This window comes from Melopsittacus undulatus, chromosome 2, assembly GCF_012275295.1.
Source record: "Melopsittacus undulatus isolate bMelUnd1 chromosome 2, bMelUnd1.mat.Z, whole genome shotgun sequence".
NCBI classification, from domain to species: Eukaryota; Metazoa; Chordata; class Aves; order Psittaciformes; family Psittaculidae; genus Melopsittacus; species Melopsittacus undulatus.
Genome location: NC_047528.1, coordinates 82,776,913 through 82,849,001, shown reverse-complemented (window position 1 = coordinate 82,849,001; position 72,089 = coordinate 82,776,913). Strand labels below are relative to the sequence as shown.

The 72,089-nt window shown below is 39.7% G+C and overlaps 1 protein-coding gene across 4 annotated transcripts; it reads right to left on the bottom strand.

The window, feature by feature from the left end:
* Positions 1-18,897: 18,897 nt before the first annotated feature.
* Positions 18,898-55,606, bottom strand: GK (glycerol kinase). Of its 4 annotated transcripts, XM_005144548.3 has the most exons (20): positions 55,397-55,606; positions 47,794-47,867; positions 47,020-47,126; positions 46,264-46,341; positions 45,214-45,293; positions 44,120-44,257; positions 42,876-42,985; positions 41,834-41,900; positions 39,690-39,725; positions 38,127-38,194; positions 36,751-36,793; positions 35,991-36,071; positions 34,727-34,805; positions 33,198-33,294; positions 31,494-31,578; positions 27,982-28,102; positions 26,886-27,029; positions 25,857-25,937; positions 24,511-24,597; positions 18,898-21,369 (listed from the first exon to the last, which is right to left on the bottom strand). In XM_005144548.3, exons 1-20 carry the CDS (start codon positions 55,472-55,474, stop codon positions 21,356-21,358), a joined length of 1,668 nt encoding a protein of 555 aa, XP_005144605.3. In that variant the 5' UTR covers positions 55,475-55,606; the 3' UTR covers positions 18,898-21,355. The 4 variants fall into 4 exon arrangements, with proteins under 4 accessions (XP_005144605.3, XP_030900921.2, XP_033930523.1 ...); XM_031045061.2 differs by lacking the exon at positions 24,511-24,597; XM_034074632.1 differs by lacking the exon at positions 24,511-24,597 and having other exon boundaries at positions 18,898-21,284.
* Positions 55,607-72,089: the final 16,483 nt, after the last annotated feature.

The window sequence follows — 72,089 nt, the reverse complement described above, 5'->3', positions numbered from 1 at the left end:
TAAGAGCAATAGAAAGATGTTTGCCTTCAGTCTGTTCAAAGCAATTTATCCCCCACACTGGGGATGAAATAGCTGTGAGATTGCTGGGACTGAGCCTGTGTAAAGCAGCCTCAACTGAACTAGTATTTTATTACTTTGCTGCACAAGTTTACACTCACAGAAAGTCATGACCTCAGTATCAACCCTGCAATGGCATTTTTCACACCAAAAAAAAAGCTTTTTGTACAAAATTGATTTCAGTAAAACAAAATCTCAGGATGAGGCATAAGAGGAATATTTCAAAACCCAACTAAAAAGGAAGAAAAGAGCTCACTTCCTCCAAAGCTTCTACCACAATCCAGTTTGTCACAAGGATGCCCTCTGTGTTACTGCCCCAAATTAGAACATGTTGGAAAATAAAGAGCAATCTCACACTAGTTCCTTATGAAGCTATGAAGTCTGGATCATGACTTCAAAAATGAAAATGAGCCCTAAAGGTATAGCCTTTGCTTTCCCTACACCCATTTAAAGAGAAGCAATATCTGCCATAGGATCTGTATCAGAAAAGTACCAAACCCAGACCTAAAAATGAAGCCCTGTGCACAAGGTGCCACCCAACAGACAGCTCCAGAGTATATCTGTCGTGGTTTAAACCAAGTCCCCCAACTCCTGGAGAGTTAGGAAGGAGAATCCAAAGAATGTAGCCCCCACGGATTGAGATAAGAACGGTTTAATTGCTAAGGCATAACACAAAACCCCTACTGCCATTCACTACTACAAATAATAATGATACAGCAAACAGCAAGTGAAAAGAATACAACACCCCACCAGCCACCGACCCATAACTCACTCCACCCTGCCCGGCCGAGCACCATGTGCTCCCTCCTCCATTTTTCTCCAGAGCTCCCCTCCAGCCTTCTCTTTCCCAGTATGCATCCTGGGCATCACGTGCTATGGTATGGAATACCTCATTGACTAGCCTGGGTCAGGTGTCCTGTCTCTCCTTCCTCCCGGACTCCCCTCCCACCTGGCTGGAAAAAAAAAACCTTGAACAAAAAACACCCTCAAAACATGCTCAAACCATGACATTATCCACCCCTTATTCCATACCATTCACGTCATGCCCAGATCCCACATTTTCAATACACCATCACTCTTAAGTCCACCCCTCGATCATGAGACATCTCTAAGTTGCATCTCTGGACTGATAGCCTGAAGTATCTGGGCCCACCAAAATCATTCACCGTCCCCTTCAGCAGTTCTACAGCTTGCTGCTGGGGACTCCATACAGCTGCCTTCCACCTCCAATGCTTCCAAAGCACTGGAGGGGCCCAGTGGATCAGATACCCGGCTATACTGTCCCACATGCCCTGCCACTCATGACTGTCCAGACTTGGGGACAGTCTCCTGGTGCTCCTATATCCTTGTCTAACCCTAGACAAGACCCAAACCTGACTCTGCTTAACTTTTGGGATCAGACAAAATGGCCGTGGGTAGAACACACTCTGTGTGTGTGCCAACATGCCGATCACCATTACAATCAGCAGGCAGGTCCCAAGGGCACCCAAAAGCCATTCATAACCGTCAGAACTCTCAAATGATGCTGCTGCACTTGTCACTGGGGCTGATGTAGCTGCCGTGCTTGCCAGCTCTCCCACTATCAGCTTCTCTTCTCCCGAGTCCGGATCTTCCTCCTCTGCCTTGCTGGGAAGTGCTGCCTGGTCTCCTGTATCCTGCTGGGGCTCGGCGGGTGACTTCCGGGGAATATTCTCGGATGCTGCGGGGTTCAGAACGGCAGCAGGACTCGGTTCCTCCTCTGCCTTGCTGGGAAGTGCTGCGTAGTCTCCTGCATCCTGCTGGGGGTCGGCGGGCGACTTCCGGGGGACACTCTCGGCCGTCGGAGGGTCGGGAACGGCCGCAGGGCTCACCCTCCCCACAGCCTGATCCCCCTGCTCAGCTACCGCCCTGCTCCGCTCCTCCCCCGCCTGCTCCCGCTGCTCTGCCACAGCCGTTTGGCTCCCCGTGCCGCTCTCCCTGGCAGCCTCAGCTGCCGGCAGCTCCCGGGGCCGCTCCTTCCTGGCTTCACGCAGCTCCACACAGACGACGACAAGGATAAGGACAAGGACGGCGAAGAACAGCGGGACGGCCTGGTACAAGTTCAAGTCCACGGCCACGTCCATCCCCCCCTGCTGCCAGAGCCCCACCGTATTACAAGCCTCCGACACAAACACAAACACATCCAATCCATACACCAAGTACCTGGTAAAATCCCGAAACAGCGAGATCCAGAGAAAAACCTCTAAGAGCCAATAAATCAGCATTGTGACAAGAGACCATAAATCCGCTCAGATCTGTTCTTATCTCAATCCCTCGGGCCCCACGTTGGGCGCCAAAAATGTCGTGGTTTAAACCAAGTCCCCCAACTCCCTGAGAGTTAGGAAGGAGAATCCAAAGAATGTAGCCCCCACGGATTGAGATAAGAACGGTTTAATTGCTAAGGCATAACACAAAACCCCTACTGCCATTCACTACTACAAATAATAATGATACAGCAAACAGCAAGTGAAAAGAATACAACACCCCACCAGCCACCGACCCATAACTCACTCCACCCTGCCCGGCCGAGCACCATGTGCTCCCTCCTCCCTTTTTTCTCCAGAGCACTACCCTCCAGCCTTCTCTTTCCCAGTATGCATCCTGGGCATCACGTGCTATGGTATGGAATACCTCATTGACTAGCCTGGGTCAGGTGTCCTGTCTCTCCTTCCTCCCGGATTCCCCTCCCACCTGGCTGGAAAAAAAAAACCTTGAACAAAAAACACCCTCAAAACATGCTCAAACCATGACAATATCCTTGAACCTGAGCTGTCTGATATGTTTGAGAAGCTGCCCCTGTATTAGTATGGGGGAAACCTGGCACCTGGCTGGGTTTTAACTGAAATTTTATAGTTCACAGAGCACAGCCATTCTATCAGGCCTCCGAGAAAACACTGCTCTTCCTTTTTATCCATGGGTTTGATCCTGTGAGGTGCAGACATCTTGCATCTTCCCAGTGACTGTGGTGGCAACTGGGAAACTCCACACCTTGTGGAGCTGGGCTGGCTGATCCAGGATGATCCACTAGCAGAAGCCTTGCTGGGAAACAGCACTTAACAGTGACCAAGATAGCTTAGACATCCTTCTTTTTAAGTTGCTCTTTTTTCACTGTTTTCATAAGTCATCTGAAAATACCTGAATTTATCATTAAGGTATCATTTATCATTAACTGCCCAAACAGGGTAGATCCCCATAACATGAGTAAAGCATTTAATGAGAACTAGCTTGTACTGATTTGGATGGATGATAATTCTTAACTTTACAGGAATATTCATGGGAATGCAATAACTGTGATGTCCAGCATTTGTTCATATGAGCTCTTACAATATCTGAAGTAGAGTACTAGAGGAGATTATAACATAGATTACAAAGATATTAGACCAGTACATACAGTTTTATTTATTTATAAAAGCCATTTTAATTTTACAGGAAAGTACAGAGTAAATCAGCACTAACACTAGTGCAATTTCTTCTTTTTCACACCTAAAAACACCTTTGCAATAATGGAAATTCAGTGAAGAGTTAACAGAAAAAGTCTCTTTGGTGTTCATGTTCCCAGATCTCTTTTCAGTAAGAAAAAGCATCGTTTTGTCCACATCTTCCACAGATTTCAATGCCTCTTTTTCAATCTATTTGACAGTCAATCTTGTTTTGATAGTTCGGGGCTGGTTGGGAAAGTTACTATAGACAAAAGTCCAGGTATGACAGAGAATAAATAGCAAAATTTGGTGCCAAAGCACGATGGTCACTTTATCTGGTAAACAAGGCATTTAGAACAAGGCTGAGTATCAGCAAAGTAGATAGCAAATACTCAGCAGTCCATTTATTTTCCCTTTCTCTTTATCAGAAAAAATAACCGTTGGAAGATCCCTACCTAAGGATCCATTATCTCCAGAAGAGAACAACAGAAATAATCACTTCCTTCACAATTAATACAAAATGCAATTGTACAAATTGGATTTCCCCACACAGAATTAATGTAGCCAGTTCAGCCTTGCTTTATTCACAGGATCCGGGCAGAGCTATTTGCTGGTCTCTTATCAGGTATCCCCAAGCCATGTTAGGGGTTTAGCCCACTGCAATGCTGCACAGCCCTACCTAGCACATTCCTCTTAATCTTGTTCATACAGTCAGCATTTCTAATAAATTTGATATGAAATGTCAAGCTTTATATCTACATTCCTGAAACAATTATTATTTTTTTTTGGTCTCCCAACACAAGCATTTAATCTCTATTGAGGAAAAAGGGTTATCTGGGGCAGTTTATCCTGATCTTGGTAGGCAAGTAAAGGAAAAGCTGAAACAAAGTTGTAAAGCAGAACTAGATAGAAGGCTTAATTGGCGAATTGCCTTGTTCCTGCTGTGTGTTTAATACTCAAAGAAGATACATTTTTCTCCATGAAGCAATAAAAGAAAAAAAGTTTAACTAAGAAAAAGAGTAGTCATGAAGCAGAGAGAGAAATGAAAACCTGGCACTGAAGTGAACATGACCTGCTGAAGGAGAAGAAGGGATAGAGATTGGTTTTTTTCCTCTGAATAAAAACCCATGCATTTAGATTCACAGTGTAATTGAACAAAAGCCTGGCTGGCAATCTAATACAGAAAACTTGTCAAATAAGCATTGTACAATGGTCAGGTGCTTTGGTCCGAATAACATAAGGACAGTATGTCCCAACTCAACATCACTGGAAATTAAGTTATATCTGAATTGATAATACTATTAGGAATAAAGTTACTTAAACTCCTGTCCTTCCCGAGGGTAGCCTAGTCATCTATCACACTTATTTCCTAGCTGAAGGTTTGATATTATATTACAGTACTGCCTGTGTTGTCCAGAACTCCTACATGAATGATGTTAAATATTTTTGTGCCTTGAAGCAAGAAAGAAACTTAAGCAAATGGATTTTAAAAGCTAAAAAGTAAAATAAAAAAGGTTTTAAAAATAGGGGGAAAAAAAGAAGAAAGTTTCAAGCATATGCACATGAACTCCACCTCTTTTAGACACACTGCTGCCCAGCTAAGTAAGCAGCCTCATGGTCCATCTCCCTCTGCTAAGCCACATTGCCCCTCTGCAGGGGAATGTGGGGCAAGTCTGGATGCTAACTCAAACTCGGGGCAACATGGTCAGAGCTGTGAAACCTCAGAGTACCTTAAGTGGGGCCATGACATAACTACAAAAGAAAACAGTTTCCACACTGTAGCTTGAAGACCTTTTAGTATATATTAGTTAACATGAAACCCACATCTGAGAACATCCTCATTCGGAGAAGGAAACCAGTAGAATTCAATACCTTGTGCAGAACCATCAGTTTCATGAGGGGTAGCCATGGAAGTACTGCTACAACAGGGCTTTGGCTGGCAAGTCTGCATGGGAAACCAGTGGGTGAACGGCTCAGGCCCTGAAAGCTCACACCCAAATGCAGAGGTTATGAAGTTTCCTCAGGGGAAGTGGAGATTTTTAAGCCATTGGGCTGGTATGAGACCAGCATGATTCCTTTCACAGCATTTCTGGTTAGTCCAGTGAGTACTTATACAGGAGTCCAAGATCTAAATTATAGAATGATAGAATCGCAGAATGGTTTGGGTTGGAAGGGATCTTACATATCACCCAGTTCCAACCCCCTGCCATAGGCAGGGACACCTTCCACTAGACCAGGTTGCTCAAAGCCCCGTCCAACCCTGCCATGGGTTTAACGTAATATTGTGATAAAAATCAGGTAACAGTGCACTGTTGGGTAATGATTAACTGAAAAGCCAAAATAACAGAACTTAATAAATGAAAGGTAGATGAATAAATGAAAGGCAGAAAAAAACCCCACCTTTCTTTTCAAACAGAAGGGCTGGTGTGTCCTCACAGACTATAATGAACTTCACATTTGTCATCTGGCAGCTGGAGCTCTTCTTCCTTACATACTATGTGGATCTAATGGCTCTCCAAAAATAAACAGTTTCTGTGACCTTGAGTAACAAATATGTAGCTTTTGAGAGTGGTAAAATCCTTCTTTTCAGGGTTCTATCCAATTCACTAATGAGCTGGTAGTGCCTTTCAAAGGAAAAATATAACATAAAAATCGATACTGACTTACAGAAATTTTTGGTACCTTTCCCATTATTGATTAAACTCTTTATAGAATTTAAGGCAATAAAACATTTATTACTTTTCAAATTCTTTTTTTTCTTTCTTCAGGAAAGAAAATTCTTACTCTGGTTTTGCTGTCCTGTCCTTACATTCACTGATTTCACTTTGCTTCTGGCACTCTGTATTTCAAAGTGTCTGTGATGTGAGATACATACCAAGATTTTCCCTACTTAAATTTGTTCTATCTATTTTACTTACTCTCCTGAAATGACTGCTGGACTGCATCTGCATATTTGTCACTCTCGTTCATCAAGGAGCCCAGGCCTCCTGCCCCAGCTGGGAAGCAGGATTAAGCATGCAAATCGTTCAAAGTTGATTTCTTATTCCTTAAACACACATCTAATTCTTTCTTGCAGAAGGTGATGACAACATCAAAATACATCTAAACACCTTTTCTGAATAGAGACACTTCTCTGGATCTATGTCAGAGCTATGACAACCAGCACTTTGTTCTGGGTATTAGGTTTTCTTTTTTGCATTTGCCTTTCCTGAAAAGGCAAAGAAATGTACCATCAGTGGAAAGTAAAATCCCTTCCTGTCCTCCAACCGAAAGATGGAAATAGCACAGGAAGACATACAACAAAAGTAATGACTAGACATCTTTTGATTTATAGATATTTATTAATCTTGTCATGTTCTAATTATAAATAAAATAGTGATATACTGTTCCTTCATGGGGTTTTTATGAGGCTTTTAAGCTATCAAATGGCAACATGCATTGATAGTTCTGTTTAGTTGCAAAATCAAGGTGCCATGTATTCACAACTCATAAAGACTTATTATGATGTATGTTTTTTGTACTTTACCTTTTAAATACTCATGAAGAAATTGGCCTAAGCAGAAAAATCCCCAACACTCAAAACACTTGCATTTCACATGTTCATTTGGGGGTTTATATGAAAGGGTATCAAAGATCTGTGCCAGTTTCAAATGAGAGGTACCGTATTTGCCAATACCCTGTCACACCAAAATATATGCTCAATTCAATTTTAAATTGAGATGCAATAGCAGGTACCAGCAAATTGGTGCATTTGCTCTAAATTCTAGCTTCATTCCACAAAAAAATGCAGCATTTTAGTGTGGGTTGAAGAGCTTACAAATTGTCTGGAAAGTGCTGATGTACAAAGGCAACAGCTTTTCTTAAAATCAAAGTACAAATCTTTCCTCGTTGCATTTGCTAAGTACATAGAAAGCATTGAAATAAATGCTGCTCTAAGATGGGTCAAAAATTTTCCCTGTTCAAGTTAATACAAGAACAAAATATTGCCTGATATGAGCAGAATTTGTAGCAGTTGTTTGAGGCTTGTGCTTGGGGAGGAAGAGAGTGAATCATACAGGCACTGCTGTTGTGAGAGTTTTGTCAGGCAGAAAGGACAACTGGAGCAAGGGACTGATGGCTTTTTCTTCATTTTATAGCCATCAATTCATCATCATCCTCCCACCAGCAGTCCTCAGCTTCACTCTACCAGCACTTGTGAAGCAAATGGTGAAAGAGGGCACATACCCATCAGTGACAGCCCCATAGTCGGTTCTCTCCTCAGCCTGAGGAAGTCTGTAGGATGACTGGGAGAATGATGCCAGGCAGTGGGAAGTGCTGCCAGTCAGCTGTGGTTAGCAGCCCAGGTGTGACCCCTGCGCCAGGCGGGTCTTCCACACAGCTTCCCTTCAGCTACTGACCCACTGTGGGCAGTGAAGTCACTTTTATTCCCACTATTTGCACTGAATTGTCTATTATTTAACTATGGGAAGGACAAAAAAAAACATATCCTTGGGCACTGCCTACCTGCTTTTTACTGATGAAGATAAGGAGAAACCACCCTGTCTTCTCTGGATGCCAGTTCATAGTCTTGGTAACTGCTGGAGTAAACCATTTCTTTACACGTAATTGTGGTCCAGTCAACATGCAGGCATGTGCCCACATCCCTAAACCTCCTTCACTTATTCGTGCTCACCCCGATGAAATTTAAGTATTTGAAAATGTTATTAATGTGCAAACAATACCTGATCAGACCCCCAAAGACATTTAGACACCCAATCAACAGCCCACTATGTAATATTTATCCTGGAGGCGCTACTAAACATCACTTGGCTGATTTGAAGTGACTACTCACGGCTTGAAACACCAATGTTCTCATCAAAAATTATGTCTTACCTGCAATTAAGTTCTGGAGCTTTAACTGCCCCTGGGGTATTTTACACAAGCACTGCTTATGAGCTCCATCAGGAACAGAATGAAGGTTATTTTAAAACCAAAATGATCATGCAATGAAATAATTCAATCAGAATTCAATCTGGACCTGATGGGTCTACATAGTTAGTGTGTAATTGATACAGTATAAATAATGAAAGTCCCACCATGCAGTCCAGAGAGCACAATAATTACAAGGATTTTACATATTTATCCACCTACTCATGTTTTGATTTTACTCACATTTTATGAGCTCCTTGCATTCTAATAATGAACCACCTTATTCACTGTTCTGCCCCCATTCAGAAAAAAAAAATCAGACTACAATTAAGATAATTATTCATCATGTTACAGATTAAGTCCCAAAGAGCAGAAAATACCATTTAATTAAAAATAGGCAGTCAGGAAAATAAAAACCAGCTATGTGACATATTATGACTGTATGAATTACTATAGTATAAGTTTCTCTTTTAACACTTTATAATAGGAGGTAATGGATAAATAATTAACTTCAAGTAGAATGATCCTGACATGCACACACTATTCTGAATCACAGAGAAAAATAGAAGGTACATAGAAACAAGGAGAAGATAAGGTCTTATAGACCCCACAGACCTTCTATCTAACAGCTGTCTTCCAAAGTCCAGTTATAGGACAGAAATATGCTGCCAAGTCAAACAACTCCAACACTGTATCATTTGCAAAATAGTATTATTGTTATCTTCTTCTTGAGCTTAAGATGTGAAAACTAGAAGATTTAAAACCTGTATTTATATGCATATATAATATATAGTTAATATATAAGATATAGTATGTAATATGTAATGAGACCTGCAAGTAATAATTTTAATCCAGAACTCTAGGTACTGTGAAACTCATATTGAAATAATTAAAGTTAACAATGGCAATCTCATTAGGTGGAAAAGAACCAATGGCCAGAAAACTAGCTGTAGTCCCCTAGAGGAAGGGAATAAATCCTGTATATCATCCGTGCCCCTCAGGGTATACACCTACTTCCTTTTGATACATGCAGGGTCCCTGGGGCAGCAAAGTGCCTTTGTGATTTTCCTTACCCATTAAAAGGCTAACAGCAACAGAGAGACTGGCAGCAGTGAAAAGCATCCACCACCACCCTGCTGGAATGAGTAATTTGGAAGCTGTTTTGTGTGTAGCTATAACTAATTAAATGCTGCTGGTGGTAACTCATATATTGGCCATGTAGGAGTGCCACCAGGGCTTTTGCTAACTCAGGAATAAAGAGCAGCCGAGTCTCATATTGCCAAATGGATGAGCAGTAACCAGGAGAAAAGCACATGCATTGGGTGAGGGAGTATGGCATAACAACAAAGTTCATCTTTAGTGTAATACTGAATACAGTCATATCCAGATAATACTGGATCTTGGCTGACAATTCTTCTGTTTGAGTTTTGTGACTTTGTCCAGACGTATCCTCTGTAGTAACACTTTGGCTCTAACTGGAGCTAATCCTGCAAGCTCTGATCTTCATATACTGGACTGCTGAAAACAACTCAGTCTTTGCTGGACATCTCTTTCCCGGGGAAAGCAGCAAACAGAGGCTACTGGAGGAGGCAGAAGCTTTTTTTTCCTTTTATTTCTCAGAAATCAAACTTTATCTACAAACACAAAAAAACAGTAGGGAGAAAGGCTAAACCACATGAAAACCATTTCTACTTGTCCGGCCTCCTGGAAACAAAGCACAGGAGGAAAGATGAAGATTAGGGATAACAGGTGGCAAATGTCCCTTTGGATTTGCTGGGGGTTTTTTGACCATTCTTGAGACTGGATGAAAAAACTGCCTGCAAGGAAGAATGGGGTCTGCGGCTGTGGAGACAAGTACTAGGTATGGAAAAGGGAAGCCATGTAATAAAAGATGTAACTCCTACTGATATAAAAGTTACAGCTCCACTTGTGGAGGAGCCAGGAGAAAGGGGGTTTGAGCACATGATGCAGGAGGGCTTCTCTCACTCATTTTTGCACAGATGGCTCAGACAATGGAAGGAAATAATCCAAAGAAAAAGAAAATGTGTTGAATGCTACCCACCAGTGGCTTGCTTGACAAAACACGGAAAGAAACCTTAGAAAATCCACCTTCGTTTTGCCAGAAAGCTGTAATTTGGAGTCACTTGAGTGAGAACAGGGAAAATGAAACTATGCCTCTGAAAAGACTGCAGGAGTAGGAAGGGAAGGGAGAGTGGAAGTGATGAAAGCACCACCTCCACTTTCAAGCTGTTAATGATATCCAGCTGTTTTTCACCACTGAGATTATTACTTTACTCCCCTTGAAAGTTAAAGTAATGCATTCTATTAAACAGGAAAGAGTTTGAAGTGACTAATACCCACTCTTGTGCAGTGAGGCTTCACCATGGTGTTTTTATTCTTCTCCATACTCCATCAGAAAAGCAGCAGAGGAAGCCATGTTGAGTAGTGTTTCACAGTTAATGCAATTTCTGCACCAGTATTTTCCATTAAAATCCTTTTGCCAAATTTAATTACAAAACTTGGTGGGTTCCTTTTCCATACTGAAATAAATTTTAATTAAAACTTTTGTGGTGTTTTAGGACAACTTCTTTTACATTATTGACGTGATAATTTTGATAAACATGTGCAATCACAGTACTCTGGATTTTTAAATCGGTTTTATTGGTGTACAGTTGGTTTTTAGCTGGTTTTACCCTACCAGGTTTCTAAATGTCACCTGGGCAAAGCTGACACCAGGTGAATGGCTGAGTGGGAGCTGCCCTAGGCTGCCATTCCAGTTGAGGACTTGGTCTTTGGTCTGAAAGGTTTTAGGGGAAGCAAGGAGAGCACCACTCCATTAAGAGGTAATGCATAACCAAGGTGAGAAGGTTCTTACTGCCTCACAGCTGGAGGGAGTTAGTGGAGCTGGCGTGTGTGGCTTGCTATGCTACTGCATTGGGGGAAGCATGATTTTGCCTCCCAGGGCTGGCTCTGTGCTCCTGCGGGACTTCCAGGACACTCATGAGGGTGATGGGATTAAGCACAGGAGGCTTACTGATCTTGATGGGTTAAGAGCTAGGCTTAAATTTACATACAATTGTAGGTATAGCAAACAGGATGATTACAGACATAACTAACCAGGGTTGAGAAACCGTGCCCTTTTTCATCTCTACTGGGATAAAAGAATACAGGAAATACAGATGAATAACTAATAACTGGGAGACATTTCCCACACTGCAATGGTCTAGCACAAGTATTAAGAAATAGTTAATTTTATTTTGAGTCATTTAAACTTATGGGGTGTGCCCACAACAAAAGAGCTGCTGAATAAAGAGAAGGAAAATAAAGGAGATGACTGAATGGGATCCAGAATGCCAGCTTGTTACCTGGCTGATTCAGTCACAGGTTACTGACAGAACACCAGTGTCCTTTGTGGTTGTTTGCTCACCTACAGATGATAGGATTAGAAACTCCTTTGGTATTTATCAGAAAAGAAGCTACACAAGGACAAAGTATAATCCTAATACCCAAAGAGATGGTCCATGTTTAATTTGTGGCAAGAATCTGTTTGTGTGTGGGGTGCACAAGGGTAAGAGAGTAAGTCTTAATCTGCTGCCCATGCATGGCTTTTTTTTACAATAAACAAAGGGCTTCTGTTTGTCATGCTGCCAGGTGGGCACCATTGGTTATAAATTAATTTAGCTTTCTGAAGAATTTAATGCAGTCAATAAGTGTATTTTTTTTAAATTATAAACCGATGGTGTTTTTCAGAAAGGCAAAATGTGATTAAGAAAGCTCCTTTGTTCAGAAAATACAATTTTTGCTTTAAACTCTTGATGAATCAAAAGCTTCAGACTTGGAGTAGAACTTACCATAAACATCTAGAACCTTTCCATATTGCAGGTTTTTATAAACTACATAATCCTTTAAAATTTTTTCTCAAGCCAGTTGTAGAATTAAAGTTGATGCTAACCGAGGTGGCACCAGCAAATGATGAAAATGTCAAAGAAGCAAAACAAATGTATGTTTGTTGAAAATGAACATCATAAATAACATAATAAATATCTGTTCAAATGGCTTTTGAGTACAAAGTACGCCTTGCTTAAATAAGAAGTCTCACACATAAGGCCAGCAATGCTTAGTTACTCAGCTGATCAAATAGAAGTTTTGTGTTTACAGTTAGGACCACGTTTCCTTAGCATCTGCTCTGGTAAAATAATGATGGTGACAAAGCTGGTTTGTTGTTCTTCAGAAAATTTCTACCATATGGGATGTTAGCAAAGATCAATCTGAGGAACAAAGGGGACTGGAGGACTCAATCGATCTTACCCAATGTGTAGACTTTTGCATAACTCTTACTTAGCTTGTTTCTTTGGCTGTCTATCAAGAGGAAGGATTAGCTCTATAAAATTAAATAAGGAGTATACGGTCTAAAGAATGTAACTCAAGTGCGATGCTATCTGGCATCTAGATGCACAATTACAAGTGCTCTAAAACAGACATCACCTCACTACAGAGAGAGGGGACAGATGGAGAAACCCCAGCTTGTCTCTCTTCTGAAACAGGAATGATTTTACTCATACCAAGTCCAGACTCAAAGTGATGGAGTAGGTAAGGAAACCCAAAATTATAAACCAACAGCTGTTAGCAGCCTTCTGAATGAATATGAAATGTTTGTGTTTTTTTCAGGGCCAAAGAGGAGAGCGGGAGAGAGGTATCTTGGAGGTGCCTGTACAAAGGTTGTAGCTCAGTGTAATTTCTAGCACCACAATAAGAACTCATGTCTTATGTACTACAAAACTGTTAAGTTCTAAATAAAAGAAAACTGAAAGAGACACAGATCTTACATCTGTTCTCTTCACTGTGGAACGTCAGTTCATGCCGAAGTCTAGGCAGTGTCCAAGATTAAATATCTGTAGAGAGAAAGAAATCACCTAATTGTACTTTGTGGGTATGGACTATTAGGTCATCGTGTAACCTTGGTACTGGAACTTTATGGCTTTTAGGTGAAAATTCATAAAATTAACCATCTTAGGGGGATTTCTGTAAACAAGAATTACCACACACTCTGTTTTTTATGTTATTATGAAAGAGCCCACTGTTTTTCCTCATATGCATGTAGTACTACACTTTGCTGCAAACTAGTTTGGCAGTACAGCTGTACTAGGTAGGGCTGGGCTTAAACTGTGACAACAGCATGTAAATGAACTGTTCATGTACTGATGTTATCTTTGTTTCTATTGATTGCAAGGTAGTACAGCTGTGACTGTGGTTTTGCATCAATATTTAAATTATGGTTTCAACATTTTCATTTGGAGAATACTGTGCCAGATGTTGCTGTGATAGCTTCAATGGATGCTACTTTGAAAAGGAAGTGGGAACAACTGATTTATTTTTTTTAATGAAGCTATTACAAAATCTTCCAACAATTTCAGGTATTCAAGGATATTCTGTAAAACAGTATCATCCTACTGTTATGACCTTCATCCATCCTATTAATTCCTTAGTCCAGGAAATACAGAAACCTGTTGGATTAGATCCAGAGGCTGGCCACAACTATTATCAGAGGGATAGAGCACCTCTCCTGTAAGGAAAGGCTGAGAGAGTTGGGGTTGTTCAGTCTGGAGAAGATTCCAGGAAGATCTTCTTGCAGCCTTTTAAGTACTTAAAAGGGGCCCATAAGAAAGATGGACACAGGCATTTTAGCAGGGTCTGTTGCAATAGGATGAGGGGTAATGGTTTTAAACTAAAAGAATAGATTCAAGCTGAATGTGAAGAAGAAATTCTTTACAATGAGTGTGGTAAAATCCTAGCACAGGTTGCCCAGAGAGGTGGTGGATGCCCCATCCCTGGAGGCATTCGAGGCCAGGCTGGATGTGGTTCTGGGCAACCTGGTCTAGTTGAAGATGTCCCTGGTAATTGCAGGCTGGTTGGACCAGATGAACTTTGAAGGTCTCTTCCAACCCAAACTATTCTATGATTTTATGATTCTATGATTTTGATCTACTAGTGCATTACACTGGGCTCTGAACCGCTAAAATTTTTGTATGTCTTTTTCTACAATTCATAAGGGATGCTGGGGATGGACTCTTCATTAGGGACTGTAGTGACAGGACAAGGGGTAATGGGTTAAAACTTAAACAGGGAAGTTTAGATTGGATATAAAGAAGAAGTTCTTTACTTTTAGGGTTTTTGAGGCACTAAAATGGGTTGCCCAGGGAGGTTGTGAATGCTCCATCCCTGCTGGTGTTCAGGGCCAGGTTGGATGAAGCCTTGGGTGATATGGTTTAGTGTGAGGTGTCCCTGCCCATGGCAGGGGGTTTGGAACTAGGTGATCTTTAAGTCCTTTCCAACCCTAACTATTCTACAAGTGCTTGCTTTACATACCATATAATAAAACCCTACCTGCGTATTCCAATATATAGTCTGCCACACCTGCACATCGACTGGGACTCGGTATTTCACATATTCGTGAATAAACAACCTATTTCAAGATTAGCAAACAAAATCTTGGAGCAGTATTAAAATGTTAAATTAAATTAATATGAATTTTACTTAGCATTTACTTAATATTTAGAAGTTTGGCAAAGCTTGCATTGTATACACCTGTTTGTTGGTGTAGTACCAGCAGTCAAACAAGAACTCTGGTAACAGTCAAAGACATGATCACATGATCTAAAATCCTTGCTGGGTATGACAGTCGTTGACAACACCTGAGTCAGAAATTCAGCAGTGAGCTGAGATCCAAACCCAGGTAAGGTAAAACTCATTTACTTTAAGACTTATGTATTAGAGGGTCAAGGAACAGAGGTATCGTGTTGCACATGAAGTGTTTTGCACTTTGTCGAAGACTGAATAAGAGAGCCTAAATAAGAATAGCTTGTGTGGGTAATACAAACCTATTTCCTGGGTGGGGGTTGGGAAATGCCTTAAAGAGACTTAATAATACATGTTTTGAAGTTTAACTGAGACACAACAATCATTATTTAAAGAAAAGTGTTAAAGTTATCGTCTCATTTGCTTCATGATGAAGACAGGCTTCTTGCACATTCCAGATAAGTCACTCTCCCCCCTCTTCCACATTGTCTTTAAGCAAAGCCAGACAAGTTGGAGAATATTGATGCCTCCAGTATTTGTCCTGCAAGAGCTCTAGAAGCTTTTCTTCTTGTTAAAGCAGTTTCTTCTGCTGAAGAGTCAGTTCTTCAGAATTGTACATCTGAAGAATCAATTCTTCCTGAAAAACTCAATCAAGGTTGTCAAGCAGTTCTGGCACATTCATTTCCAGAAAATGCTGCCCACAGAAGGCTTATTAGGGTCCAGCTATAAGCAGATAAACACTGAAGCCATTTACAGTTTTTCAAGTAACCTTCCTTCATAACGGGGATAGCACTTGGCTTTAGTATTTGCAGAAGAAAGTGATGTTGATGCTGAAACATCATGCAGGGGAGGGCATTAATACCTGTGTTATGTATCCTCTCAACTGTAAGCTGACTCCTATTGTCAGACATAGAATAGTAATACAGAAAGGATTTCTGTGCTCAAAAAATGCAATGACAAACAATTCATGAATTCCGAGTTCCTCTGTATCAAACAGTAAGGTCTAAGGCAGGTTTTCAGTAATGTGTTCACCTGCAAGACAACATACAGAACAAAGGCAGATAGGACTGGTGTTGTCAGAAAACTTAGCAAAAAGTAATTAGCTGAAGTGATATACTCAAAACTCCTGAAGCTGTTCATGAAGTAGCATAAGAAGTGTGGATGCTGTTGAGCATGCTGACTAACCTATCCTCTTGTCAAAACAAATGGAAGACAACTGTCATGGCTTTAAAGGTGGAAGGGAAAATGCTTGTTTAGACAGTGAAAACCACACGTCAATGCCGTCCTGTCTGCAAGCTCTTCCCTAGTTGCACAAGACCCAGGAAGTGTATCAGGGGATCAGGAAGCTAGAGCTGCTGGATCTTCAGTTCTTGGAGTACTCCATCCCTGCAGAACTGAACAACAATGATGTGGGAGATCCCTCCAACAAAAGTGAATGTCAGAGGAGGAAGCACCCAGAATAGCAACCCATGGATTTAAAGGAAAAGCACCACAAGACAGTAAGAACTTACTCCCAAACCAATGTTTTCCATTCACAAAAATTCAAGAAACCAATTTTTCAGGTTTTGCTAACTACAGTTTAATTGTGGTCTCTTTGGAAGCATGTTACCTTATCTTTTAGGCTGCTTTGAAGCACTTTGTGTCATAATTCCCTCTGAAAAACAGGGTACTAGAGTAAAGCAATTAGCAATCTGAAAAATAGTCACTCTATTTAAACTCCCACTGCAACTGCTTAAAAGATAATCTCTTAAAACTGTAATAAGTCAGATAATAAGCCTACATAAGAGGGCTGACTTCCAAAGCAAATACACACATAGGGTAATGTTGTAATAATGCCAGCTGAATAATGCTGAAATACAACACTGGGTGAAAACTGGTTCATACAAATCAGACTGGTTTTGTCTAAATAAACCAGTGTTGACTTTTCCCTGTCCTTTATTATTAGATGGCTCAAGCCTTCAGCCTGTGCTGGATACAAGTTGTGGCTGACCTACTTGAGGACCAACTAAGTCAGGAGGGTACCTCTGATCCACTCCCCTGCACTGAGCCATGAGTATCTTGAGGGATCACAACCTTTCTGAGTAACCTGTTCCTGTCTGTGACCACCCCCAGGTAAAACAATGTCTTGTTTGAATGGGATTTCCTGTGTGTCAATTTGGCTCAGTTGCCTCTTGTCCTGCCACTGGGCACCACTGAGAAGGGTCTTGCTTCATGGCAGCCTTACTGCCTGCACCAGGTATTGATATCTGAGCTCTCTCCAAGCTGAGCAGTCCCAGATCAATTAGGTACTTCCATATGACAGATCTCCAGTCCTTTAACTCTCTTTGTGGCCTACTGTAGGTCTATGTATCTTTCATGCTGGACCCAGCACCCCAGATGTACCTCACCAGGGCTAGTTTTAAAGAGGGTCACCTGCCTTGACCTGCTGGCAATGCTCTGCTTGATGCAGCCCAAGCAATTGCTGCCTCATGTTTAACTTGGTGTCCACCAGGAACCCCAGGACCTTTTCTGCAAAGCTGATTCCCATCGGGTTGGCCCCCATCATGTCCCAGTGCCTGGGGTTGTTCCTTCCCAAGGGCAGGGGTTGCCCCTGCCCCTTGTTGAACTCCATGTGGTTCCCACCAGTCCATTTCTCCAGCCTGTCAAGATCTCTCTGAGTGACACATGAAAATCATTCTGGCAGTGTGGCTGTGCCATTTCTGAGATATTAAGGGCTGCTACTCATTTGCCTGTCCTTATCTCTAGGCCTAACAACTACTGCTTCTATGAATGCCAGTTAATACTTACAATTTTAAAAATTCAGAAAAGGTACTGGTCCTGTGCTGCAGCTCATAATGGAACAGCATTCCAATTACTGCAGACATAGGATTCTTTAGATGGAAAGATCATGGCTTGGATGCCAACACAGACATACAGACAAGAAGCTTTCCTGTATAGAGTTCCAACAACAGACTAGACATTGTATCAGCTTTCACTGAATAAAACTTCTTTTTACATAGAAATTTCTGATACTGATTACATTAATAAAGTTCTAATCTCATTATATTCCATCCTGATGAATCCTGAAATTTGAGCATGCCCTTGTGTAGCACGGCTAAGGGCCAGGCTGTAATTTTGCATTGTGAAAGGAAGACACAGGAGTCTTGGGAGCAGTGGAAGAAGTCTGATATTAAGTAATAACATATTAGCAAAGGCTACTGTGCTGATATGACATTTAAACGCCTCCTTTTTTAGGGGTGGGGTTGGGTGTGTTTCTGACTGACACAACTGATTTTGATATAGGGGACTAAAGACTTTGTGGAGAGTATGGATGAAGGCCATATCCTTGGTATAATTAAGCAGCACAAGATGTGCAGAATATAACTGGGAGCTACAAAGAGATGAACAAACAAGAACCAGGTAGGCACATAGGTGCCCTTCACATATATACATACTGCTATGTTTCTTTCTTAAAATAACAGGAATACCTTATGCTGCTGGCTACTGCTCCCAGCAAGGTTTTCTACTTCATGATCATTTCTTCCCCCACCTCATAATGGCTTTTTAATCTGCAGCAATTACTGGTGCTGGTACAAGACCAAAACCTGTTTTGTGTACTGGTCCCACCAAGCAATGGCGTTCAAGGCTTTTGGGTAAAACCTGTGTTACAGCGGTGTCCTTCTTGTTGTTTTACTTGTATTTTCCTGCTTTTTCCTGAATATGGAGGGACTTGAGGAAATGTAACTTTTAATTGCATCCTTGAAACAGAATATATCACTGAAAAGCAGAGGGCAGTACTGCGCAAAGGCAACGCATGTATTTGAGCAAGTTGTGGCATGTGTCTGTAATACTGAAAGGGAGCTCCCTTGTTTAACATGTGCCAAAGTACACTAATGCCTCATGAAGAAAATATTGATGAAAATGCATCTGAGAGAGAACATGCAAGAATAAAACAACATCTTACAACAATTTATTTGTGGTATTTTAATACCAAGTTAATGCATTTCTCAAGTAAAAATTTAGAAATTGGCTATTTATAGGAAAAATAATAAATCACAGCTTCACAAAAAGCTAATTTTCAACAGTTTGTCCCCTTCCTGCCAACATGCAGTTTACAATATAGTTCAACTATGTTGGTAGAAAGTTAACAGTGGTGTGAAATTCTTAAAAATATTTGCAACAGCAATTGAAAATAAAATTACAATTTTTACTCAGTGAAAAACTAACAGGAATTGTGTTTCCCAGTAAAAGATAAGTCAGAAAAGCAGCAACACCACCCCCCCCTCCTGCTTACTATGTGCTACCTTTCCCCCTGCCACATCCTCCCTCAGCAAAGGCAAAACTTCAACATGAATCATTCCCAGATTCAATACTTTGTTGCTTTTGGCAAGAGGTCATACTCGGAAGTCCACTGCTTGAGATGTGTGCTGCCCTCACCCTATGTGCTCCAAAAGCTGCTGTTACTCCTGTTCCTTAGGGTGAGGTGGGATCAGCAACAGCTCAGAGTAAAGGTAAGGAGTATAAAGATTTCCATGTTTATTTTTCACTCTTTCTCTCTAGTGAAAACTAGGAAACCAGAATTTTTAGTTGACACACCTCACATTTGAGTATTTACAGGAGATGTAGGGTTTCAATGAAGTTGTTACATTTTCACCTGTGCACAAAAATTCCCTCTGTTGAATTTATACAAGCAACCACAGGATGAAAAATGTTCCTTCTCTACCTTTTGAATTAAAAGTCACATTTTCAAAGGTCATTGCACTTGGTAATAGAAAGGCAATTATGCATTTTACATTAAATATATTATACAGACCTGAACTTCTGTGCAGCCCATTGCTTCAGACACACCTATATTTAACATATTTTTAAAAACTAAGCCTCTAATCACAGTTTAACAAAGAAAAAACAAACTCTGCTAAAGACTATTTCTATTTAAAGACAAAACTCTTTAAGAACAAACACAAACAGAGAAATGCTCCCTTTGACTCCTAGTGCATTTAAACATATCTCTGAAATTTTTTGTGTTGTTCCCACATTCAACCTTGCTATCATTCTATACTGATCTGATGATACTATACAAGGACACATTTTCTCTGACCTAACCAGTAAGGCTGGCATTTGTCATGCTGTTGGTACAAACAAGAAAGCTGAAGATAAAATGATTTATTGCCTCACTACTTTACCTGTGAGGGACAAAAAGTTTCAAAGGGGATGCAACTCAATTGTCATGCACATTGCCCGTAAATTCCAGTGGCCCACTTCAGGTGTCAAGTGCACTTTGGGTTGCCCCAGTAAAATTTGCAACAACTTGCTATTAAAACTATGGACGTGAAAACTGAAAGGGAGATTTTGGTCCCTGAGATACTACTAAATGAGACCAAGAACTAAAGCACTAATGTTTAGTTTGAAGTGGACCCTCTTTGAGGAAAACTAAGCGTCAACTTTCAAAAGTTTAGTGAAGAGTCACTAAAATATCCTTCAGCAGGATGACAGAATATATGCAGTATTGCTCAAGAAAAGTGCATTGTACACAGTAATTTTAAGTTACCAGTTGCTGAGGGCCAAGAAGCTGTCCTATCAACATGATGTATCAAATTTGTCTTTCCAACTAACAGAGAAGCGCAAGAATGTAAAACATGGCCTTAACAAAAACACCTACTTACTCCTACCTCTTTTAAAGGAACAGCTACAGGAACTACTGTCTTAAATACTTGTAAGGGGCAAAGTGACTATCTACAGAAACCAAAACAAACTTTTAAACTTTGTAATTGATCATTTCAACAGTACTCTGTGGGCCACATCAGCAACCTCTTCATTGCCAAACTGGTGACGGTATGCTACATGTAATACGTTTTGAGCTAATGTTTAAAAGGTTTGTACCACTGACAGTGTTTCAGACCAGTGGTCACTACAATGAAAAATCTTTGGCAACCATAGACATATAAAAGGTAATTCACGGCAGCTGGAAGAATTGCTGTGATGTTTACAAAGTTCCTTAGTGTATCATTAACCTTCTGCACTGTGCTGTATAAAGAATCGAAACCCTGAAAGGATAGCTAAACATCTGACATTACTCATAAGTTGCAGTGTTTTGTTGTACCCACTTTCTCAAAGCTAGGCCTTCTGAAATTTTAGAGGACGATGTGAGATAGTCGATGCAAAGGCCTCCAGTGCAGTTGGAGTTGATGGGGAAGGGAGTAGAGCAATGAAGGACTGAAGACCTATGTTTCAGTGTACCACTGGGATGTTACTCAGAGAATGGCAACAGATGGATTCATGAGCGGATTTAGTCATACAAACAGTATAATCACATTGGTGGTGGAATCTCTTCAGACAACACAAAAAAAAGAAACAAACAAAAAAAAGTCAGCTGCATCCAGAGAGTCCGCTAAGTGGTCTCAATTACCACTACCTTAAACAAGAAAGAACATGCATTAGTAACAGAATGTATTCTAAAACATTAATAACACTCTAACACAACTGAGCTATAAGAAGAATTCAGTATAATAATCTTTCTTTTTCCAATTAATGCAATTATAAATTAGATGTATCTTGTGACATCAGATAAACCAGCACTTACATGTGTGGGATGTGAATATAGTAGAATAGACCACACATTTACGGTGGGTAAATTTTTAACAAGTACAAGAATTGACAGAAGTACTCTAAGCTTACTTTTTTCCTGAATATGAGCTCAGCTTTCCAAAATTTGGGAACTATTATTACATCTAAGGATTCTTTAAGGACCCTTCCAACCTGAACCATTCTATGATTCCATGAATGCAGTAAGTTCGATTCTATGAACCTGCAGAGCTGCATAGTGATTCCTATATGTAAACTAGCATGCAATTTGGCAGTAACTATCACAGCACAAGAAACTAAAAAGAAAGAACAGAATCTTTAAAAATAACCCCAAAGGGTATTTAAGCAGGAATAATGTAGTATTATTATCAGCACTGACACCTTGTTCTGTGACAATAAAGTCAAAGAACTTTTTACCTCAGATGCCACATAAGGTCTTTTATATAGCCAGTCCCCACTTACACTTCACTTGAGAAATGTCAATTTAAGCATGCAAAGGCATTTCTTTTTAGCCTAATAAAATATAGCATCACTTTCAGTTAACTCCCACCCCCCCAAAAGGTACAGCTACAGCTCTCAGATGTCCACTTCCAAAACTACTGTGAAAAAAAAAAATAACAATCTTAGCATAAGTACTCCAGTTGCTACATACAACTTGCTTTAATAGTGAAATAAAACAAAATATTGGCCATTTCTCCCCTGGGAGAGAAGAAGAAAGAAGATCGTAAAATAAGGTACAAGTAAATGCGCCAATTTTGATGAAATCATGAAATTAACGTTAACATGAAATGTAGTATTCTTCATTTTCAGTCATCAGGTGCTGCACGAAAAGACAGTTAGTTTAGCAATTCTGTAAATGGGTTTTTGCCATGTTAGTGTTATCTGTTCTGCTACAGAAAATTCTTCCTTCACATTTCAGTAACTGTTAAATCATGTCCCTGACCTACAGAGACATGCTCAACAACAGCACTGTTGCCATGCAAGACTTACTGCTGTTTCATCACATGAAGGATGAATTCAATCCTCAGTAGATTCAATTCTCAAACCTACTAAACTGATGACTGCATTGGAGTTCCAGTGTTTCATTAAAAGATAAAAAATAACAAATTAATTAATGGTGCTCCTGTAATTAGAAGGAAGCCTGGTCAGCTAGATCCAGCTTTTAAAAACAAAAGGATATTTACCAGAGCAAACATCTAAGTGGGAAGCAGCCCTGCTCCAACCAATAACACAAATTCTGTTTATCATGTTCTACCCTAACACACAGCTGAACAAAACTACAACTGCTACATAGCATCACTGGTGGTATTCCTTTTTAGAGTAATTTTTAAAACAATTCAGAGCTGGAAATTTCTGGCAACTTCTCCTGTCCCCAAGCTTACCGTGTAAATAATATACTGGTATATAAAGTAACTCTAGTGGTGTATATAATATATATATATATACATCTTTTATCAATTTACTGTTATTAAGTTACAGTTATCTGAACACAGCAGCAAAAATGGGTTCTGAAGGCCAGAGCGACTTGATATGAGTATGTTTTACACTTGTAAGTCAGAAAGGTGCTGACCAGCTGACCAGGTGCTGACCAGTTTAGATATCTATATGCAGGTTACTGATTAGTTGTTTTAAAAAAGCAATAAACCCAGAATTTAAGTTGCTTATGTGCCCACTTAACATTGAACTTATTATTATTTTAGGTATCTTCCATGTGGTGAAGACCCTGACCTGGAATTAATATTCAAATTGCTGAGTTCAGCTTGTTAAAAATTTACCCACTATTCACAGCTGGTTTTACTTTTTTTCATAATCAAGACTGTTCTCATTCACAGACACATTCCAGAGTTAGTAAATCAATGTCAATCCATTTGTTCAGCTTGATTTTGGCCTAGCATTTGTTTAGTTTGTTTTTAGTTCTCCTACAAGCTCAGACAGTCTCTTCCATGCAAGAAAAATTACAACTGAACAGTTAATTCAGGCTGAATGAGTAGAAACAAAATATAAACACATCATCACAGGAACATGCTAGAGTCCTCAATTGTCTGCTTACATAACAGTCCCCCCACCCCACCCCGCCAAAACCAAAACAAAGAAAGAAAACTAAACAACCACCCCCAAAAGCTTACTAAGCAGCAACAATGACTATACTGTAAAATATTTTATTTGTGATGAAATTATGAAACACAACAAAGAACAAATGACATCATCATATAAACTTCCTTTTCTTACCATAAGAATTTCTTAATGAAATTTCTTACTTCTGGCATAAGTAACTAACACTGCCATCCATTGTAAGAACTTTTAATATAAAACACATTAATAGGTTGAAGATGCATCTTCATTGCATATGCACACAGTTCCTTTCCCTAGTGTTGCAGATAGGCCTTTTAGGATCTGTTCTTTTTACACAAAATTAATTCATTTATCCATCAAGAGCAAAGCAAAAAGTATATTGTATAGATTTAGTAGATGATGATTTCTGGACATACAATAGTTTCAAGGGGATGAGAAAAATGAAAGAGGTACTTGAAGCCTTTCAAGGACAGAGGAGAAGTTTTCATTTTATTTGAACAAGAGCATCAAAATGATTTTAAATGTTATGAGAAGAAATACAGGATAAAGGATGGAACCTTATTCTAACTGCAATGCACACTGTAATTCAGGCAGTGCAAACTCTGCTTCAACCTATATGCCTTTTATAAACTGTGTACGGTCCACATAGCTAGACAAACGGAAGTGAAAGTTCAAGGTTTCATGTGCATCAACAACTAAGAATTTCATGGCACGTGAGGATGAATTCGCCATTCACTTGGTTTCCGTTGGCATCTAATTCACACCCTCAAACACTCGTGTGCATGAACAACAAAAAGCATCATTTTTGCTAAAAATAAATAGATGGAATACAAGCCCCCCCAACACTTGATCTAGTGTAGACAGCTTTTAAAAGGTTCTAGTTCAAATAATAACTAACCTGAGATGTACTTTGCTCCGATTAACATTATCATGCTACTCATAATATAAAGACCCAAAGGCAGACTAGAGAAGATACTACTGTCACCTGATGTCATCCAGGGTAGGGTGTATCCAGTCAAGCAAATCAAAAGAGAAATATATATATATTTAAATTGCAATGTATGAATTAGAAATCATACGAACAGCAAAATGTAATAAATGTAGTGACATATGCAGAAAAACTAAAAAGGATTATTTATACTTCCCACAATAATTCAAAACAGTCACTCAGTATAAAAGTTGAAATCCAAAATCCATTGTTAGCACTACCTAGGTTGAGCCCATTTTAGTAGTCTTCAATGTCCAATACTCTCAGCAAGCAGAAGACAGTTTCAAAGCAAGAACTAAGGAAAATAACATTTCCTATAGTGTTAAACAAAATGCTTAAACCAACTTATAGGATGTTTAAAGGAAAATTTTAGCTTTAGCTTTCAAGAATAAAAGAAAGAGAATTCATGCAGCATGAGAGCTGCATCTGTGGATTGTGGGGGGAGTTTATATTTTGAGGATTCTTTACTTAACACTTTTCATTCTAACAGTTTTTCCAACAAAAGGGAAATTAAATTAAGATAAAGCCATAAATGATGTGTTGTACAATGATTCAGGACAAAAACCTTATCCTGAAATGGTGCTGAAATATAAATTCAAATTATAGATAATAGAAGACTGCAGGTTTTATTTAATTCAAACCTGACAGATGAAAACCCTGTCTACTTCCAAAAAAGAACTTGTTAAGTCCCTCAGAAGTCCTTCTGTGTGTGAATAATAGGACTATGAAATTCTTCACTTTATGACAACTGCTTGCTCTTAGCCCTTGTGGGGCAAACAGATTTTGATGTAGCTATCAATCCCTCCTTCCTACACAGCAAATAATAAAGGCAGGATATAGCAAGAAAAACCACAGGATGAATCTTTTCTCCTTTGCAACACAATGTTTTAGTGTAAGAAAGTTTACAGAATCCCTGCACTGTCTTAGAATTGTGCTGCATCTCTTCTCCTAGGTCACTGTTTTTTTTCTGTTGTAAATCAATGCCATTCTGCAAAACCTGTAGCTAGTCTTGATTTCATGTCCTCTGTTTTCAGAGCCCTACAAGATATTGCTTGTGCTCTCCTTTCAAGAGGAAGACCTATGTATATATTTTCCTGCTTTGTTTGTACAGTTAAGAATTAATTTTAAAATCACTGGAATAGTCCAAAAATACCATAAAGATGGTATGAGCAGAAACAGTCACCAAACTGAAGATTAACTATCAATGTTAACAGGCTAATTAAATAATACTTGACTAGCATTAATTTCTGGTTTACCATTTGAAGAAACGTCAGATGTCGCCCAGTCCATAGATTTCATCACAGCTTTCTTCCATCTGGCAAAGCGAATCTCACTTTCTGAAATTGAGAAATCAGCAAACAGAAAAGCCTCTCAAAGCGTATAAATACAACTAGAAGTATTTAAGAATCAAAGACTACAATATTAGTTTTCCACTCTTTTGCACAGTATAGTTTGTCTGCATAAAACAATAATGAATAAAAAACCAAACCCAAAACAACCCAAAGCCCCACAGTTATGCACAGTAAGGAGAAATAAACCTTAAACCCAATTATCTGCATTTTCACAATAAGAAGATTTACAAGTAGGACAAAATGAAGCAATTACTATTCATTTAGAAGCCCTTCAGTGTTGAAAAAACTGTCTTGAAGTAGGGATTATAGCAGTAATTATAATCAATGATATGACAAAATTCTGCACTAGAAGTTAAGAAATAATTTAAAAAGACAAAAATGCATTTGTCTTACACATGGATTAATTATGTCAAGTACATGCTTTCCATCTCTAGAAGCACTTACGAACTGATGAAGAAGATAGTTAGCTAAAAAATAACGATTAATGTAGGCTTTTTAAAGCCAAAAGAAAAGTGTCCCAAACCCAGTAAAAATTCACAAATGCACAGGAGCCTTAGGAGACATCTTCATAAAAACCTTCCAAGATTTCTTTGATTCTACTTGCTATGAATCAAAAGCTACTAACTCCAATGCCCAGTGCCAAGCTTCTTTCAAAATAAAGAAAGAAGAAAACCCCAACATATTCCCCTGTGGAGCTATGTTATCTTAATCATTTTGCAATTTTACTAATCAATAAAGGGACATAACAGCAACTGAAATGCACTTTTCTCTAAACTGAACACTACAGAAAAGTTAATCTTTAACATATGTGAGGATATTCATATATAGCTGGTCTTATATCAGTATGTTAGACTGCAACGAAGAAAAAAACACAATCTGCTGGACACAGAACATAAAGTTTGTGACTTCTTAGGTAATATGAAAGGGTTTTACCCTCTGGGTTGATCTGTGGCTCAAATCGTTCACATGTCACTGCTGTCAAATCTCCAGGATTCAGACTCCAAATTCCAACTCCTTCTGCAGCTCCTGCTGCCATAGCAGCTCCTAGAGCTGTTGTTTCAGGCATTGATGGCTTTACTGAAGTAAATCACAGAGAAAGACATGAAGATTTTTAATGAAAGTCACCTTGATGACATGGGAACTAAAGATTTACATATGTATCTAGAATGATATAGCAGCTATATGCTTACTTTAAGCTTAGCAACTGCAAGCCTCATTTTATTACAATTCACACAGTTATGAGGCTAACTTCATCCAAGTCTTTGAAATATCTCAGATCACTACTTCGTTTAAGACTGAATCATCCAATTGCCCATTTTCACACCACATGCAGGGCTGCTGACCTCAACCATCAGTTTCCCTAGAGTGCTCCTGTTAACAGTACACTATCTTTTTATCTTCTCCCTCCATTCTCAAAGCAGTGGTCGCTTGCTAAGTTACCGGTCTTGTTCCCATGTTCTAGATATTGTGTTATTAAAAGCATTTATATTAACAAAAGGCATCTTAAAAGAGGCTACCCATTGCTGTATTACTAGCTTGTTTGCCTTCCACAGATATGACCATCCCACCCCCAAGATATCAATGTTAAATCTGCTCCGTAAAAGCTGCTCTGTTAACTCCAGAACTGCCTGTTTCTCTGCTTAAGGCAGATTCTTTAAAATCTGATTCTATTGATTGTATCATTTCATCTGCTATGAACTATGGCTGTGCACTGACAGCATAAGCCTTGTGTATTATGTATTATTAAAGGCAAGCTATAATACCTCTAGAGTTAAAAACTTTCCAGTGCAGTGTCTTACATTTATGCACAAGACAACACAATGTTTTTCTAAATTATTTTCTAGAAGCTGCATATTAGGCAGATTATTACATTTATGCAGCAAATTATCAGTCTTCAGTACAGACAAAGATGTATAATATCCTGATGTTACTGTGCAATGTCCTGATGTGCAGTGACACATTAGCCACGACAAATCAGTGGGTTTTTTTCAGCTTTAAAAAGTGAATAGGAGTTGTAATTTCATCTTACCTACTGGAATACAGAGAATGTCTGACTGGAGTTGCATGAGGACTTTATTATTGGTCATTCCTCCGTCTACCTGTAACTGATTTAGTGGTACCCCACAGTCCTTGTTTATGGCATCTAAAAGCTTAAGGAAAAGTAATATATGTTATTATTTAATTGCAGAGAAATCTATGATACCCTCTGAGTGTAAAATACTGATAATTCAGTATTTGCTGAAGGGTGTTAAGTAGATAAGTCCTCTCCCCTATATATCAAAAGGGCAAAAAGAGGTAGTGACAGTACATTTTTGCTTAATGTACAGCAAATGCATTCCGTGTATTACAGAAATCCTAACGTATGAGATGTTTCTCCTCTGATCCTCTGTATCTACCCTATGTGTTGCTTATATGGCCTGAGAAGAAAAACCTTGAAGAAAAGCTGATGACAACTACATTTATCAAAGCTAACAAAGGAAGAAGTAATACTAAATGCAGTCCTTTAGCTGATTGCAGTTTGTCTAGATACTTTCTCTAATTTGGTGCATTAAAGAGTTGAAAAACTAATTGAACTGGCAATCTGGAAGACATTCAATAGGAACCTCTGAATGTTGAACTGCTTTGACAGAGCAGCCTCTTGATTTATTTTCAAATGGTTGTTGAAAATCGAGAACCTTACATTACACAAGATAGACAGCAACTGTTGGTGTAATTTTTTGGTAAAACGTTTCCTTCTTTTGGGCACAGTGGATAGCTGAAAATACATGAAAATTTTTAAAGTCTTTGCAAGGGAAAAGTAACTAAGAGTGAAGTATTTAATTCACTGATACCTGTCAATATTTAGAGGGTCTCCTAAAACTGTAAGGTTTGCCTCAAAACTTAGCTACTAATAACACCAAAGCATTATCCTACAAGAACCTATTAAATGCAGAATAGTGGATTTTCTAGGGTTTTGTAAAAACAGTCAATTAAATGTCTTATTTACAGGTTTTTTAGGTTAGTACATAACTTCCGTTGACAAAGTTAAGCATTAACTAGTGAAGTTATTTTCTCCTTGTCATTTTCAATTTATTAGAATAAAAACAGAGGTGTGCTTTTCTCAGCTTTAAATGACAAAGCAACATAGACACAAACCCCATCAAAACTACAATGAGCTCTTATGCTGTTCTGTAGCTCATGAAGTACCCATTTATACAATCCTTACTGGGAGAAGTCAAAATGGTTCCTTATAAAAAAGAACCAAAAAATTGTTAGGTCTGTAAGGTAGTAAAAACTATACAGAGATGACTTGTCCAGTAGATTCTATCCATTCCAGAAAGTAAATTAGCAAGGTCCCTTACCAGAAAATCTTTAAAGGAACTAAAAGAACTGCCAGAAGATAAATAATGGTTAAAAATCAGGCGACTAAAGCCAGTTTTCATGGTGGAGGCATCTGTCCATGGGCCTGCACTGTTCAATACATTAGAAATAACCTGGAGAAGATAATTCACAGCACAGCAGCAAAGTCTGCTGGCAGTACTAATCTAGTACTGCCCCCTGTTACTGATTTCCTTCACATGTATAATTTCATATTTGTCTAGCCTGATTTTGCCTGCCTTTTTTAACATTCAAAACATCATTAGCCCCTCATAATCTCAGCTTTACATACATACAGCATTGGAGGTTCTGGCTTTGGTTACCACTGTGCAAAAGTATGTTGAATCATACTATGCACTCAATACAGATTAAAAAAACCCGAAAAGATAAGAATGCTAGAAATCAGGAAGGGATGTAGCAACAAAACAAATCATGATCATGCTGCTGCTATTTCTATTGTAATGAAGTAGGATGAAGACTATGGTATCCACTTATCTAAGTTTTTTTTTTCTGATGACAGCATTGTACAGCTCTTAGAACTGAAAAATTGCTTGTTTTTCCATAATGCATTCTGTAATTAAAAAATGTAACAAGTGTCATCAGTCTGCACAAGGAAGAAGCTTTCTGGATAACAAGAGACTTGGAAGTTGGAACTAGATGATCTTAAGGTCCTTTCCAACCCTAACTATTTTATGATTATATGATTCTATGAATTGGATGGCACAATAAAACAATCAGGAACTGCAATGAACATGAAATTTGAGGGTTTTCCTCAAGGATACAAAGGATTTCCATTTTAACTGGAATTAAAACAAAACCCTTTGTCTCTGACAAGGCAGAACTAACTATATTTCTGAAAAATGTACATGTATTTTATTCGTGTCACTAGGACTTAATTTGTTAATTTAAGTGTGTCCAGAGACACAGGTACTCCTGTCATTGTGATAAAAGTACACTGACTAAAGTATGAGGAAGTATCAGGTCTGTTCAACCAGTTAATGTCACCCTCAGTCAGTCAGCTTTATTCCACTCTCTCCTACTCCCAGTGACATGCCCTGACCCTTGTTCTGACATTTGCTGATCTCTGTGAGGCAGCTGAGATCAGTAATCCAGAAGAAAAACAACCCAGCAGAAAGAGGGATAATTTTCATGCTGGAAAGTTCATTGAACTTTGAGAGGGAATGAATGAGAGGAGGGACAAAGTAAGAGAGGAGCAGACAACAAACTAGACTAGAGGTTCAGTTTCCTGTAACTTTACCCTGACTTCTACCACCAAACTCCTTCACAACTTTCTGAGTACTCTGAGGTTGTTAGCACAGCTTCAAAAGCAGACATTTGGGTGAAACTTCTGGCTTTTTCACATGAGTACTTTTTACTCTATGTCACTACAGAAACAGCAAGCTGCTTTTGTCCTCACACAGTGTTAGCCAAGTGTTACTTTAAAAACTTGATATGTTTAAATAACATCAGGTTAAAAACATGCAATGAAATTCAGGTTTGACTGTTATCCTTTGGGGTCAAGGGATTTCTCCTGTATTGACTGGAATACAGGGAGTGTAAATTGATAGTAGATGGTGATATAAAGATTCTAATGATCAGAACATACTGATATCAACTCCTTTGATTCAGTTGGAGGATTTATTTCTTCCATGACAATTTAGGTTTGCTGTTGCAGAATGCCAGCTAAAGCTATGCAAGATGTAACAATGTAACAGGCATGAAGTGAATCCAGATTTCCATTGGTATGTTTGCTGCTGTCTTGCTTTAACTTATTTTTATTATTGTATGCTAGAAGCAACATAAGCCATCTCCATCACAGCAAACTATAAAATGTAGTCCTTTACATTAATGTGACTTCTTAGTTATGGCACTGGCTTTGTCATTTTAATGTTTCTATGTTCTGCTTCTCAAAATACTTGCAAAGTAGAATCACCTTACTTTAAGTGCTGAAAAATAGCAGCATTGCCTCCCCAAAATAATGTACCACCCAACCACACCACTGTAGATAAGACCACAGAACAATTTTTCAACATCAGCACTACATAAAAAGAATAGCATCTAAGTACAATATAAAGCATATGATTAATCTTCATTAAATGTTTTCAATCCTCTCTCTTCCTGAAGAGCTATAGTTGCTGTTACCACACTAATTTACAATGCATTTAGGACCCAATTTGCCTTTACCTCTCGTGTTTGAAAGCAAACCGCTTCTAGTGCAGCGAAGGCAATGTGGTTTTTGTTTGTAAACTGAGTAAGGCCACAGATAATACTGTTGAGAAAAAAAAACCAACAACCAGTTAGGACATACTTCTTCACCAGACATACATCATTACTTCAGATCTAGGCCTTCTAATTCAAAGCTCATTCAGTTTTATCGTATGAACACTACTTTTTAACATTAGCAAGCTTGTTTATCTTTAATCAAAAATCTCATCACTATTTTCCTGACAAATGTGTTCAGTGTCCAATCAATACACAACTGCCATAAATTATTTTGCCAATCTGCAGGGAGATGGGTGCATATTCACCTATACACAAATTCTAGTCTTGAATGATCACTGCTTTTTCTTCTAAAAATGCTACCACCTATGACTAAAGTCTTCATAAATTATCTATTGTTTTCAGTTCTTAAGGAAAAGCCCAGCTGTGTCAGTGCTGTGCTCTAAATGCTTAAAATTGTTTTCAGATCTATTCTGATAAGCAGTTGCCTTTATACCTTCAAAGAGATTTTTTGGATATGAAAATAATCTAACCATAAGTATGCTGAATGCCGTCAATGTACTCTGAACCACAGAGCAAATAATTATCCTTTTATTCTGTTTCAACATCTGAGGAATAGTAGTGTACTACACAGAAATGCTGCTACCTTTGGTGTGGGATAGATACAAGCTGAAATATATTAAAGGACATTTTTAGTTGTTGTCATTCCAAAGATCAGGTTTTAACAGTTGAACAGTTAAGCACTTGATCTAAAAAACTGTAAAAACTCTAACTCAAAGATTTTTTTATTTCTTATGTACAAAAAGGATCTAAATTAGAAAGATACAACTATTCTAAATCCTCAGAACTTGATATTCTTAAAGATTTCTCATTTTAGGAAAGCTATTTTCTATTTAGATTTGTTATACTGTGACTTCCATGGCATGTGATTCCAGCAACAGTAGGCATACTCACAATAGCAGAAAAGACAAATAAAATTGCTTGAACTAGTAATTCAAACTAGTATCAGGTAGTTAAATCTTAACTACAGGAAAGGGACTAGAAGGAAAGGAGAAAAGAGTGTTCAACAGACTGGAAAGAAAGCTGGACAAAAGGAGAAGGAGAGGGAGGAGAAGTGGGGAGGAGTTAAGTAGCCTCTATCATTTGTGATAGTGAATGCAGCAGCCATGGGAAACTGAGCTCAAAAAAATTCATCAGAACTAAATTCTTCACTTTATGCTTTTTTTTTTGCCCAAGAGCTCACAAGTGTGCAGACTTCCTCTTGCTCTTTACTGAGATAAATATCCTTTCAGAAACAGAAATGCATGAGGAAAAAAAGCTGGCCTTGTTAGCAGCAAGAATGATCAAACTATCTTGTACTTGTCCTGTAAAACAACCTAGCCCAAATGGTTTCCCTGCTCCCCACCCCGGTTTTCTTTTTGGATGCAGGGAGAGGAGAGCTACTAGCTGAACAAGCTGATCCTTTTTCTTCTAGTAGCAGCTGCTATTTTGAACTGGTTAAATACAAAAGAGAAACACGGTAGCTCCTTGAAGATAACACAGAGAAAGATGTATCATGACACATCACAGGAACAAAAATAACAATTTCATATACTTGGAAGGACTAGTGAAAGTATTTGTAAAATCATTAAATCTCCCGGCAAACACAGTGCTTAGTCAGATTCTTACCCCCTTGCACTGGGTTCCCAGTAAGGTGCATACAGTCCTGAAAATGCTGGCACAAAGTAGCAGCCATAAGAAGTCCCCACTTCTGCGGCCAGTTTTTCTAATGCACACACACAAAGTCTTCACTTAGCTTTTCGCAACTGTACCAACACTTAAATATGACACTTAAAGGTGTTATTAGTTACATAGGGAAAATACTCAGAATATGACAGGCAGCTACAAAAGTAATAAAGCCACATACAATTATAAAATACAACTAACTCTGGTACTCTGCTTTTTATTGACTAGTTGTCTGTTTTTAACAATGTGAATGGAAGATGGGGCATAGGAAGTTGTGGGAAATGTAAAATGAAAAATCAAAACTGAAAACCAAAATTGTGTACTCAATATTCTGACGTAGATTCTGTGTGGTTTTCAAAGGGCACCATGTGGGTAATGAATGCAACCTTCAGAGCAGTGAAAAAGGTCACACTTAACTTGCATCTAAGTCAAGGCAAGCAGCTGAAACTGGATCAAGACCAAAGGGAGTTAAGAACTAAATTCTCATTAATTTCAAATGGATTTAGAGTTCTAAATTCTCAGCTTACGTATATAATCACAAGGCTAGCTATACGGAAATCTGAAGCGTCTTAATATCTGAGTAATAACTCTGGATATCTGAACTCCCTAATATTAAAATATTTTTAATTTAAAAAATTACATTAAAGCATCTAGATCTGAAGAGGATGTAATGCTAATGTGCAGCTCCTTCCTATAAGAAGAAAAAGGTTTTTTTCTGCTTTTTAAAATTTATTGTTTGCAATAATCAGAGAAACATAGCAATAAAAAGAAGTAGGAAAATTTATTCAAAAACTCTTTCAAAATGGTACATTCATACAAACTCTACTTAAAAAAGCAGTGAAGGTAGAAGGAAGGACATGTTCAGGGAAACAGGAAGAGATGACAAAGTCCCATATGACTTTAAGAACACTGACGAGATTGAAATTCTTGAAACTCAAACCTTTCAAAGGTCTAGTCAAACTTGTGAAGGCAAGAGGTACTGTAGTGTTTCAACAGCTGGCTAATTCACGTGACAGTAGTTTATATTCTTCTGTATGGTATGCAAAGCTTTCTTACAGAAAAATAGACTGATGTTTTAAGTTTTTGCTTAATCTTTGCAGCTTTATGTAAAATTTGAATTCTAAATCTTACACCTTTGAATAAGATATACAATTATTAAAAAATATGTAATTAATTGCTTTTTAATCCTAAATCTCATAAATCGGTCACTTCCAAACTGCTACACTTGCATATTTTCCTTTTTCAAAGTATGATATATTCCTAGTTTCTATAATGTCATGCTCCACGTTATTTCAGTTGAGCTCAAGCAGAAAACATTAGCTACCTAAATGTTAAAGGATTAATGTATTCTTAGCCAAAATGGATTATCATCCTCCACAATTCCTTCAAGTGGCAGCTTTGCAAACATTCCAGACATCAAGAAATTGGAAAACTTTAAGAACTTAAAACTTCAAGCTCCAAATTGTGCTTACCAACTTCCTGTGAAGTTTTAAGGATACCTAGATTGTCCCTCAGCCAACGAACAACAGCACCAGCTATTGCAACAGATCCCTGAAAGAAACAAAATCACTACATTAGGAGATGACAAATGATAGCTCCCTGTTCCTTTTTACAAGGCTGGAGAAGAAAGGTAGCTGTGGTCTCCAGCTGCAGCTTTAGAGAACTCCAAGAATGCTCATGACCAAACCACAAGTTTCTTGACAGACGGAGACTGCCATGTAAAAGTGGCAGCCTGTTACACAGGCTTCATGTAGTAAATGGTATGTATTGCATGATTTTTGCTATGGGGGCAGTTACTATGACATTTCCTAAGCAGAATTCTAATTTAGGTATTCTCCTGAACATACCATTATGAGGTCCAGTAGCCTCATCCTTCTTTTTCTGACAAATTAAGATTTTTATGCTTTAATTTGAAAATACAAGACAGATTATGTCTAGAACTTAAATACAAATGACAAGACAGAACTGTAGGTACTTGTATGTGCCAGCAAAATTGCTCTGTTGCCTCAGCAAACAGCCCTGAATGGCTCCATTGTCTTATAGATAAACGGTATGGATTCCATCTCATTCCAAAGTCCAAATGGTTTTCTCTACAAGGCAGTCTCAAGTCTACTAGACTAACCTTCAAGTAAAATGGAGCAGCATCATATTTTCATCCAAAGCCACTGAGGAGCAGAAGTGTTTTCTAACCAGCTAGCTATTACAAGATACAGCTTTGATGAAAATAAAAGGCTGAATCCACATTTTTTGCCTAGGTGTAGTATCTAAACCAGCAGATTGTAGATGATTCTAGCATGGATACAGGAGAAAAGATGCTTAATATCTTCTACTGAAGCCATTTCTTCAAACATTAAAGACTTGGAGATGAGGAAGAAGCAAAGTACACATGCTCATGTTTTAGCACTAGTACTTTTCCCCCTTTTTTAAGCTCACTTCTGGTATAAAAAAATTTCTGTTTCATTTATTTACATTTATTACATATTTAAAAGACCATGTAACATTAAAAAGTTTTAGCAATCAAGTCCTGAAAATATAAGTGATAAAATGTAGAAATATTTTTATTAGATTACATGATACAGATTGAAGATAAGGCTAACCAAAACCACACACAAGCCTTGAGGCACACAAGCTAAAACAAAATTATTTTTATTTCCATGCAACTGAAGATAACATAAGATACTAGAGAAGTAAACAAGAACATGCATCAGTACAAAAAGGAATAATTACTGGACTTACCTCTAATGCATAACAAACAGGTTTGTCTCTGCCCAGTTTGTAAGCTATTGTGGTTAGAAGACCATGCTCAGAAAACACAGACTAAATGGGGAAGGGGGAAAGAAAAGGAAAGGCATGAACAGAGGCAGAAAATAGTTAAATAAAAATATCCAAATTATGAAAAACAAGAGACAAAACCTTCAAAGGAAAAAAAATTAATAGGAAAGGTTTAAATGATGTAAATTATCAGCCACTCTAAATGGACACCTAAGATAGATCCCTCCGATTATTGGTGTTAACTCTCATTTCTATAAGCTGCCTTGGATCTTTCTAGCCTCCTCATAATAAAGAACTGGGGTCTTTAGAAGGAGACACGAATGAGAAGTAAGCCAAAGTTTTGCATTATTTATTCAACTGCAAAGAAACAATGGAACAAAATGAATGGAAGGCATAAAAAAGCCAACACAAGGAGAAAAGCATGTGGTCAAGTAACAAAACACTCAGCACTTCTGGGTTATATTAAGAAACATATCCAAGGAAAGAGCAAGAAACTTGCTATGAAAAGTTTTCTTTTTTGGAAACTTAAGGAGCTAGGAAACAGAGTCTTACTGAAACACCTTGAATAAATTATTCCTTTCTATTCTTTCAGATTTCAGCATACGCTTTTCCTTATCTCTAGCAATATAACTGGTTTTAATAAGAAAGGCTAACACACAGTTGCACTCCAGAGCTTAAATAAATATTGTAAAATAAAAAGTGAACTAAAAAAACTGCAACTGACCTTCTGACCTGTATTGCACAACAAGAAACATCCTGTTCCATACCTAGCATGAAAGCAAAGAAAAGTTAAAACCAGGATGTTTAAAGGATAACCTGTTACTGTAATTCATGAATCTGTGACTCCCCTTTGTAGAGTCAAGACTCAACTTTTTGCCTCTTGACAGTTGTGCTACCATGAACTGATGATAAAATCATTCTCCAAAAGTTGATTTAAATGCAATCTGCACCTGAAAAATCCAGTCCCAAGTCTCTGTCTATTTCTTGAATAATACTTGATCAAGGTTTAGTACAGCTGAAAATGTAAGTGTGAATTCCTCTTCGGTGGCAGTGTTTACTGACTTCAGTTTAAGATGATTATGAAAGCTACTTCATAAAATAAATATTTCACAATACTAAATTCAAGCTTTTAAAGGGAAAAATTAAAGAAATTTTGGTCCCGTCATTCAAAGACCACATCACTTACATGTGTGTATACACATACATATAAGGACACAAACTAATAAAATTTAATTACTTATAATCCCCTGTAACTTATTCTAAGAAATTACTAGTTCCCTACCTTCTTAATACCCTGAAAATTAATAGCTTAAAATAGTATTGAAATAGTCTTCAGTTATATTTGAAGAGAAAAATGGTAAAGCAATAACATAAACAGGTTAACCCTGGCCCCCTAAAATCTGGCTTTTACTGTTTTGTTTAGCTGTATGGGTTGGGTTTTGTTTTGTTGCTGTTGGTTTGGGTTTTTTTTTCTCAAAAGGTCTCTTGCATTATAAAAGTGTTTCTTATAAAAATACTTTGTGACAGCATTATTTAGAAACATGTTTGTTTTACTAAAATACAAGGCCACTAACCATTACATTGGTGCATAAATATAAACGATAAAGTGAAGGTTAATTAGCAACAAGTACAGATTAATGTGCAATTAAATCTGTGAAAGTGCCATACTGTACATGTACCTACATGCTCAGTTAAGCACATGGCTGTAAATGGAACAGTAAGTCATTTAATCAGAGCTTCTACTCAAATGAATGTTTGATTACACCAGTTGCCTGATTTAACTGACCATCTGTTTTAACTGAGGGACACTAAGAGACTCCATGCTGAGCTAGACACAGAAGCAAAACCAAGGAATACAACTGAAATGAACCATCCTAGCAAGGATGAGGGGTATGTGTCATTCAAGTCTATGCACTCTATCTCACATAGCCACTATTTTACAGTCAGGACACTCTTTAATTTGTAGGTCAATAGAGTCAAAAGGTAGAGCTGTGGTTATGGGGTAAACACAAAAGCATTTGGCAGTTAGCTTGAGAGAGAACATAATATTAAACTAAAAACTAAACAGTGTGTTTACCTTCTATTTTCATAATAACTTACGTATTTTTTGCCTGCCCATCTTGAAAACACATTTGCCCAACAAGAGCAGCAGACTGGTCACCCAAGCACTGAAAAGAGAGGTTTGGGGCTTTTTAGCAAATGTCTGCAACATTGACCACATGCATGAAAAAGAACATGAACAGATGAACTTAACCTCAATCTACTAGGAGCACACAGGTAAATGGAAGTGCAGAGAAATCTGCTTAAGATAACCTGTACTTTTTACTACTCTTTGCTTTATAAGAACTGCAAATGAAATGTGTCATACTATTTATCATAGAATCATAGAATAGTTAGGGTTGGAAAGGACCTTAAGATCATCTAGTTTCAAACCCCCTGCCATGTGCAGGGACACCTCACACTAAAGCATGCCACTCAAGGCTTTGTCCAACCTGGCTTTGAACACTGCCAGGGATGAAGCATTCACAACCTACCTGGGCAACCCATTCCACTGCCTCACCACCCACACAGGAAAGAGATTCTGCCTTATATGTCATCTGAATTTCCCCTGTTTAAGTTTTAACCCGTTACCCCTTGTCCTATCACTACAGTCTCTAATGAATAGTCCCTCACCAGCATCCTTATAGCCCCCCTTCAGATACTGGAAGGCTGCTATGAGGTCTCCACACAGCCTTCTCTTCTCCAGGCTGAACAGCCCCAACTTTCTCAGCCTGTCTTCCTATGGGAGGTGCTCCAGTTCCCTGATCATCCTCGTGGCCCTCCTCTGGACTTGTTCCAACAGTTCTATGTCCTTTTGATGTTGAGGACACCTGAACTATACACAACACTCCAAGTGAGGTCTCACGAGAGCAGAGTAGAGGGGTAGGATCACCTACTTCTACCTGCTGGTCACGCTCCTTTTGATGAAGACCAGGATATGGTTGCCTTTCTGGGCTGTGAGCGCACACTGAAGCTGGCTCATGTTCATTTTCTCATCAACCCACACCCCCAAGTCCTTCTCCTCAGGGCTGCTCTGAATCTCTTCTTTGCCCAACCTGTATCTGTGCCTAGGATTGCTCCCACCCAGGTGTAGAACCTTGCACTTGGCGTGGTTAAGCTTCATAAGGTTGGCATCAGCCCACCTTACAAGTGTGTCGAGGTCCCTCTGGATGGCATTCCTTCCCTCCAGCATAAAACTTTGGGTGAACAATTTAAAGAAATAAAAATAAAAATCTACTATCTTTGTGCATATTGTATTGGAAAAAGCTGAGAATCTGCTCAGCATTTCTGGAGTATGTATATACTGAACTCTTTCTATATATAAAGCCAGGCTTCTTTCCATTTTGTAATGTTATTCACTTAGAGATCCTAAGTTTGCAACAGCACTACACATATGCATTAAAGCCGTCAGCTGCATTTGCACAGCCAGACCATAACTTAATAATGAACAATCTAGTCAATTAATAATTCAACTTCAAAAGTTTAGTTCATGATTAACATGAAGTAAAAAAATATCAACTTAATTTGCAACAGGATTCACCCATGTTAAAGCTTTTCTCAGTGATGATATGTTCATGCAGAAACAGGTTCTTATCCCAGAATCTGAATTGAAGTAGGACTTACCCCCGAAATCGGTACACCTGTCAAAGCTCCAGATTTCTGATTCACAAAGAGAAAGAACAGCTCTAAATTAGCTTTCCATGATTACAGCTGAAGACAATGAAAAAGAAGCTAAACTTTTAATGCTCAAAGGAAAACAAAGGGTCATATAAGCAACATGGTTCAGCTTGGGTATGCAGCAGACTTCAGATTAATGCGGCTCATGACTATAACACTGAAAACCAGCAGGAAATTCACAAGTCTATCTAATGCCACCTCAACAGTTCTTAGAACAAATTTTGTTGGAATCAAAGTGGACAGAAAATTAGGTTCAGTGTCATCTGTGCAATCAGTGTCAAGTGTAAAATGCAAACGTGCAAAATGGTAAAATGGACAGAAAAAAGTGGCTGTGATGACACACTAAGCAAAACCAGACACCTCATTTAACACAGCATTTTAAGTCTCATATAGAACTTTTCCACACATTACCACATAGTTTTTTAGTTATATTTTTGCAACAGATATCATAAGAAATTTATATCCTGACAACTTTTACTTTTTTCTTTAACCTGTTTCTTTGTGCAATTGTGCAAATCCATTTGCAGTGAAGCCATGTAAGTGCATTTCCAATATGAATCTTTTTCTTTAATTCTCATTTTTAATTAACTGGATTTAGGTAATTGAGTTTATAAATGCATTAAAAACCCCTGCCTGAATCTGATATTTCACGATAACAGAAGGAATGTTTGTAGACAGAATGGCCTACTTTTCTCATTTATAAAACAAGACATTTGATAGCCAGTAGCTGTATTTTTTACGTCAACATAAAAAGATATATTCAACAGCCTGCAAATTAAGGCAAATGCATACATCAAGATCACGTTTTAGAAAGAACTTTGGCATGAACTCTAATTGTAGTATCTCAAATTTGGAAATACCTGCCAAATTCATTGGTCTGGAACTGTGTTTTTACTAATCCTTAAACCAGTGGACATGCAGAGCATCTGAACAGAATGGATAAAATGTAGGTGGTCAGCCTAATGGAAGCCTCTACTCACCAGGCTAGGACAGATTTTCTACAGTCAGCAAAAGGAAGAAAAAAAAAATGGAAGGAAAGGGGAAGAGAAACAAAAGTTCACATTTAAAGTGACCAGCAATAGTGTTTCAGTTGCCAGGTTTCCATGCTGTTTCAATTTACCTCTCTCATTCAGCTTAATACAACTAACTCTCATCCTACCTTCACATTATTAACAGTCAACAATGACTTCTAGTGGCATCTCCATTAAGAGATAGTAAACATACCTATATGCCAGGCAAATTAGAATTATATTTTAAATAAAATTCTCGTAACTTGTCTTAATTATAAAATGCTCTTCTATGTTCTTAGTAAACAACAGAGCAAAATATCAAGAATGCAAACCAACATCCAGTTTTTCTGATTCTGAGACTAATCAATTAGATGCCAATATATCAGACCAGTTGGTGCTGCATTAAAGTAAACTTGAAACCTCAGTCACTTGATAACAATGAATGGTTTACTCCTGATATTCACAGCTGCACTGGAAAGCTCTGTGATTAAAAAAAGGATTAAAAAGACATATTCCAAAACATGTTTTGATTGAGTGCTACGTAAATATACACAGGAAAAGAAGTTTGTTTGTCAAAAAGAAAGCAGTCTAAGGTGTTACTTGTGATTTTCCAGTTCACAAAAACTGACTAATCTTGCCCTTATTATTATGTGGAAGTAAGACACCATACATCTTGTCCAGTCTTCCTAGATCATGAAGACTTCCATGGTGCCTTTCATAATTCCTTTTAAGAAGTAAAAATACATTGCTCTAATAACAACAATCTCATTCTTTCAATGTACTGATCAAACATAGCATTCTGAAAGGTACTTTTTAAATCAGTAAATAACTGTAATAAAAAAATAAAACTTTTATCCTCATCAAAAACCTCTCCCATCTTGTTTTGTCTATCTGATACTTAGAAAACAATAAATACTCAACTGAATTTAATATTATACAATAGATAGCACACTAATCATAAATCAAACAATATTGGTCTAGAAAAATCCATAAATCTTAATCTATGCGATCTCTGACAAATCTATATTGATATAGTCATATTTTTACAAGATTAACTTCACACAACACAAGAAAACATACCATCAGGCCATAAATCTCAGAGGAGCTTCGTACTTTTGGGAGTATTTCCATAGGAATATCAAAGAACCTGAACACAGTACAAAATAATTTATATATATGTGGTCAGTGCTAAAGCAGAAAACATTTTGCATTTATTTTCTTAAATATGTTAAAGCTTTAAAGAAAAGAAAAAAAACAACAACCAAACGTAAAAGGAACTTCGACTTCTAGGATTTAATCCATCACTGTGTTTTTCCATTTGTTACAGTACATGACACTGAATTATGGAGTAAACCAGTGGAGACCTCATAGCAGCCTTCCAGTATCTGAAGGGGGGGCCATAGGAATGCTGGGGAGGGACTATTCATAGTGACTGTAGTGACAGGACAAGCAGGAATGGGTTAAAACTTAAACAGGGGAAGTTTAGATTGAATATAAGGAAGAAGTTCTTTACTGGAAGGGTGGTGAGGCACTGGAATGGGTTGCCCAGAGAAGTTGTGAATGCTCCATCCCTGGCGGTGTTCAAGGCCAGATTAAACATGGTCTTGAGTGACATGGTACAGTAGAGGTTGTCCCTGCCCATGCAGGGGGGTTGGAACTAGATGATCTTAAGGTCCTTTCCAACTCTAACTATTCTATGATTATATATATTTGAATATTTTGAAGACATATGGAACTCTTTCATATGGGAAGTCATTCCTCTTCCAGCAGTATCTTTATAATATTGTTGTTAATAAATATAAATTTAAAGTAGAAACACTACTATTGTAAGCAAGTTACAAATCTAATTAAGGTATAAAGAAACTATTAAATGTCATTGTTTCCATGAACCAGTCTTCCACCTACAGAAAAAATCTGCTACTTTTAATTAATCTGGGTTGTTGCAATTTGGACATCTGGAGAACAATGTATCTTAACTACTAATGTAATTTACTAACAGTAAATGCAAGAGTAACTGCCAATCTTAGTCTAGATAAAGAGGTTCTTACTCTTAAATTAATCTCTTCACGCAACAGTTACAGAATCTATTTAAATAACATTATTACTGAAAAACTGAGCTTACTGGCAGAGCTCAGGATCCCATTCCAAGGAATGAATGTTGAACAACATCGTTCTGCTGGCATTGGTTACATCTGTACAGTGAACACCTCCATTCTTTCCACCTGTCAAACTCTGAACAAAAAATATATTAACAGTATTCACCAAGCAAAGATAGCAATTTACTTAAAGACATTTTAAAAAAAATATTTCTGAATTCACAATGCTTTCAGCTTGGAACTGGGAATTCTGTATTTCTCCAACAACTAAAGAGGCAGACCTGTTACAGTGGAACAAAGGCACAAGAGAGCTAATAGGGTTACAACAGTACCCCCTGGATTCTTATATTGCAAAGGTGGCTGATGCAGCTTTCTGAAGTCTGAGTCTTTTCCAAAAGCATGAGCAAAATCTAACAGCAACTTATGAATGGTAAACTACATATAAGCATCTACCCCCCAAAAAAAACCAAACTAATAAAGGGACAATAAAAACTTCATCTAGTATGATTTACTACATGACATCCTTGTCTCTAAACTGGAGAGATGTCAATCTGGTGAATGGACCACTCAGTGGATAAAGAACGGGCTGGATGGCTGCACGTAGAGAGTTGTGGTCAACAACTCAATGTACAGCTGGAGACCAGTAATGAGTGGTGACCCTGAGAGGCTGGTGTCGGGACAGGTCATGTTCAACATCTTTGTCAGTGAGATGGAGAGTGGGATTGAGTGAGCCCTCAGCAAGTTTGCCAATGACACTACGTTAAGTGGTTCAATTGATATGCTGGAGGGAAGGGATGCCATGCAGAGAGGCCTCAACACACTTGTGAAGAAATCTTATGAAGTTTAACCATGCCAAGTGCAAGGTCCTACACCTGTGTCAGAGCAATCCCAGGCACAACTACAGGTTGAGAAGATATTCAAGGCAGCCCTGCAGGGAAGGACTTGGGGACGTTGGTTGATGAGAAAATGAACATGAGCCAGCAGTGTGCACTCACAGCCCAGAATTGGGTTGGACGAAGCCTTGGGTGACATGGTTTAATGTGTGGTGTCCCTGCCCATGGCAGGGGGGTTGGAACCAGATGATCTTAAGGTCCTTTCCAACCCTAGCTATTCAATGATTCTATGGAACTTTAATGGCATTTCTGTAGTGGCTTGTATTCACATCACTGCATGATCACTGGGAATCATATGTCACAGTACATAGCACAGGAATTTGTATGATATGGAAATTAATTTTAAGAAGAGTCATAATAAACTCACAAATACATACCCATATAAGCCATGAGTCAATAGTCCCAAACATAGCTCTTCCATCATCAACTGCTTGCTTAATTTCTTCCACATTATCCAAAAGCCATCGAAGTTTCACTGCACTAAAATAAGTGCTAATTGGAAGACCAGTCCTAAACTTTAAAATAAAATTTAAAAAATCACCTAAACACCATACAAGTATCTTTTCCATTAATATTGTAGCTATATGTAAAAATGGTGGTTGTAAGTGAAAAACCAAAGACACAAAACTCGAAGAAATTACACAAACTTGTTAATTAGATGAGTACTAACCATACAACACACAGGTCTGAAAATATAAACAAATGATCAGTGCATTAATGGACAAAGATGAAAGCTGTTCTAAATGCAAGTCAAAGATCATTTATGTGGAAATAGTTGTTTGCAGAAGTCCTGTCTTATCTGGGATATCCCCATATGACTAGACAGCACGTAATGATAACAAAAATGACTAGCACAACACAGAAAAGGTGGAATCTGCATTCAATTGAAAATCAAATACACTTTTATGCTTTTTGACATCCATTTCCTGCCTATTGGAAAACATATATACAGAAAATATACACAATTTATACAGTCAATCAAGGAGAATTATGACACCTTTTTTATATATATCCACATAGGAAAAATAATGAATTTGTTTTCTATGAACTATCTTCCCAGTTCTCAGATTGGTTGTAATTGATTTCATTAAGTCATGAGAAAGGATAACAATTTTTCATCAATAAATTACTTTCCAAACATTTTTTTTTTACTTGCTGTTAATTTTTGTGTGTGATGTTTACTTACCATTGGATAGCACACGATTAAGTTTCACAAAAGATTACTCATTTAACTTCTGTACTGAGAAATGTAAGGAGTGTTAACCACTTCTTTTGAAGAAAATAAACATTTTCCAGTCTAGGATTGGTGTATAGCATTATGCACATCTTTTATTATTTGACAAGCTAAAAAGGGACTAGAAGCTACAACTGATTTACTTTGTACAGGAATTTTAAGCACTCATCTCAAAACGTTATATACTGTAGCAGTAAGAGTTGAGCTACAGTTTAAGTGCTCTGGAATATGTCTTACCTTAAAAAAGGATTTGTTTTTTCCTGGAATTTTTTTAAGAAGACGGTCAACTGTTGCCTGGGTTCTCAGGTCAAGCCACACTGAAACCATTAATAAATTAACTGATCAACTGGTTTAATACAGAAGAAGTGACATGTACAAGCTTATTCCACAAAACCAGAGTTCTTGCCAGTAAACTGCTGACTTTTCATTTTTTTTTTTAGCTTTTTATGTAATCAGAACAATGCTGTATTACCATTGTATTTTAAATGCACTGTTGTAAAAATTGAAAATGGTTAGATAAATGCATTGATTTAGAAGAACAAACAACTTGAGAAATCAAATATGATTTTACACATAATAGGATATATACTTTCCTCTTTTGGAGCACAAGAAAATCATTAATACTACCTTGTTCACAGGAGACGACTGCCATTAAACTAAGAGGTTAAAACAAATAGTAGGCTGATTATTTACTATACCTATGAAAACTCTGAACTTAAGTGCAACATCAGAGTTATCGAGGTACAGCTGGGCTTAAGATAAAGCTGTATAAGATAAAGCTGCTTAAGATAAAGCAGCACAGATTTGAATATAGAAGAGTCCTGGTTTTTCAATGATACTATGCTACTGCTGACAATCTGAAAAGATATGGTAAGTTAAAAGTAAAACTTGAAAGCAATATGATTTCATTAAACCTACTTAATGTGTTTTTCATTGAAAGGTAAATCAAAAGTATCCTGAAAATGTAGTAAGCTCCTTCATTTAAAAGGAAGTGATCTGGCATAACTCAGAGCTTCATTACATGCCAGGGATGTACAAAACCCCTCAGGAATACTTTTTTTTTCTAAATCACATAAAGTGATTTATTAAGTAATAATTCTAACAGAATAGTCTGAGGATTTTTTAATTGCACTGGTATGTACAAACATAGCTTATGATACAGACGTCAAAAAATAAAAGCAGTTAGTAAGCTTGGCTGCAATGAGATCTGCACAGGAAGTAAGGAAAGCATTTTTTCACAACATGCTCATTTTATGGTATTACATAATTCAAAAGTAGAGTAGTTACCAATAGCATTATAAAGAGGTTCTCCAGTTGTCTTGTCCCAAACCACTGTTGTTTCTCTCTGATTGCTGACTCCAATGGCTTCAGGACAAAATGGAAAGAAGTATCCTTTTCAGAAGGTTTGTTTACCCCTTTTGGGGGGTGAGTGAGGAAAGGGATATGAGGAGAGGATGGTGGTATTGGTAAGGAGAAAAGGAAAGTAAATGGGAAATAAAAAGCTTCTGACTTTTTCATGTTATAATCTAGAAATATTACTTTGAAAACCTCATCATTCAACTTTTGATGCTTAACCTATGTGCTCTAAATATTCATTATTTTTTTTTACACAAACTGAGACAGCAACAACACTGACAGGGAAACTTGTTTTTCCCAATGAGTCCTAATTTACATTTCAGAATTTCTTAATTCATTATTTGTCTCTGTTAAGTCTACTTTGTAGACTCTGCATTGCTAAACTAAACAAAGGACTTACTTATTTTCTCATTATTCCTCCCAAACAAACTGCTCTCAATTCCAATTTAACATTTTCTTTGAAGCCAGCACATTCTGCCACCCTTCTTATTTATTGACTTAAAAACTAGAGAATCTTAATTGCTCAACTGTAAGTATGTTACTCAGTCCCTCAGTTAACCTTAAGTAGTAGATGAGGCCCTTAGTGACATGGTTTAGTGGTGGACTTGGCAGTCCTGGGGTGATGGTAGGACTTGATGATCTTAAAGGTCTTTTCCAACCTAAATGATTCTATGATTTTATGATTACCTTTTATATTAGTGATGTCTATGTTCAGTTGTTGCAGTTTCTCACAGGTCTTTTCCACACATTCATGGACAGAACTTAATATTTCCTTTGGATCTTGTTCCACCCATCTTTAACAAAGAGTAAACACCAGTTAATAAAAATGCAAAAAAATTACATTTAGGGTAAAAAATAAATTTTCAGTCTAAAAAAAACAGCTGAGCATTTGACAAAATCATAACTACAAAGCATGTTTTACATATCTAGAAAAAGCGCAATGAATTTCAAACCTTTTTAAACAGTAAACTGTATTTTCACAAGAAAAAAATGCAAAAACCAAAGATTTTTTCTTTTGCTTTATTCTATACAGAAGGCTTTGGCAGCAAATGTTCAGTCAGCTAAGAACAATCAATCAAATAAAACCATTTCATATACTAAGCATCATATACAGACTAAGATGAAAACTATGACTAAAGTGTGAAAATGACCAGCTTTACCACTTTAAATGAGACTTTAAGTCTTGTTTAAGCTTTAGTTGTAAACTTTAAAGTTTAAACTTCAAATATGTTAGTGAGCATTAGCAGTAAAACAGTAACTATTCTCAGTTTATGTAACTCTGAGCACCTACCACACACCCCACGTGAGGTTTTTTATACCATTTTTTTCTATCACAGTCTTTTGTAGCAGATATTGTGTTCTTAGTTATTATTAATCAACTTCAATTTTGATCATTCACAGATAAAAATATATAAGCTCTACAAAAATGTACACAAATTAAAAACCACAGAAAATTCATACCCTTCTTTAGGGAATTTCTGCGCTATCTCAACTTGATGGTGACTCAAGAGCTCTGATGTTTTCGCATTAAAAACCTGAAAATAAATTACAACAACAACATTTTTTTATGCACACAGAAGTTTAAACAACAATAAATCAGCATTTATTCTTTTGAACAAATACAGTGCCCTTATAATTAATAGTAATTTTCTATCATCAACCCACACATCCATGTAACCTTGGTTCCGATATATGAATTGCAGTAACTAAAGTATGCAAAGAATATTTTGGTAAGCTATGCTGTCAATTATAACTGCTTTTAGGATTAGTGATTTTAAGAGAAACACGATTGTGTAGTTTAGAATCACAAAAGGAACTAAATGGTGAAGAAAGAAAAAGCACTTAGAACCCATTTTGTCTCAGAACTACAAATATAGAGCTCATGAACAGTTCGACAAGAAAAGAATGTCACTGCAGCAATGCAATACACTAAAAAAAGCCCCAAAGAAAAGTGACTTAGATTTGGATATACTACCATAAAAAAACAGTAAAAACATAAAAAAACAATGGTATAGAATCCTGACAATCATATTAATGGCTATTCTTAAGGAATCACAAGTTAGAAGCTCTGTCTTGAAGTAGAAGCTCAGCTGGAATATACAATGCTCTTCATTAACCATCAGTGAACTGTTTCCAAAAGTAACTGACTGTGGCCAAGCTAAGATGTCACCCAGTAAACCATCCAACTCAAGTGTTCAATAGGTAAGTAAGCATAACTGACTGGGCTATGAAGATGTTCTTGTGAAAATGGCTTTTTCTCATTAGCACCATGCCTAATCTTTTGCTTGAAGAATGTTCAGGGACCTAGAAAGTAAAATTTAACAGCAGACATAGGTGAATTGCAGAACATGCCAGTAGGACATTATCCTATCTTTTTATGGCAAGCAGAGGAGGGTCAGATTTAAAAACCACTCTCATGCTAAGGGTACAAAATTCCATTATACCCACCCACTCTCCAGGATACAACTGCATCTTTTCTAGACTTCCTTATCAACTCTCTTTTCTTATTCCACAGATGTTAGGAATTGCTCTTAAAGCTTGTAATCCATGAATTCTTGATTTCATTTAGATAGTACAGTTTACTCTGAAACTATTAGAACAATCCTGACAAAAAGCAGAAGAAGAAGGAGACAATTAGTCCAGGTTCTGGGAAACCTTACAGTGTATCTTTGAAATGAAATTTTGAAGTTTAGAAACATTCTAGTTATATATTAGAATAATAGAATAATTCAGGCTGAAGGGGACCTTGTGAGACCTCTAGTGCAACCTCCTCCTCAAAGCAGGGTCAGCTATGAAATTAGACCAGATTGCTCAAGGCCTTTTTTGACACAGGTCCTGAAAACCTCAAAGGATAGCAACAGCACGACCTCTGGAAAATACTAAAAGCTAAATTTTCCCCTCCTTTACCCAGAAAAGAAGTTTTAAAAAGATACATGTTCATCTTTCTCTGCTATCATTTGGAAAGTTTACATAGAAAAAGCACCACTGTATTCTTCCTACCATATTTATTTATCTGTGTTTCATCTACCAGCTGAGGCTTGATATTAAGCTACCCTAATGAAAGGGCAAGCTCTGTCAGGAAACCATGTTTGGAAGGAACTCATATAATGGGATAGGGGTCTTAAAACACTATCAAACATAGTTAATAGGAGACATTAAGTTTTACATGCATGCAGCAAGACTTTTTTTACTTGAAATTGCCTTTCTGTCAAAAGCCCAGTAACATTTACTGAGTTTTTTATAATAAAGATAGAAAGATAGAAGACTTTATTGAACTGGTATATATCTGGCCTACTAACAGGGTAAAATATAATTTGGCTGATCATTCACCATTAATCATTCACTAGTTCTTGAAACAGAATGCAGTGCATAAGGATTCCTACTGTTAGCAGGAAATAAATACAATTGGACAAGGTCATTCATTGAACCTGGAGTGTGTGACCCACATATAATAAAGCACAAAGCTCTAGCACACCAAAGTTTTTTAACTCCTTCTAAGCAAGCTGTTCTAACAGCAATAAATTCTCAACAGAAGCGGTAACACTACAAATGCCTAGATCTTTTCATGCCCATAGAGAACTAGGCAAACACACTCTCCTAATCCAACACAAACAAAACCGCAAACTTTGACATTCTCAACAAAACCAGCAGACACTCCCTGCACTTCAGGGCAAGGGATTAAAAAGTTTCACTGGGAACAATATCATATTCCACAGTGATAAATAGAATCCTGATACACAAAAGGATGACAAACATAAATGGGTCATCATATTTGAACCTAGAAGATTATAAAATAGGGAATATACACAGAAGAAAAGTGACCTCCCCTTTTTCTGTGTCCACCTCCTAAAAAAATATGGCCAAGACTCAAAAAAACTGTCCTTGTTTCTCTCCAACAGTAGTGAGAGAGGGAGAGATAGAATAAGTATGAGTAATTCAGAGGTTAGTACATTCTTGTTGGAAAAAGTTTGAAGCATATTTCTGTTACTACTTTTGTTCCTTTCATATTCATTAAGAACTGGCTCCAACTTATGATATCAATCTCTCTCTTCCGGAGGCAGGAGAAGACAAAGTAGGTTTTGCCTTAATTTTATCAGCAGTAGTCACCAAAGAATTGTCTAGACTACTGGACATGTAGAGGTATCTTGAACAGAGATGATTTCATGAAAGGCAGTGAAAACTACCTGATACGTACTGCATTATCTGGTGAGAGATTGAGGAAAATAATAAATAACACAGTCCTTCCACTCCCAAAAAAATATCATACAAAGAATTAAAGCTTGAGACTTAAATCTCAAGAGCAGAGAGAAGACAGACATACTTAGCTGTGCTGTAGGTAAGCAAGCACAAGGGCTGATCTTAATAAGGTCTGTAATATAACACATGGCATCATATCCAGGGGTGCAGAGAGCTGCATGGTAGTACGTTGAGATTTTATTATCTTAGTGGAAAAGAATTCAGATCAATCAGTTGTAATAATTTCCAATGAAAATAAATATGAGACAAACAGAAACATGAGGCTTATCGAAGTCAAGCAAGAAGCTGCACAGCTGAAAAGACGATAGTGAAAACAGACTTTAGAAGTAACTTTTCACTACTCTCAAGCTTTGCCACGTAATTCTGCCGGGAGAAAAGCTACTTCTGTTGGCTTATGCTGTATCTTCATAATTTTTTGTTAAGCTGAAACAGCTATAGCAAACAAGCTCCTAGCTCAATTTCTGAAACTGCATTGAAATAAACCCAACTGGGGGAAGAATGACAAACAATAATCCTACCTTTAGCACTTTACCTAGCAGGCAGGCAGAAATTATGAATAAGTTTAACAAGTTTCCCAGAAATTTTATTGCTTGGAAGGCTCCTGATGAACAGATCTCCCTCCTCCCCCCGCACCCCCCCCCCTTAAAGCAGGTGTCTCTTCCCTCCTGTGGGAATAAAAAGCAAACCTGCAATGTACTTGAAGTGATAAAAGCTAAGAGCTAGGAAAAATCTGAAATATCTGCAATATTTTTAACCCTTCTTGTTAGCTATACAATCAAGCTTTGTTTTCTCCCCCAAAATGTCACATCATTTCAGTAGAAGGGTTAACCAGATTTTCCTCTGAAGGATAAGCTTAATGGGTACTAAGTTTTTCCTTATTTAAAACCAGGTTTTGTTTACTAAAAGAATGCTGACAGTGTGATACAGCTTTATTTCAATGTTTCTTTTGAAATGAGGTGGAAAAAAAAATTGGGGCTGACTGACAAAGCTAGAACTTGAAGTACTGTACATGTACTTGACTGTATGTGTACTTCACTGAATACTTTTATTCTTCTTGCTCCTGGATAAAATGCCAGATGTTACCCAGCAAATACCTTTCAAGAGATCAGCCAGTGGTTAGGCTAATCATTAGCTCATGATCCAAAGGCTTTTGGCAAAAGAAGTTACAATGGATTTTTATTATACAATTCTTGAATAAAATGGAAAATGAGAGATGCAAATATTTGATGAAAATATTTGGCAAAACATCTAGACCAGACTTTAGTCATCTGGGTACACTTGTTTAGCCTACTCAATTTATATTCCTGCTTCGTATATTAAAGAAAATGAGCCTTAAGCAGTTGCACTGCTTTAAGCACTGCACTCTCCCTGGTTAACTGAATCTGTGATGCAGACTCAGCACAACAGAAAAGTTGAGATCTCAAATCTCAAAAATAATTAGTTCATTTTGCAAAAGCAAGTAGCTTAGCAAAAAAAAAAAAAAAATAAAAATCCAAATTAGGGTTCCAGCGGGTAAAACTACAGCATAAGCTAAAACTGTATGTATGCTGTGTGTGAGGCAAGGATAAATAAGTGGCAGTAGCAGAAATGCAGATTTGTTCTGGTGCTTCTTTATCATCTGTGCTCATACAGCCTCAATCACATAAGCAGGATAACCTCTTAAAACTTGTGTCCATACCCAGAATAATTAATTCTGGAAGGAATCTCTGGGGGTTGTCTAGCCTGACCCACTGCTCAGGTAAGCTTAAATTTAAAGTTAGACCAGGTTGTTCAGGGCTTTTACTAGTCAGATGTTGAGTATCTGCAAGGATGGAAATTCCACAGGCTTTCTGGGGCCGTGATCCAGAGCCTCTCATAGTGAAATATTTCTTCCTTACATCTATCTGAAACTTCACTTACTGCAACTTGTGTTCATTGCCTGTTGTATTTTCTGTGCACATCTGACAAAAGGCTTATTCTGTTTTCTCTACAAGATGTGGTTTGATAGTTGAACACTCTAAACAAGCCCTTATCTCTCAACCTCTCCTTGCATGCTTTGTGCTGCAGCTCAGTGATCATATTAGGGACCCCCTGCTGGACGAAATCCAGTTCTTCAGACTCTCTCTGCCTCTGGGGGAGTCAAAACCAGACAGACACAGTGTTCTAGATTCTGCCTCCCAAGTGCCACACAGTTGGCAATAATTACTTCTTTGATCCATAGTCTGCACTTTTCCTAATGTGGTTAATCTTCACCAGCACAAGAATACACTGCTGGCTTCTATTGAACTTGCTTGTAAAGCAGGAACCCAGGTCCTTTTGCACCAAGCTGCTCCTTAGCTTTCTGTCCCAAGTGCTGAACTTTGTTGAACTTAGGCTTCTGCCAGGCCACTTCTCCAACTGGAATGCCAATGAACTGTTCCTCCCGTCTATGGTGATCTGCAAACTTGAGAGGGCATTCCACCCCATTCCCCAGGCTGTTAATGAAAATACTATGGACTATCACAGTATTTTCTTTGCTGTGGAACACCACTTGTAAACTGGCACCTGTAATTGTAAATTTAGACTCTGAACTGTTGACACTATCCTTCAGCCCCAAAGGACCTGCCAGTTTCTCACCCAGTCATCTTTAACCTGGTCAAAATTGTATGCCTTCCATCCTGAAAAACAAGGTAGCAGTTGTACTAGATAGACATGTGCAAAGTAACCAGCAATTTCATTTTGACTGATGACTTGGTGAAGATGAAATTTGTTTGAAGAATTAGAGAAAAAAAATAATGTAGAGAGATTAAGAGAAAAAGGTATGGAAAACAACTAAAGCAGTAGAAGATAGAGAGGCAACAACAGAGCCAAGAAAACAACTTGGGCAAACCACATTTCCTTTTGGTTTAAAACATTTCAAAGCCAAGTCTCTCTTCTAAGTGTGGCAATCTCTTCCCAGCACAGAATTCTCCAGATACACATTATTATCTGAATGCCTGATGCAGCTTAGAGTAAATCCGTGCACAGTGTGCTATCTCCTTACCCCATGTTTGGATTTAATTCAGTGATGATGTATCTTTTTTTCTCAAATCCAAGTAACTTTATTATCATTATAGTTTGGTCACTGCCAAAATGAAGACAACATTGTATTTTGAAATGAACTGAGAAACTGGGATGGATACAAGAAGAGCTGAAGAGTGACAGACACAATACACTTTTTTAAAAAAAAAAAAAAAAGAAAGACATAATTTGTGTAAGCACCTGAATCATTGAACAAAGGCAAAATACCTAATGTAGACAGAAAAGCTCCCAACTGTATACAATCCACTGATGAATGCATCTAGTGCAAGAAATTCCTTCTTAGAAGAACATGTAAAAATGCTGGTAAAAAGAGCTTGAGTATAAATTTAAAGCTTGCTATGTCACTTTTGGTTCTACTAATGTTAACCTTTTATGCCAAGAAAAAGGTTAACCTTGTATACACATAAAGCAGATAGAGTTTATCTTCAGGTGTTAAAGGAAACTTCTCCAAATTCTTTCCAGAAAGGACTCCTGATTGGCATGCAAGATAGCCTGCTGGTGTCATTTGTCAGGTTGGAGTTTCCCTCCACCCCCAGATCTGTGTTTTGTCATTTGACAATCCCATGAAGGTCGTGATATTGAGTAATAACGGTAACACAGGTCAAGAAGATATTCTAGTCTCCAGCTTCATGAAAGAATATACCACATGGGGAAAACATTGAAAAAACCCTAAAACCCACACAAAACTAAACAAACCACACAAACACACACACCCCCCCCCAAAAAAAAAAAGAAAGATGCAAGGGCAAGATAAAGCACCCTCCCCAGCTGATCATATTTGGCAGCATTTTGTATCTGGTCATTCTCTACTCCATTTCTACAGTGGAATTATCAGTGGGATCTAACTCAAATCACTATGACTTATTGACTCAGCAACAGGTCATTTGTAGACATTTGCATGCAGGAAGTTTGTAAGTTTCATATATAATAGCAACATTAGTTACTTTCTATTGCATAATAGAGAAATAACTAGATTCTTAAACTAAAGGGCTTATATAGGCTATTATTATATTAATCACCCCATTCTTAAAGAAACTACCTTCCTCCAGAGTCTAAAAAGACCATCTCTCATAGGGTGTACAAGTTCAGTCACCTGAATACCTACAGTGCTCAGGACACATTGACATTAAGGTTGTAACCTCCGGAACTGCAGCAGTCATTCCAACAGGCCCAAGTAGGTTTTAGAGGGGAACACAGCAAGTCACTGCACTGTCTGAACATTGCTAGCTAATCACAGTCACTCAACTCACGCGTATCTATTTCCTCAGTGTCTGTGCACCTTGTCCATTTGGCTTCAGGGAAACAGACTTTTCAGATTTAAAATACAGCCTGCTCGAAGCAGCAGGATTTTGCAGCCCCCTCCAGCAGCACCCAGAAACGCTGCCCTATGCCCTGCAGCCGGGAGGGCACCGCGGGAGGGCCCGCTCCCCTCCGCTCCCCACAGTACGGGCAGCGCTGTTCGCCCCTCAGGGCGGCGGGAAGGCGACGGGGGTCCTATCCCGGGGGACACTGCCGGCCGGCAGCTCCCCACCGCCCGCGTCCACCGGCGCTCGCTTCCTCTCGCGGGGCAGAGGGTGCAGGGCGGGAGACAGGAGCCGTTGCACGTCCCCGAGCGGCCCTCTCCCCCTGCCCTTCTCCAAGGGCACAGAAGAGGCCGGAGGGGCCCGTCGAGGATGCAGGAGTGGGATCGGCAGCTCCCCGGGCCACCCCCTGCACCCCGTACGTCTCTGCGTCCCGGGGGCCGCGGCAAGCCCCGCTATGTGCTCACCAGGAAGCGAGTGGAGCTGGTGCCCTGATCGATGGAGCCCACCAGTGGCCCCAGCATCATCCGGTTGGACGCGGCCATGAGTCCCGCTCCGCCACCTGGTGTGTCCCCTCAGCAGACGGTTACCGGCCGTGCTAACGACTCCTGCCAGCTCGCGGCTAGCGGCGCGTGGCTGAAGGGGTGAAGCCGGCGGGGGAGGCGGGCCGGGGGGCGCTGCCGCTCGTATTGTCAGCCCGCAGCCAATCAGCGCTTGGGGCGCGGCGGGGGCGGAGGGGCGAGGGCGGGGCCGGGAGCGCAGGAAGTCGGCCAACGATTTCAGGGCGGGGGAGTGGGCGGGGCTATGTGGTGGAGCCGTTGGCGTCAGGGGAGCGCCGGGCCCGGCGCGGGAAGTGCTGGTCCAGGGAGGGCAGCTGCCGCTGGTGGGGATCTTCCGCAGGCTGGACTGTGCTCCCTGGGGAGCCTGCAGGGCGAGGTGTCAGGGCACCGCTCCTCTGGCATTCCTGTGCTGCGGCGGTGAAACCCATATAGGCGAGAGAGGAAAGAAACCCCTCCCGGGCCCGTTTGGCTTTCACGGTGTGGCCGGCGGCATTACCTCTATGAGGTGGGGTCCAGCCGCGGAGGATGAGAACCCGGGAGGTGCCATACCGGGATGTCTGCTGGAAGTTCTCGGAGTGAATATCGCCTCGTAGCCGTGGCACTCTCACGTTAGCCAGCCCCTAAGGGGGTTGTTTCAATCTTTACAGCTTGACCCTTCGTCAAGCTGAAATGCCAACTTTAAAAAATGGGCTCTTGATCTTCCTTACTATGCGTTGGTAGCTAGCGCTTCAAGAAAAACTGCTGGTGTTGCAAGACCCGTGATCGAATTGCAAAAGCTAATAACGCTGACTAAAGCACATGAGAAGTTACCCAGTGGCACACGTTGCCAGCAAATCCCCTCTCCCTCCCCCCCCAACAGGCGCCATTAAACAGATTTGTCTGTACTGCAGCTCTCTCCCCGTTAGTAGCTGTTGTCCAGACTGTTTTGTAGGCATTGCTCCCTGATAAGCAGAATCTGACTGCTGCTATTTGGTAACGTTTTGCATGACATTTACTCAGCGGTTCTGGCATACCCTTCTTTTGTTCCTCAGTACTTCAGCTGGCGTCTGGGAGTCAGTTAGGATCTGAACAGTACTAACTGCCCATTGTAAGAGATAGCAAGGGATTCAGTTGCAGCCCGTAATTACAAAATCTGAAATGAGACATATAGTTTAGTAGTAAGATCCATCCATGTCTTCCAGAGTGGGAGTAATAAAGCACTGCAACCGCTTACCAACCATTATGAAGGATTCTCCGTTATTCTAAAATTTTATAACCAAGAATGGTGTTTTTTTCTTAGAATTTGAGCTGTAGTTCAGAGATTAGTTTGCTCAGAGATGTGCTGTACCCCACAGAGAAGGATCCACAATGGGTGATAGTCATAACAATGCCTCCCAGTTATGCCTCTAATGCCCCCCAGTTATCACAGCATATGCTGCAGGCAGCTTCCACTCTAAAGCCACTGGCATCAACCACTTAAAAATCTTGTGTGAGACTACAGCATCTCAATGTAGATTAACAATTCAAGGAATTAATCTAATGGGATTTTAGTTAAGTCTGAATTCATTAGTATAATTGTTAGGAAATTTGTGTGGTTTGTGTTACTCTTTTTGTTTCTTATAAAACTGCCCTATGGTGTTTTTAACTTACTTAAACTCAAGATATGACTATTTTCAGCAAGAGTTGAGGTCTCCCAAGACCCAAAAAGGGCAGAATCCATATCCTCACTGGTATTTATGCAAAGCATTAAATCCTACTTGCCTACGTAAAGTTTATGAAGATCACTGTGTTACAGAATTTTTCATGAAGGTGCAGAGGCCACAAGGATAATCAGGGGGCTGGACCACCTCCCATATGAAGACAGGCTGAGAAAGTTGGGGCTGTTCAGCCTAGAGAAGAGAAGGCTGCGTGGAGACCTCATAGCAGCCTTCCAGTATCTGAAAGGGGCCTACAGGGATGCTGGGGAGGGACTATTCATTAGGGACTGTAGTGATAGGACAAGGGGTAACGGGTTGAAACTTAAACAGCAGAGGTTTAGACTGGATATAAGGAAGAAATTCTTTCCTGTGAGGGTGGTGAGGTACTGGAATGGGTTGCCCAGGGAGGTAGTGAATGCTCCATCCCTGGCAGTGTTCAAGTCCAGGTTGGATGAAGCCTTGAGTGACATGGTTTAGTGTGAGGTGTCCCTGCCCATGGCAGGGGGGTTGGAACTAGATGACTTTATGGTCCTTTCCAAACCTAACTATGATTCTATGATTTTATTGGCCATTCTTTAGCTGTGCCTCTGTTTTCCATAGACCAGGAACAGGACAAAAGGCAATGATAACCTCTGACTTTTTTCTTTGACCTGCCGCAGACATGCAAGCATGACTGACTGTCATGGTTTGAGCATGTTTTGAGGGTGTTTTTGTTCAAGGTTTTTTCCAGCCAGGTGGAGGAGGGGAGGCCGGGAGGAAGGAGAGACAGGACACCTGACCCAGGCTAGCCCATGAGGTATTCCATACCATAGCACGTGATGCCCAGGATGCATACTGGGAAAGAGAAAGCTGGAGGGGTAGAGCTCTAGAGGAAAATGGAGGAAGGAGCACGCGGTGCTTGGCCAGGCAGGGTGGAGTGAGTTATGGGTCGGTGGCTGGTGGGGTGTTGTATTCTTTTCACTTGCTGTTTGCTGTATCATTATTATTTGTAGTAGTAAATGGCAGTAGGGGTTTTGTGTTATGCCTTAGCAATTAAACCGTTCTTGTCTCAATCCGTGGGGGCTACATTCTTTGGATTCTCCTTCCTAACTCTCCAGGAGTTGGGGGACTTGGTTTAAACCACGACACTGACATAAGGGGAAATAATTTTTTTCTAAAACTACAAGGTCAGGTTGAATAGCTTATTCTTCCTGGCTCATTAAACAGTGTACTCTCCTTTCTTTTACATTTCTGTTCAGTGTTTGAAGAGAACATTTTTTTTCCCCATGTGGTATTTATTATACAATACATGAGCATTACTATTTGTGGAGTTAGTAGAGATAGTGGGCACTGTCCCAAGTGCCTGCAGGGGAAGGAAAGGTGGAGCTGTGGCCGTACCTTTCAGGTAAGATGATGTGGGGCCACTCTCTGCTAAGATAATTTGAAACAAATTAGCTTCCTTGAAAGGAAGGAGTGTGAATATCTGTGTGGACTAATTTCTTCTGCTTCTGGTTCAGGTCTTCCTGAGACAAGTGTACACAATGTAGCTTAAGTTGTTAGCTATTCTGTTCCTCTACCAAAGAGCATATAAAATGGGAAGAAAAATAAATAAATCAAGCTCATACCTAACAAGTGCTAGTTGGGAGACTTGTATATATCATTCACCATAGAAGAAAAGCTTTTGGAAATTAGATATACTTGGTGTAACAGTCTTGAGCCTGGCAGAAATAATGGAGGCTCCCACTGATTTTGGAAAACTTAATTACATAAAATCATAGAATAGTTAGGGTTGGAAAGGACCTTAAGATCATCTAGTTCCAAACGCCTCCTGCCTTGGGCAGGGACACCTCACACTAAACCATGTCACCCAATACTCCATCCAATCTGGCATTGAACACTGCCAGGGATGGAGCATTTACCACTTCTTTGTGCAACCTGTTCCAATGCCTCACCACCCACACAGTAAAGAACTTCTTCCTTACAACTACTGTGAACTTCCTTTGTTTAAGTTTTAACCCATTACCCAACAAAGTTGAATTTGATTCCCCAAAATACTACTTTTATGAAGATGGTGCTTGTTTTCAACAGATTCCTGTAAATGGTGCTCTTGACCCATATGCAGCTTTTTGACCTCTTGTTCTGCAGACTGAACTCGAATGGAAGGTCTTTCCTCCTCTGAAAACAGCCCTGCATTTTTTTTTATTTATTTTTTTATATGTAGAGGTAATGAACATGTTTGAAACACATTTACTAAACACATAAATTTTTATAATGCATTTTTCCAAATAAAACATGATCTGGTTCTTAAAGAGCTATTTTCAATACCCAGTAAACTCAATTGTTTGGTTTATGTTTGGGTTTTTTGGTTTTGGTTTGTTATGGGCTTTTTTCCATCTCAGCAGAATGGAGGGATGTTGGTAATTGCATTCTGCTTTCTGGCTGGTTCTTTTTTATTGACCTCAAGTTAAGGACAGAATGCAACTGTGTCAGCCCAGTCAAAGCATGTGATACAGTGTGAATTAAAGACTGGATGCCAGCAGTCCAGTCTTTCCCTCTTAGTGGCAGAGAGGGCTCGGGAGTTGAATCCTCTCTTCCTTACTGATGTCTGAAGTTGTGTTCCTGTTCCCCCAGGAAGAGCTGAAGGCACATATTTTGAACCAGCCTGCAGCAGGTGTAGGTATAAAGTGTACAGTATGCCAGGATAATAAGTCACGCTGTCACATACACCCTTTTGCCTACTGGGAAGATGAGTGGTATGCGTGAGAGTGCATATGCCTGCACACGTGGAAAATTCAGCGTCTCTCACTGGCTCAGGGAACAAACACAAAACAGATCATGACCTTGGCTGCCAGTGCTCTTACATTTATGTAGATCATCTGCAGTACCCGTATGCAGGCAACCTTTTTGTATGTCCAGAGGAAGGAGATTAGAAATGGGCAACTCTACTTTCTGTCTCCTGGGTTTATTTTAGAAGTTGTCCACCTGCAGTAATCTGTCACCATCTGGCAAGATCAGTTTCGTTGTGAAGCCATGGCTGTGGTGGTGCAATGAATGTCTTGCGGGATGTGTTTTACTTCTGGCCTGATATTAGACAATAGTTTCATCTGAATGACATGTTATATTTAGAATCACTCTCTCACTGTTCAAACCCTGAGCAATCATTGTTGCAGTTGCTGTCTTTCTGGTGGACAAAAATAAAAGATTAAATAAATTAACATTTTAAAGACCACTAATGCTAAGTACTTTGAAAAGTAGTTATTAAGCCAGTAATCCTTACATGCATAGTATTATTCAAATCAACATGATGAAATCAGAGGAAAATACACAAAAATTTTGTAGATAGATAAAAATAAGCATTCTTGAGAATTAAAATGCATAATTAAGAGAATTATGAATATTAGTTAGTGGTGCAGTTGATACTCCTTGCTTCAAAATCCTTAACTTGGTGATACTTGTTCTTCTAGCTTCCATACTAAAACATGGCAACTTACTGCAACACTTAATCACGAAGAGAAGTATACACTGCATTAAAGGGAAGCATTAAAACTGAGTTTGTCTTCTACTGGCTTTGTAGCAACTATATTTTGCTAGCTATTTTTTTTTTAACTCATTTTTATCAAATGAGTTAATCTAGTTTGTGCTCCATAAACAGATGATAGTTGCAGTTCTCATGGGATCATTCTGTTCTTTAGTTTTCAAGTCAGCAGAGAAGGCAACTGCTGCTCATCCATTGTATCTTTTCACACTTTTTTACCGGATAGTAGATGTTTCAAAAAATAAGCTATTTGAAAAATAAGCTAAAGTGAAATTGCTATGTATAATAGCATATGAATTGCTCTAAATACTTGTATTTGACATTGCTGTCTCTAAATCCTAGTTAAGGATTGAAAATTTAGTGATACGCACTCAAGGCTCTGGTTTCCATACGTAGTGAAGATACCCAAAAGAAGCAGCAGCAGTGGAATTCTATGAGAACCCCGAGACTGTCATTACACTGGATTGAAACAAATTAGAATCATACAATAGTTAGGGTTGGAAAGGACCTTAAGATCATCTAGTTCCAACCCCCCTGCCATGGGCAGGGACACCTCACACTAAACCATATCACCCAAGGCTTCATCCAACCTGGTCTTGAACACTGCCAGGGATGGAGCATTCACTACCTCCCTGGGCAACCCATTCCAGTACCTCACCACCCTCACAGGAAAGAGTTTCTGCCTTATACGTCATCTGAATTTCCCCTGTTTAAGTTTCAACCCATTACCCCTTGTCCTATCACTACAGTCTCTAATGAAGAGGCCCTCTCCAGCATTACTATAGCCCCCCTTCAGATACTGGAAGGCTGCTATGAGGTCTCCATGCAGCCTTCTCTTCTCCAGGCTGAACAGCCCCAGCTTTCTCAGCCTGTCTTCCTATGGGAGGTGCTCCAGTCCCCTGATCATCCTCATGGCCCTCCTCTGGACTTGTTCCAACAGTTCCATGTCCTTTTTATGTTGAGGACACCTGAACTATACACAACACTCCAGGTGAGGTCTCATGAGAGCAGAGTAGAGGGGCAAGATCACCTCCTTTGACCTGCTGGTCACACTCCTTTTGATGCAGCCCAGGATATGAATCATAGCAAGCACACACTGCCAGCTCATTTTCATTTTCTCATCAACCAACACCGCCAAGTCCTTCTCCACAGGGCTGCTCTGAATCTCTTCTCCACTCAGTCTGTTGCTGTGCCTAGGATTGCTCCGACCCAGGTGGAGGACCTTGTACTTGTCATGGTTAAACTTCATGAGGTTGGTATCAGCTCACCTCACAAGTGTGTTGAGGTCAAATTCTGCTAATCCTGCACTAACTCGAGCTCTCATATAATGCAGAAGAACTAAAACCAGAAAAATTAGTTTCAAATAAGAGGTGCCATATGTCCAAGATAATACAGGAGAGTGTTTACTAAAACATATTTCAAAAATATGTTTGGTTTTTAGAAATATGTTCAATTATACTAAGAAAAATACATACTTAGTATACTTAAGAAAATATATCCCATCCTTTCAGTTTTCTGTTTCAATTTGGTATTCCATGCTGAATTGCTGTGGAATGTCTTCAGAAAGGGCATTGAGAGTTTAGTACTGATTACTGTATAGTGGTCTAGTAATTTACTGTAGGTAATTAGATGGCCCCAGGATGCGTACATCTCTTTGTCTGTGGACCTCAAAAGTTTTTGGTGTATTACTGCTAAAAAACCTCCTGTGGAAGTGTAGTACTTCTAGCATTTTTTACAGATCTGGAGATAAGCTCAGAGCAGCTAAATTACTGGCCAGTGTCCCTGTAGCAAGTCCTTACCAGAGCAGAGGTAAAGGGCAGCTTTCTGTCAGGTCCAAAGGAACTGCATTCCTTAGCCACTGCCTTTCTCATGAATCAGTATCTGCTTTCTGGCTGACTTCAAGGAAGACAGGACTGAAAAATCTAATAATAACCAGCAGAGGCAGGATTCTATGATTCCACAGGGTAAGTTGATCTGGCTGCACATAGGTCCTAAAAGAGGACTTTTTAACCACTTTTATCCTGATCACAGCTGTGCACAGTTTCTGCTTATTGTGCAATGGGTCTGGGGTTTGTTGGAACCTTTCTTGAGTTGTCTGAGCTCATTAATGTGGCAGAAAACATACCCAGACAAAATAAAAGCAGATTGTTTTCTGCCAAGAAGCTGAATTGACTCACTTATCATAATGAGTGCCAGAGCTGGTGCAAAAGCAGAACTTTCCACAGTGAGGAGCATGGGAAAGGTTAAGAATAAGTAGGAAATGATGTGGAGGAGACTAGGGACAGCATGAAATATTCAGCAACTGCAGACTCTTAGATTGCTTCAGCTGCTCATGAACCTTCAGCCTCCATGTCATCAAATCAAATTATAGCTCTCTGTTGGGTAATTCTGGAGATATTAATGGCTACACTATTGTCATGAAGAGTGAACTATACTGCTTGTTTTTGAGAATAATATATGGCCCTTTTCAATTTTGTGTCACAAAACTAAGGTATCTGTCATAAAGCTGATGGGAGACTTCAGCTGTACAGAGGTCTTCTGGAGATTCTTTATGCTCTGATTATATCCTAACACAAAACGATGTTAGTTACCAGGAGCTGGAGTTCTTGGGGGACTGGTAGATAATGTACGAAGAACATCTGAGAGTGCCATGTTTGCTCAGCCATAAGGAAAAGCCTACGGGACATGTTACGGCTGCCTGTAGCTATCTAGTGGGAGGGTGTAGAGGAGATGGATCCAATCTGTTCTCAGAGGTGCATGGTGACAGAAACAGGAGGGAAGAGACACCAGTCAGAACCCATGCAATTCTATTTAGATGTAAGATGTGAAGGGATGGCTAGAGATAAGCATTTAAAAAAAAAAAAAAAACAAAAAAAAACAACTTTTTTCACCGCCCAGTCAGAGTTGTCAAACAGTGGAGCAGATTCTCAGAGAATCTGTAAAATCTCCATCCTTCAGGATACTCAAAATGCAGCTGGGCAAGGCCTGACCAACTTGCTGTAACTGAGCCTGCTTTGAACAGGGTGTGGAACCAGCTGGCATCCAGCATATCTGATCCTGTGTTTCTGTGACTTTTTTTGAAAGTAAGTTTAACAAGCACCCAAGTACTGAATATCTGTAAGCATGCTCTAGCCCTACTCCCTTGAACTCCATGACAAGTCTACCTAATGCTAGATAGACATTAGCCACATGCTTTCAGTTGCCCTCCATTTGAAATCTAACAGAGACAAATTGGAATATGATATATATAGAGAGAGCATGAAGCTAGTGTACGTACCAGTGGATTAGAGTTCTCAAGAATCTCCATCTGTGGCTAAATAGCCTCTTTCCTTTGGAAGTACTGCATGACGTTTCCATGTGACATGCCTCCAAGCAGAATCTGAAACAATAGAAATGCTTCAAGCAGAACTGCTACCACTACCTGCACCATTTCCAAATGCTCTAGCGGTTGTGTGTTGCTTCATAGTCTATAGTGGTTTAAGAACAATGTTCTAGGTGGCCATCCTATCGATTTTGAAGATAGCCCCGAGATAATGAAAGTTATTCACTACTATCACCTTTGCCCCAAATGCCCAATTCAAAGATACCTCTGTGGGGCTAGGTGTTAGCAGTAGGCATGAATGGTATGTAGAACACCTGAAAATTTTGAAAATATAAAAAAGGCAGAGCCCTATGGGCATCCAAGGATACAGTGATTCTTCCAGTTTAGAGACTGGAGGTTTAAGAAAGCATAGAATTTCACCTAATCTTCTAGCAAATTTGGCTACATTCTTATGCAGCAGCATGATATGTGTGTGAAGGGATACCCCGTCCTTTAGGAGCATGTTAGAATGGCCTTCTGTAAATGCCTAAGTCACCTACATTGCAAGTGGAACTGCTGATAACTGTGATGGTTACTTCCATACCCAGGTCATAAAGGACTCAGAAGTAATGCAAATGCCAACCTTAGATTTTAATGTATCAAGGAATTTGTTGCCAGAAGAGAACCACGGGACATGCCTTTGCTTCAGCTTTTAACTTTTGTGTTAGTTTTTAACACTGAGGAATGAGTAGAATTTGCTACTAGATTAATAGTTAAACAAATATAACCTGCACAGATGGTACCAAATAAAGGAATAAGACCTAGGAGCAAAGCTTGATACATTAATTGGATACCCTAGACTTAAGAGTTGCTGCCAGATTAGAACTTTCCTCCTGGTTTTATGGCTCTAATATTTTTATGTAATTTTAGTTTTCTAGCTAATTCCCTAAATGAAATAAGAGGATAGGTGTTTAAACAAAAACTCTGTAGTAAGGACTTGATATTTACAGTCCACTGCTTCTGCAGAAGATCGCTGAGTAGATAAGAAGAGTCCAACAAAGCCTGATTTATAGGTAAAGAGCTTCTGGAGAGATTGGGTATTCGATGTTGTCCTGCAAACCTTGTCCAGTAATGATGACTCCTCCAGCAGTACCATAATATTTGGGAATATCTTCCACAAGAGGTTATGAAAATACCCTGAATTTATGTTATAAGTCTAAGGGTTCTGTATGTAGGGGGAGAAATTCTTTCTGACTGATACTGGGGATAAATGGGCCATTCTAATGAAAAGAAAAAAAAAATTAGTAGCATTTAGAAGTGCAGAAAAAGGTGGGTCTTTGCAGAATCCAGGACTGATCAGCACAACTGTCAGGACAGAAGAAGCTGAACATCTCGTGTGAGAAGCATTCCTGCTGTAATGGAGTCTGGGTTCTAGAAAGAGGAGAATCCTGGACAGTCCTAGCTTTGATGCCCGAAGTAGCCCTGCCCTGTAGCCTTTCATTTCTGAAGAGGGCAGTTAGTTTACTAAATGGCTGGAACGATAGATGTAAAGTTTCAGTTGTGATTATAAGGATTCCTTGAGACTGAGTCCTGCAGAAAACCTAAAAGATTTTCTTCTTAGTAAACTTTTCTGTTTTTTCTTTTTTCTTTTTTTTTTTGTTTCTTTCGTCAGTACTAGCAGATGTGGCAGGAGCAGCAAGCAGTTCTGGGACCAAGCCAAGCACTTGGGCCTTCTTTTCTTCTCCTTCAAGGCCTTGCTGTTATTGGTGAAGGACTTTAAAGGCTGACCCAGAACTTCCTGAAATGGCAACTGGATATTAAGAAATCAAAGTTCTTTAGACATCTTTTGTAAATGGTCAAGGACTGGGAGAAGTTGTGTCAATTGCTGAAGTGTGTCAATTGCTGAGGTGAGCAGCTCGAGAGAGGATGCCTTCAACACCTGAGTGGTGGGAGATCAGCGTCCAGGAGCCTCACCTCAGAGCGGCCAGAGCCACTGAGGGAGCCTCAAGTCCTCGACAGGACTTGCCCAGGAGCCGACAGCTCAGCTGACGCGATCAGCTGACTCACAGGGGCGGAGACAGGAGGAGAGGCACCAACTGTGAGTGGTTAAAAACCTACCCAGGGAGCGCAGTGAACAAGTGTGGAGTGGCAGTGTGTGCGGCGGTTCGCGCGGGTAGAGCGAGCGGGGTGGTGAGCACTTGCCTCATGACCAAGGCCCAGTCTGGGAGCTCTGCTCTGGCTGCCCCAGCGGTGGCAGCATAGGCACCCAGACAGAGCCGGTAAGAGGGGAGGCTGCGATGAGGCGCTCGGAGTGTGGAGAGTGCCTGCACTGGTCTTGTGAGGGAAAGGTGCAGAATGGGCAGGGCTGCGCTCGCTGCTCCCTGGTGGAGGTCCTGCAGCAGGGGCTGAGTTGCGGGATGCTGTCAATAGGCTGAAAGATGTCAGGGAAGCTGAGAAGAAGTAGGACTGCTTGCTCCAGGCCCAAACTGTGCAGGGCTCTCAAGCATCCATTGTAGCTCATAGAAAAAAGAAGGAGGATGTTAACACAGGAAACTGGGAAATAATAACAAAAAGCCAACAAAAAAAGGAGAAAGAGGACAATTAAAAGAAGGGGCTTCCTCATAAACCTCGTGTTCTCACCCAGAACCACATCACAATTCTGCAGGGGGCTAACAAGGAAAAACACATCTTGGCACATGGACAGCCAGCTGATGCACTGGTGAAGAAGATCACTACTGGTGCTACCAGGAAAAAGTGGTGGGTCATAGTAGTAGGGGACTCTACTTCGAAAGGCACAGAGGCACTCATCTGTCGGCCTGACCCAGTCTGAAGGGAGGTGTGCTGCCTGCCAGAGGCATGGATCAGGGATGTTGCAGAGAGGCTGCCTGGTATAGAAAGTCCCACTGACTATTACCCACTTCTAGTGATCCATGTGTGTGCTAGTGATATAGATAGCAATAGCCTGGAGATCATTAAGAAGGACTTAAGAACATTAAGAAGCCCTGGGAGAGGTGCTTACAAGAATGGGCATTTTGTGCCTATTCCACAGCAAGCAATCACAGAATCACAGAATCCCAAGGGTTGGAAGGGACGTTAAAAGATCATCTAGTCCAACTACTCTGCAAGAGCAGGGTAACCTAGAGTACATCACACAGGAACTTAGGGGCTCTGGAGCTCAGATGTCTTTTCATCAATTCTCCAGGAGAAAGGCAAGGACCTTAAAAAGGCTGGGAGGATTGGGCAGGTTAATGAATGGTTAGAGCATTGATACCATAGTCAGGGGTTTGAGTATTTAGAACTCAGTTTGGGAGGCCAGATCTACTGGGGGCTGGTGGAGCTGGTCTGACAACAAAGAGGAAGAGCTGTTTTGGTAGGAGACTTGCCAGACTGGTCAATGATGCTTTAAACTAGATGTGTTGGGGGAGGGGGGAATCATTCCATCCTAACACAACCAGTCAGTTGCCAGCACCTATAATAAATGCTTGGAGGGATGTATAGATATTTCCGCTACTCCAGCCAATGAGACAGCTTCATCTGTAGCTCAGCTCAGATGCCTCTATACAAACACCCATAGTATGGGGAACAAACAAGAGGAATTAGAGATGTGTGCATGTCTACAGGGGTATGATATAACAGGCATCACAGAAACATGGTGGGATGGCTTCTATGACTGGAGTGTTGGAATGGAAGGTTTCAGGCTCTTTAGAAAAGGCAGGCCTGGCAGATGGAGAGGGGGAGTTGCTATTTATGTTAGAGATAGGCTGGAGATTATTGAACTCTGCCTGGGGACAGGTGAGCAGTCAATAGAGAGTTTGTGGGTCAGTGTTAAAGGAAGAACAGTGATGGGAGACATTACTGTGGGGAGCTGTTACAGACCACCTGATCAAAAGGACTTTGTGGATGAAGCACTCTACAGGCAGATAGGAACAGGCTCACACTCGCAGGCATTTGTCCTCACGGGGGACTTCAACCACTCTGATACCTGTTGGAGGAACAGAACAGCTCGGCACAAGCAATCCAGGAGGTTCCTCGATAGTGTGGAAGAAAGTTTCCTTCTGGAAGTAGTAGAGGAACTGACAAGGAGAGGTGCCCTGCTTGACCTCGTGCTCACCAACAGGGAAGGTCTCGTTGGAAATGTGATGCTCCAGGGCAGCCTTGGTTATAGTTATCATGAGATTGTTGAGTTCGAGATCCTCAGGACAGTGAGAAAAGTGTGCAGTAAGCTCACTGCCCTGGACTCAAGTCACTCAAGAGAGCAGAATTTGGTCTCTTCAGGAAACTGCTTAGTAAGGTTCCATGGGATATAGCCCTAGAGAGCAGGGCAGGCCAAACCTGTTGGTTGATATTCAAGGATCACCTGGTACAAGCTCAGGAGTGTTGCGTCCCAACTAGAAGGAAGTGCAGCAGGAGGGCCAGAAGACCTCCATAGATGGATAAGGAACTCCTGAGGAAACTCAGAGGGAAAAAAGAGGCTTATAAAAGGTGGAAGCAAGGACAGGTGGCCTGGGAAAAATACAGGAATCTTGTCCAGGAAGCTAGGGACTGGGTTAGAAAAGCTAAGGCCCAGTTAGAATTAAACATAGCTAGGGATGTGAAAGGTAACAGGAAGGGATTCTATAGGTACATTGTGAAAAAAAAGACAGACTAGGGACCATGTGGGCCTTCTCCAGAAGCTATCAGGAGAACTGGCTACCCTGGATTTGGAGAAGGCTGAGGTTCTCAAAGACTTCTTTGCTTCAGTCTTCACTGGCAAAGGCTCTGACCACACCACCCAAGTCTTGGAAGGCAGATGCAGGGACTGTGAGAGTGAAGACCTTAGACCTACTGTAGGAGACGATCTGGTTCGAGATCATCTTAAGAACTTGAACGTGCACAAATTCATGGAACCCGATGAAATGCATCCTAAGGTCCTGAAGGAGCTGGCAAATAAAGTTGCTAAGCCACTGGCCATCATATTTGAAAAATCATGGCAGTCAGGTGAAGTTCCTGACGACGGGAAAATGGGAAATATAACCCCCATTTTCCAGAAGGGGAAGATGGATGACCCAGGGAATTACAGACCAGTCAGTCTCACCTCTGTACCTGGCAAAATCTGGGAGCAGATTCTCCTGGAAAGCATGCTGGGGCACATGAAAAACAACAAGGTGCTTGGTGACAGCCAGCGTGGCTTCACTAAGGGGAAATCCTGCCTGACAAATTTGGTGGCCTTCTATGACAGGGCTACGGAAATGATGGACAGGGGTAGAGCAGCTGACGTCATCTACCTGGACTTGTGCAAAGCGTTCGACACTGTCATAGAATCATAGAATAGTTAGGGTTGGAAAGGATCTTAAGATCATCTAATTCCAACCCTCCTGTCATGGGCAAGGGCTAAACCAGGTCACCCAAGGCTCTGTCGAGTCTAGCTTTGAAAACCTTCAGGGATGGAGCATTTACAACTTGGACAACCCATTCCAGTACCTCACCACCCTTACATTAAAGAACTTCCTCCTTATAACTAATCTAAACTTCCCTTATTTAAGTTTTAACCTGTTACCCCTTGTCCTATCACTACAGTCGCTAATGAAGAGTCCCTCCCTGTCATGTTGATCCTGTGTGACATCCTTGTCTCTAAATTGGAGAGACATTAGTTTGATAGATGTACCACTTGGTGGGTAAAGAACTGGCTGGATGGCCACACGCAAAGAATTGTGGTCAATGGCTCAGTGTCCAGCTGGAGACCAGCAATGAGTGCTGTCCCTCAGGGATTGGTGTTGGGACAGGTCTTGTTCTATATCGTCAGTAACATAGACAGTGGGATTGAGTGCGCCCTCAGCAAGTTTGCCAACGACACCAAGCTGTGTGATTCGTTTGATTTGATGGAGGGAAGCAATGCCATCCAGAGGGACCTTGTCACACTTGTGAGGTGGGCTGGTTCCAACCTTGTGAATCTTAATCACAACTAGTACAAGGTCCTCCATCTGGGTTGGAGCAATCCTAGGCACAGCTGCAGGTTTTGCAGAAAGAGATTCAGAGCACCCCTGTGGAGAAGGACTTGGGGGTGTTGCTTGATTAGAAACTTAACATGAGCCAGCCTCTGTGCGCTCGCATGCCACGAAATGGACCTCAGTCAGAGATAAATATGATTAGACAAAAAGCCATTTATCGCAAAGCATTAACTCCTTACATACTATTGCTTACACACACCTACAGCAATTTGGCATATCATGATTGGATACTTGTCTTGAAGACCCTTAGTGACTAACATATAGTTGGTTAAGCACAGGTGTGAGAACTTGACCTCAAACTCTTGCCAACAGTCCACAGTTATCATAACTCAGTGAATTACAGCTTCTTCTTATCTTGCTTGCTTAAGCTTCTTCGGGCCTCTCACGGCCTTGCTGTATCTTTCAGAGTTATTCAGAGTTCATGTATCAAATATCCATTCTCCTGTGTGAACACTGTCTCCACATCTCCACCTTTTTAGTTTTACTAAAAGTTTTTTACAATTTGGCATGTCTGCTCTATCACTGCTTGACTTGTGTAACATAACAACCCACTACTCTCGCAGCCCAGAAGGCCAACAATATCCCAGGCTTCATCAAAAGGAGTGTGACCAGCAGGTCAAAGGAGGTGATCCTGCCCCTCTACTCTGCTCTCATGAGACCTCACCTGGAGTATTGTGTGCAGTTTTGGTGTCCTCAACATAAAAAGGACATGGAACTGTTGGAACAAGTCCAGAGGAGGTCTACGAGGATGATCAGGGGACTGGAGCACCTCCCGTATGAGGACAGGCTGAGAAAGTTGGGGCTGTTCAGCCTGGAGAAGAGAAGGCTGTGTGGAGACCTCATAACAGCCTTCCAGTATCTGAAGGGGGCCTATAAGGATGCACTGGAATGGGTTTGCCAAGGAAGTTGTGAATGCTGAGTCCCTGGCGGAGTTCAAGGCCAGGTTGGACAGAGCCTTGTGTGGCATTGTTTAGTGTGCGATGTCCCTGCCTGTGGCAGGGGGGTTGGAACTTGATGATTTTAAGGTCTCTCCCAACCCTAACTATTCTATGATTCTAAGAGATGTCAAATGAGGAAGTCTCAGTTTGACCAATGTTTCCAGGGACCAGGGTATGAAAGAACTGATCCATAGTAGCAAATGGTTTCTGATGCCAAGGACTGACACTGATGTGAAGGTATGCATCAGTACCAGCTGTTCCTTATGCCTGTACTCTCTATTTTGAAGTGTTCGAGGTTCAAAGGAATAGAAACAGACACATTCTGCACAAGTTCCATCCTGAGTCAGAAAACTCATTTGCTATGTAAGCTGGCAAATATAGTTCACTGGGGACACTGAAGTGAACATCAGCCTTTTTGAACTTCATAAAAAATGCCTTGCTGTGTTTGATTTGGGAATTGAATTGCATTTGAAGCTAATTTGGAAGATATTGCATATATTTATTTAAGGTATTGCCAAATTGGAAGCCCAGAGCAATGTTGATGGGGAAAAACCCCAACAACTCAGCTCTAAAAGGGAAAGAAACTCTCAGATGGAATCAACTAAAATAAGCTAGAACAAAAAGACACAGAGGAAACTAAGGCGTCAGTAAAGCTATCAATTAAAAGGTGTCCAAGAGAAAAGCGCTTTTCAGCAGCAGGGAATAACTGAGGTTATGAAGTTAAAAAAACCTGTAGAATATCCCGAGAAGAGTGTGAAAAAGTTGAAACATGTCTAGTAGATATGATGAGAGCAAAAAGCCCAATCACCCAAAGAGAAATTGTATACATGGACTCATCTTCAAAGACTGAATTTGACATTCTTATAATTTGTTGTGTGCTTTCTGAGCATCTGTTGAAACTACACATCTCAAACATTACTGATGGCAGCTAGTCTAAAGAATGCACTTTCCTGGTGCAATGGTGGAGGACCATGACATGCAGAAAAACAAGAAAATCTCTTGTCTGAAACAGTGACCAGTTGCTATTCTTGCTCTTCTGGAAGGCAAGGATGAACTGCTCACCCCACAGTCCTGAGCCAGCACAGGAACCAGCCTGCTGCAGTCCAGGAAACCCAGGGTAACGCCAGTGTTAATATCTGCTTCTGTCAGAGCCAGCCAGATTACAGCCAAGCCTAAAGGGCAGG

Bases quoted from the DNA above. Each gene is read 5' to 3' on its own strand.
- GK (XM_005144548.3), bottom strand. From the start codon at position 55,474: ATGGCCGCGTCCAACCGGATGATGCTGGGGCCACTGGTGGGCTCCATC. The intron at 47,868-55,396 runs GTGAGCACATAG...ATTTATTTTCAG, and splicing joins CCAGCTCCACTCGCTTCCTG to GTTTTTAATGCGAAAACATC. The intron at 25,938-26,885 runs GTAAAACCCTTT...TCTCAATTTCAG, and splicing joins GCCACAGATCAACCCAGAGG to AAAGTGAGATTCGCTTTGCC.